At 41.5% G+C, this 72089-nt stretch overlaps 2 protein-coding genes across 6 annotated transcripts; both read right to left on the bottom strand.

The window, feature by feature from the left end:
- Positions 1-15607: 15607 nt before the first annotated feature.
- Positions 15608-56007, bottom strand: uacab (uveal autoantigen with coiled-coil domains and ankyrin repeats b). 3 transcript variants are annotated; one of them, XM_085349675.1, is made up of 19 exons: positions 55801-56007; positions 34408-34538; positions 30545-30633; positions 29728-29792; positions 28449-28506; positions 26716-26786; positions 26382-26488; positions 25654-25835; positions 25093-25130; positions 24646-24702; positions 24422-24529; positions 23931-23963; positions 23021-23113; positions 22801-22831; positions 22645-22691; positions 19764-22451; positions 19345-19494; positions 18333-18398; positions 15608-18162 (listed from the first exon to the last, which is right to left on the bottom strand). In XM_085349675.1, the coding sequence occupies exons 1-19, from the start codon at positions 55846-55848 to the stop codon at positions 18091-18093; spliced, it is 4134 nt and encodes a 1377-aa protein (XP_085205801.1). In that variant the 5' UTR covers positions 55849-56007; the 3' UTR covers positions 15608-18090. The 3 variants fall into 3 exon arrangements, with proteins under 3 accessions (XP_085205801.1, XP_085205818.1, XP_085205810.1); XM_085349692.1 differs by lacking the exon at positions 55801-56007 and adding an exon at positions 35074-35884; XM_085349684.1 differs by lacking the exon at positions 55801-56007 and adding an exon at positions 35078-35884.
- A 2618-nt stretch (positions 56008-58625) lies between these two features.
- On the bottom strand, positions 58626-69790 carry LOC146640010 (mortality factor 4-like protein 1). Of its 3 annotated transcripts, none has more exons than XM_085349665.1 (12): positions 69626-69790; positions 69231-69277; positions 69069-69136; positions 68865-68951; positions 67449-67529; positions 67229-67254; positions 66931-67019; positions 66519-66620; positions 65988-66076; positions 65055-65227; positions 61779-61863; positions 58626-59708 (listed from the first exon to the last, which is right to left on the bottom strand). In XM_085349665.1, the coding sequence occupies exons 1-12, from the start codon at positions 69663-69665 to the stop codon at positions 59624-59626; spliced, it is 972 nt and encodes a 323-aa protein (XP_085205791.1). In that variant the 5' UTR covers positions 69666-69790; the 3' UTR covers positions 58626-59623. The 3 variants fall into 3 exon arrangements, 2 of the variants coding, with proteins under 2 accessions (XP_085205791.1, XP_085205779.1); XR_014905444.1 differs by lacking the exon at positions 58626-59708 and adding an exon at positions 63436-63985 and having other exon boundaries at positions 61800-63302; XM_085349653.1 differs by lacking the exon at positions 58626-59708 and having other exon boundaries at positions 61800-63985.
- Between the last annotated feature and the right edge of the window lie 2299 nt (positions 69791-72089).

The following is a 72089-nucleotide window of genomic DNA, read 5'->3' as shown; positions in this document are numbered from 1 at the left end:
GATTTTTTTTAGGGACAGAAACTCACACACGAGGCCCGATCGTCGGTAAGCAGCCTGAGAGAGAGTCTGCGAGGCACAGCACCGCGGTTTTGGTGTGAGGTGCTGTGCCAAAAAAACAAAAGAAAAACTCAGCTGCACCACGTCTTGTTGTGAGCCTGCCTAACCACTTCCTCATGCTGCAAGCAGAGAGGTCAGGGTTCAGTCTGGTCCTCCAACAGCCAGGCTGCAATAACAAGAGTGCTGAAAACAAGAAGTCTCTTCTCATTTTCGGTGTTCAGCTGTTTTTTCTTGTTTTGTTTTTTTAACTTCTACCCACAACCCCTGCATTGCTCTTCCTCTATCCTCTATCCAGAAATGATTAATATGCATTTTGTTTCTAAGAAGGCCTCATTACTTATGGCTTCCACAGATGTATCATTACGTGCGCAGAACAACCGGTCTTAAATGGATGAGCTCAAAAACAGACAGGCATAAGAAAGAATGCTGAAATGACCCAATCAGTCCCATATTTTGAAAAAGAATTCATGCAAGAAGTAGGTTACGCTGCACAGAAATGATGACGGCGGTGAAAAAAAGGAAAGAGATTAATAACAGGCTTTTATATCAATGGGCAGTAGTTTCCACATACATGAAAACACAACCTTCTGGGAGGGGAGTGGCTCTGATTGCAAAGTGCATTTGTTTTTGTTGCTTTTACAAAGAGATCTCAACCACTGAGACCAGCACTAGAGAGATGGTAATTTGCTGCCCCCTGCTGGTCAGAACTGATGTTGCAGTTGTAATAAAACTGAAAAAGTTTGCAACCTTACAAGCACACAAATACACCAAGAAGGATTAAGAACAAACAACTCTTTGACTGTAACATTCATATCTGATTAAACTCAACTGCTATTCATATGTGTGGACAAATTTCTCCTTGTAAGGACGACAGAGATTAGCTCGAACTTCAACTGTTGGGACTTTTCTTTAAATCTGGGTTTGAACAGTTAGTTTAAATTAATTTTCTGTTTCCCACTTTTTTAAACGAGTCATATGAACAAACTGACATATTAGAATGTAATTTTTTGCTGGACAAGGATTAAAATATTCTGTTTAGCACCTTACAAGCTAGTTTATGTGTGACAAAAATATGGATCTTTGAATGGATGGACATAAATAACACAGTTTGTTATACCTCATGTAGTCTATTGGTCCTTTTAGTTGACCTTGTGTTGGTTAGAAGGTCTTAATTGTGCTCTCTTTGATGAACTAAGTAGTAAATGCACAAGTGTAGGAGAAAGGACTTACCACTGTTTAAATATTGTTGCACTGAATGCTTAAAAGTACCAATAAACAAGTTTAGAGCATCACATCCACAAGAACGTGCCTTGTTCTTCCCTAAAATGCCCAGCAGCTACGCATAAACAAGGCACTGGTCCTATAAAACTACCAGCATAATGACTGTATGATTGCCTTGGCTTAAGATGAATAGCAGCTTGAAAATGCAGCAAAGTGTGGTAATTAATGCTGGTTATATATGATCGAAAATATCAGGAATACAATAATCATTATGATGTTTAATACTTGCAAAACTGGACTGGACATAAAAATGTAGTATTATAATCCTTTTTGAAGAACATTGTATCATTATTTATGTTTTATTTGCATATTTTGTATGTGAAAATTTCATGAGACAAGAAAATAAATTTTGTATTTAACTCAGTCATACTTTCCAAAACACAAAGATCTCGTCTCTTTAGTTCACACTCCAAAAATGGCTTCGTGTATAACAGACAAAATCACTCAAACTGTATTATTAAATCTGTTTGTGTCTGTCTCCTCTTCTCTATCTAATGTATATCAGTTGCGATCATAAAACTCCACAACTCCACGCGTGAAAAAAGACAAAGAGCAAAGATTATATTTGATTCCACTTTGTGCTTCAGTCCCCTTCAAAGTGTTCTATTTGGGCAACGCTGCAGACCTTTGAGGTGCTCCTGCTCTCCCTGATTTGTGCATATGCAGTCTGTGTAGGATCATCTTTAGTGCAAACGACGACCTTTAAACTTCACTTGTATTTGGGGAAGAGGACAAAGTTACAGGGAGAAAAAAACCCTCTCATCACCTCAGAAATACTTCTCATAAGTTTCTGAGCTTCACAGTGAAACTGCAAGCACACAAGTGCAAGCGGTATTTTTTCAGCTGTCATAAGGCAGTGGTTTCTAAGGGGGATGTAAAGCACAGGCATGCTTAAATCCATTTAATAGAAAACAGAACTTACATTAAGCTGAAAGTAAAATGGGTTTAACAGCAACGAGAGAAACAACGGCGAGCAGACGCAGCGTGGTGGAGAAAGGCTGCTGGATGCTGGAAGTCACAGAAGTACCAGATGTTTACATTTGATCTTGAAGGAAGTGGCAGTTCACAATCCCAGAGGGAGTGTGCTGGTATTAATAGGTCAGAATGGTGTGTGTGTGTGTGTGTGTGTGTGTGTGTGTGTGTGTGTGTGTGTGTGAGATATACAAGTGGGTCATAGATGTGGTTCCAGAAACACTCCGGTGGGTCAGGAGGCCGACTTGGAGGTGTATTTGCGCATTTCTGGCGAGGGTGTCTGTTGAATGGCTTTGCCCTCGCAGGTTGGCTTCAATATTTGTTGTGCGGATGATTTATAAATATTTCCCTTTGGTCTCACCAAGGGCGAGGTATCTTGCCAAAGGAAAGCTCTCTCTGAAGTGAGGCCATGAAAGTCAGGGCTGCGAGCTGCCTGCATGCTTAAACAAACATGCGCGCGCGCACACACACACACACACACACACACACACACACACACACACACACACACACACACACACACACGTCTGCAGTGAAATGCTCTCTTCTCTGTCACACATACCTCTCTCTGTAGATCGTCAAAACTAAAGAACCCTGATCAGGCGAATGAGAGCTCTTCCCACTAGACATCGGATGTAATGCAAACACGTCAATGACAGAACGCTCTTAATACACATTTCAAGACACTGAACTCGTCTATGAGAAAAAAGGGGAGAAACTGAATAAGAACACCTCACAGTAATTAAAAAAAAACACCAAAAACCAACCTTGAGCTCTGAATTGTGCGATCAAAGCGCATGTCGAATGGGAAGAACAACAAAAATCTTTCTGTTTCAAGCTGTGTATGACTGAGAGCTGGAATCAGCAAAGTGCATTTAAAATGTCACAATTAATATATTCAAGATAAAGAAAGGCCCTTTAAAAATAATGTGCATATACGTGATGTGCTATCTATTATTATATATTAATAAAGCCATTTGTTGCAGTGAGAAAGTGATTTGGAGCTACTATATATATAACTGTCAGCTTACTGTATGACAGTGCAGCATAGTTTATGAGATTGTTATATGGTTGGTGTGAGATCACAGGTCTCTGCGGTTGGTTATGCACTTTCCAGCGCTGCACAGTAATTGTTAACACATTTGCATATTTGTCACAACCCCAATCAACACTGCTAAAGTTTAAAAACCCAAACATTTGCTTTTCAGAATTTGCCCTGAATAGTTCTTTTTTTTGTTTTATTCTGAGCTGCGTAGACTAAAGACTACCAAATGTGGAGGAAAAGGAAAAAACGAATGCAGATGTCTCTGTTTTACAGCCTGTTTACATCTTGTGAACTCCTGCCCCAGGAAAAGGGTTTCCTTTTAAGTGTCTTATTAGATGGTGTGACAATATAGCCTTGTATAAGTTGTTCAGCTCTTGACCGCCAGCTCCATCCTATAAAGCTGATTTGAAACCCGACTCGGTTAATATCTACGATCCAGCATGACAATAACTCAGCAACTGAAACCGCTGCTCAAGCAGGAAAGAGGTTTTGAGTGCTTGACCTTTTGATCTCCTGGCTACTGAATCCAAGCTCTGTTGAGGAAATGAACCCTCTGAGCCACTATATCATCATCAAGAGCTGGATGCTCTAAATTAGTCTCATTGTGGTCTTTAAAATGAAAACAGAGGCTGCTGGTCGGTCACTTTGAGAACAGGGGGATTTTTATGTGCTGTATATTTGTTCTCCAAGGACAGTTAATCTTGAAGTAATGCCACCTATAAGTAGGGTTGCCAACTCCCTGAAAAATAAATAAGGGACACCTCGTGGCCAGGGCCGGGCAACCCAGTTGTCTTCACCCTTCCCAGTGTGGTAGCTCTTTTTTTGTGTGTGTGAAATTATTTTTTAACCATTTGACTTGAATTTGATTTAAGCAGATGCATATTCTTTGTGATATGACCATATGGGAAACAAATGATCATTTAGCCATTTATTTTTAGCTCAAAATGACAACATTAACACAGTAAAACAGGTCTCTTTCTTAAACAGAAGCCTGTCATGCTTAACTTTTGAGAATATAAGTAAATCTTTCTTTAAAAGAACTCTGTCCTGCTTAACTTAAAATTATATAAATTAATAGAAAGCAATAGAACGAAAAATATTCTTGTAACAGTGCACATATAGTGCATTTAGTACAATTGGCTTCAGTTGAGGTATTATTTCAGCTTTTCTAATGCTAATCAGCTGCTCCTGTTTGTAAACCCGCTTGTTCCCATGATTACGCACCTTAACTCATCATCATTATTCATCTATGTATTACTTTTATGTATTATTCATCTATTTGTTGTAATCATCCATCCTTGCAGTTGTTTATTACACAAAATAAATGATATTATCACACTTCTGGCCACATAGCGCTGATATTCACCGCACATGCCCATATTAACCTTAACCAGAGGGTTTAAACAACAAACCAGTGTTTACATACCATATGGTCAACAAGTACAAGTACCTCGGGCTGTGGGTGGACAATAAACTGGACTGGTCATGCAACACAGAGCACCTGTATAAAAAAGCCCAAAGCCGACTGTACTTCCTCAGGAGGCTGAGGTCTTTTAACATCTGCAGGAAGCTCCTGAGGATGTTTTACCAGTCAGTGGTTGCTGGAGTACTTTTCTATGCTGTGGTGTGCTGGGGGAGCAGCACAGCAAAGAAGGACTCATCCAGGCTGGAGAAACTGATCAGGAGGGCTAGCTCTGTGGTCGGCATGAAGCTGGACACTCTGGTGACAGTGGCAGAGAAAAGGACATTAAAGAAACTGATGGACATTATGGACAATGCTGGGCATCCTCTGCACACGGCCATAAACAACCAGAAGAGTCTGTTCAGTGACAGGTTGCTTCTCCCCAAGACAAGAACTAACAGACTTAAAAACTCCTTTGTCCCACACGCCATCAGACTGTTTAACTCCTCTCTGGAGGGGAGAGGGAGGGGAAACAGGAGGACAAAGGAGGGGGGAACAACTAAGCTGTAGTGCCTCTTCACCTCACTGTACAATACCTTGTGCAATACTTTTTGTAAATAGTCAACAGTGCAATAGACTCAATACTTGAAATGTGCAATTCACTTGTATTTTTATTTTTTATTCCTATTTATTCTATTTATCCCCTTTGTATATTTTATTTATATTTGTCTCTGTATTTATATATGTGTGTGTGTGTGTGTGTGTGTGTGTGTGTGTGTGTGTGTGTGTGTGTGTGTGTGTGTGTGTGTGTGTGTATATATATAACAGTTCTGTAACTGTAACTTTGGTCGTTGCTGTGCTTTTTTTGGAAGTCGAATTTCCCAGAGGAACCCACCCGAGGGATTAATAAAGTTCTATCTTATCTTATCTTATCTTATATCTGCTTCTGCCGTGGCCTGGTGGACAAAAAATTGGTTAAGGGTTCCCCGAGCTTTCACGCCCCTCATGTTCTTCTTGTGCCCACCACTAGAAGCATGCCTATGGAAAAAGTGCGCCGGCACACAGTGCAGTGCGCTTTATAGGTGTTATCGTGCACTTTCCCAGCCAGGTGTTTTCCTTTTCCCAGTCCTCCCTGTACTTTTGCAGCCTTTTTTCTTTTCTTTCTCTGAGGGGAACAAACATTGCTGCTCTAACGCTGGGCTTACACTGTGCGATTTTTGGCCCATTTTGAGCCGATTTTTGAGTCGTGCGACCGATTTGGTGATCGGCCCGATTTTGGCCTTCATCGTGCATCGTGTAGTATACGTGGGGTAACGAGAAGCGATTAACACCTCACGACCAGCTCCCGATCATCAATCGCTCGTGAGGGTGTCACCACAGCCGCTCACACTGCTCGCGCGCAAACACGTAAACATCGGTGAAAAAGACGGCGCAGCACGGCTGTGCAGTGTGTGATCTGGACACAAGTGATGGAGGCACTTGTAGAACTTTGGAAAGCTCATCCGAGCCTTTTCGATGTGGCATCACAAAATTATCACGACCACAACAACCGTGAAAATAGTTGGATTTACACTGCTGCTCAATCACAGCTGCCTGATCATGTTTTTCATTAGCAATTTAGCAAAGTTGATGGTGGTGGTGTGTCTGTGTGAGTGAAAGACAGAGAGAGCGAGCGACAGATTTTCTGTTATAACCTTCATGTTATGTTGGCACAGTGTGAGCACTCAGGTCGCATCAGAGCATCGGGTGGTATAGTGTGAGACCTGCATCGTGACCTGCAAACTTCTAATCCCTGCGAGTCAATCGTGCAGTTTGAGCAGGAGCTGAATAACGTGACTGAAAAAAATCGCAGTGTCTGCCCAGCTTTAGGTGTACTGTCATCCGAGACGTGCACCGCAGTGTCGGCGTTTGTTTCCCTGTTGGCCATGCTTGTTGTTGTGGTCATCTGTTGTCTTCCGGTATTTTCTCCGCAAGCGACCTTTCCTCGACCAATGAGATAATCTGAATTGTCATACTCGAATTGTCATAAGTGTGCTGTCAGCTCATTGGTCACAAAGCAGGAGAGGGGCTGGGAATTATGTTTTCAAACAAAGCGTTAATTCCATTAACATTTATAGACTACTTTTGATTCTCACTGTATTACGGGACAAAGTGCGTCCCTTATTAGCTCAATACGGGACGTGTACTTTTGTTTCTAAATACGGGACGATTCCGTTTTTTAAGGGACGGTTGGCAACCCTACCTATAAGCGTCATGAAACTTTTAGTCAGTTTTCATCAAATAAGCTAAAACGTGTTGTATTAGTTAACAGGTTTGTTTTGGGGAGAGCTGAGCTAGCTGCTTCTAGCCTGTATGCTACGGCGGCCTGACATGCTGCTGCTGTCATAGCTTCATATTTATCCTACATAAGCAGATGTGACATGATTATGTATTTTATCTGTTGCCCAGAGTTTGATTTGATCAGAAAATAAATACACCTTCATTTCTCTGTGTTTAGTGTCTGTTAAAACAGATGAAAAAGGTGATTAGCTTAGCTTAGCGTATGTAGAAGCAGAAACTAGTACCTAGAAAGGTCCCTAATTAATATGTAACTCCTCATTAGTTTAATTTAATAAACAGAAATATGGTTTCACAGCAAATGACGCTTATTTTCATTCAGTTTTGTTGCAAGTGGTTGGTCTTTCATGTTTGTGGATTCTCTCAAGTTGAACGCTAGCCATCCTTTTTTAAGAGGAACAGAAAACACAGACATCATATGCCAGATAGATCTAATACTGTATGCAAAGGATGGACATGGCTTTCAGGTCCGAAACACTGTGTGGAAGTATCATAAGTCTGCTCATCTATGACCTCGGCAAACATCTCCCTGATTCATTTAGGAGCTCAGTGCAGTTTTAAGTTTTGAGTCCCCTGATGTGATCTACCTTATGAGTCCCTTGGTTTCACAGTCTGATCCACCTGTAGTTCCTGTTATTTGGTAACTAAACAATGAAATGGTGACAACCATAATGCTCAGCTTAAGGCTTCACTGACCACTGGACATGTCAGTGGTGTCAAACTTACAATGATGCCAACACACAGCCTACTTTGGTCTTTAGTGGGTCGAACTTGCAAAACTCCCTTTTCTGCCAGACTAAAGCCCTTTAACTACACATTAAATCCCAGTTAATGTAAGAAAAAGAAGTGCAATTTCTCAGTTTTTCTACATTACAACAAAATTTTGCTGTAGTAAATGAAATAAATCTATCGGCACAAGCAAATAACTGTTTTTTGTTAATTCACAGAAAATGTCTTTTTTATTTTATACCCACTGAAAAAACAATTTCTATATTTGATAGTGGAAAAACAGGAACTATTCTGTCATTTAATTGCTATCAGCTTTGGTGTCGTATGAATGGCAATGGAGATTTCTTAATCAATCAGCAAAGCTGTTAAATGTATGAAAATTAAATTAAAAGTCCAAAATCTATGCCACATATTCCAAAGCAGTCTAGTTGGCCGGATTTGAGTCTTTGCTGGGACCATTCTGGCCCCCAGGCTTTATGTTCGACGCTTCTGGGTTATGCCATCTCTGCTTCTGTAGAGTCTATGGGTGGATGTTACAGTGAAAATGAGAACGCTGTTTGCTCATAAATTAGTGGTTTGCCAGTCAAAAGCATCCCCTGTCTTACTGTCTATTTTTGTCTAAACGGTGCCCTAATGAACATCATGTTGTATTAAGTGTGACTTGAAACTAGCAACTGGAAAATGTTTTTTGAGGTAATCAATCAAGTGAGAAGAAGGTTCATTATCTCGTAAAATTATATACAATAAGAGCTGTTTTGCTAAGATTGCAGGGTCATGGCATTTTCGTGGCTTTTCAGAGCTTAAACCTACATCCATCGTCCAAAAACAGGCTCCTCCTGGTGCCAAAAGGCTGTTGATCATCGTCCAAAGAAGTCAAAAGCCTAGACTCAGTTTTCTATCGCTAACTCTTATACCTGAGAAATATATATAATACTTATGACACACAGTAAGCCTTGGTGTCAGTGGTCTGTTTCGGCTGAACTAGCTATCCAACCAGCGTGCCATCCCAAGATACCGCAAGTGAAAAATGGAGCAGCTCCCAAATGCCAACATCAAATCAGTGCCAGTCTTCCAGGCTCGCAGCTTTTCATCCAGTCCTCATCATCGAGTCAAACACGGCCACTCCTAACCACACTAACAAGCTCGCGCTAACACCCTCAGGCTTATAAGCTAATGTTTCTAAGATGACTGAAGCAGCCAGGTGTGGCCTCAGCTGTATTTCCAAGCACCAAGCAACCCGCATACGTTGTCTCATGCGTTGCACCGCGAGCAGACATGCAAAACTGGGGCGATTTTCCGTTTGAGAGGGAGAGATTATTGTAAAAGAAGTGGTGGGAAGGATGACAGTCAGAAGGGGAGAGTGTTGGGGAGGGGGTTGTGGCGATTTGGGCCCCATCTGTTTCTTGCTAACTCAATGAAGGGAGGAAGAAAAGCTGAGCAGATACACCAAGCATTAGTGGTTAACCAACTACTAATGAGGGAAAAAGAAAAACACTGAACTCAGATGAAACCGTTTAGCAGGCAGGGGTGTACAGTGTCCTTACTGGGTTTCAGGGAAAGATGGCCAACACTCACGTAAGCCCTGTGTGTAATAACCAAAGGGATAAATAGAAGAGGAGGCTGGGGCCTGTTTCTAATATATCTGTGCACGATGTTTTTTAACCCATTCACCGAGTGCAGGATTCTGTTTTATCACATGCATCCCACACCTTTGATACAGCAGAGGTCCACGGTGGTTGGCTCTGGCGTAGCCTTGGCATGTAAGACCCGATCCATCTGCCAGGGTTTGGGGTTTGTGGCTTTTCATTCCACTGATCGCCTCTCTTTCCTCATCTACCCTCACAACCTTCTTCCTCAAAGCTCTGGAATAAATCCTGGGAAATGAGAGGGCCTCCTGCCCTCTCGCTGCTACTCATTCCCAGGTGTGCAAGTCCCAGGTCATTTTAGGATCAGACCGATACGCTGCCAAAGTGTTATAAAGAAGAATAACAAATGACTGCCGATAAAGCGCATGGACGGATGTGAGGTGAGGAGCGAGAGTAAGGTGAGAGGCAGGGAAAAGAAACAAGACGAAATCAAAGAACGAGATGGAGAGCAGGCAGAGAGACGGGAGAGCTGGTTTGGGGAATGTGAGCCATGCTGAAACCATTCGGCTCAAATCAGCACCATGTGTCCTCCAGAGCCTTATTATCCCATAAATGAACTTTATTGAGGCAACAAAGTGCTTTGGAGCTCTGCAAAAACATTAAAGGGGCCTCGCCTGTCTCAGCCTGGAGCCAAGAGGAGTCCGGCTCCTCGAGGGACTAATGAAAAAAAAAAAAGCGGGGCCCCTGGCCTCGTGTTCGCTGCCCTCGGTGTAGCCTCGCAAGCTGCCTGAGTAATGGCCTATTAGTGACAGAGAAATAGTTAGCAATTACACCAGGAAGACAAATACGGCACAGACCTCTTGACTGACCTGACCCGTGGAATTAACCAGAAAGGAAGGATGGGAGACAAAAGGTAAAACAGCAGGAAGGAAGGGGGGAGAGGGAGGAAAAATGAGGAGTAAATAGGAAAGGAGAGCTGGATGACTGGGAAAGGGAGCAACTGCCCCGGGGAAACACCAGGAGCCCAACATGTTTTAACATAATTTCATTAGTTGCAAAGCGTGTAGGGTGTTTGCAGCCCTGATATCGCAGCAAAATCTAAATATTGAAACCCTGATGGCAGTGTCCATCTATATATCCATTTTCTTAACCACCAACTGTGGTGGGCCTGTAGCCTGTCCCAGTTGTCACAGGATGAGAGGTGAAATGCGCTCCTTAGACAAGACAGCAGACATTACAACATACTGTGGTTAGGACAGTGCTGGTGGCATGACGTGGACTTTCGTGGACGGTAAAGTGTTTGCACCACGAATGATGAGTAATGGCAGCCCCTGTGGGTCCTCTTGTGGTTTCCTTTTTTATGCTCTCACGGTGCATTTTCACATATAAAGCACCAAGAAAAAAGAAAAATTCAATGAGAAACATCGTGGCTGGTAGTTTTCCAGTGAGAGATTACAAGTTGCCTTTTTTTCCCTCGCAAACTTGAAAAAAACAGCCAATAAAGTGTGCCATCTGTATTGTACTTCAAGGGGAACTCCACTGATTTTACGCCTCAAAGTCTTGGAAAGCACCACTGTATATGAAACTTTTTGTGGCTCCAGAGAGAGCCAAAGAAAATCTAGTGAGCAGCCAACAAGTAATGAAAACTACAAGTAAGAAAATGTACCGGTAAGAAAAAACAAAGCAGGGATCTTTAGTCTTTAAGAAGTGATGTTATCAGGGATCTGAGGCCCGTTACTTGTCTTTCCTTGAGGGTAAATAGCATGCATTTATAAACTTGAGTCCATCCATCTTCTTTTGCTTATCACAGGGCAAAGGAAGTTGGCCCATTGTGTCACAGGGTGAAAGACACACCCTGGTAGAGGTGTGCAGATTGATTGATCGTGATACTGGCCCTGTGTTTACTTTTTATCAGATAGATACTAAAACTTGCCTGGACAGACAATCATTTTCATCTATTTGTCAGTTTAGAAGCACTAGTAAACCTTGCACATTTGCTTTTGGACAGCGGGATGAAGCGCCCACAGAAGCACAGAGGGAGCATGTAGCTTCCCGTAGAGAGAACATGGACACTCCACGCAGGGAGCTTGCATGTTCTCCCTGTGTTCCAAGCCCCCACCCAGTGGTGTTGAACTCAGGACCTTCTTGTTGTGAGGCAACACAGCACCACCAAATTGCCCTTACAGACCAAGTAAATAATTTAATCTGTGTGTAAGACAAGAAGCAATAACCACACGATCAAAGTGAGTGCATTTAGTAGGCACAACAAAAGTTATCACAATTCCACCAAGACGGGGAGGAGAGGCCTCTGAGGTGCTGCGTGGCTGACAGAGCGCAACGGCTTCTCTGGGGAACAAGTGTCGGGAGGAGAAAGGAGCATCCGCTGAGGTGGAAGACTACTGCGTGCGATAACAAACGTTCACCACAACCCAGGGAGACTGCAGGCAAAGATGTGGGCGTGTATTTGATGTGTATAAAACCACCCGCCTGGCTCCTCGGTCGGATCAGCACTCATGAGGCATGCAGTGGACGGCCGGGGCTCAGTCCAACATAAATAATGCCTCTGATCCTCCTGGGGATGACGAATTTTATAAAGATGGGATCCTTTTGCGGTGAGGAAAAGGGGGTTACAATGGTTAACCGAACGCCACAAGTGTATGTATGGGACTGATTAGGACTCTGGAAATGAGATTAAAGAGAGCTCTACCAACAGATTGAACTGTATTTGCCATAATTGCTGAGAACAGCTTATTCAGTGCAGACCGCAAAAAAGAGAGCCATAAAACCGAGGAAGGAGCAGGAGGAGGAGGAGGAGGGAGACTGCCACTTGAAACCAGCAAGCTTTGCTCAAAGAAATCAAACCCAGGACAAGTCTTGTGTCAATTAGACGGTGTGTGCGTGTTTGTGTTAAAAAACGGGTGGGTGGGGGTAGGATAGCATATGGATTAGCCCTCAGTCGTAAACTCAGAGCTCTGCTTTAAGGTAGTATTTTTTTCATTATTAGTAATCTTGATTATTTTTAAAGGCAGGCTCCTCTATTCCACCACATTAAATCCCCCCTGCGCATGAATATATCTAAAACGAGATAACTGATACGGCCCTGACCCTCGGTTCCCAGCATCCCGCTGAAAAGAGCTCTAATGAAAAATAAATCTTGTGAAGAGAAAAAGAGCAACAGACAAATCAATAGAGGCACAGGCTGAAAGATAAAAGCGAGCGCTGTGCGCCAAAGAGCTGTACTCGCTCTCTCATTCCTGGGTTGATTGTGCTTAAAGTGAAACCACATGAAGTGGGCTGCTCCCACAGAGGAAGTAAGAGTGTGTGGAGCTAAAAGTACACAGACTTCAGCACCTAAAAAAAAAAGAGGGGGAGGGGGGGGGGGACGTGGTCCTTCTCTGTTACATTAACTGTTTGTGGCTAAATGAGCGGCATTAAAGTTGAGCCACAAAATGCTTCATCAGATTGAGTGGGTGTGGTTTGATTGGGTTGGATTGACACGCGCACACAGCTGTGATCTTGGCTGGCGCATTGTGAACATTTTGAGTCCAGCATAATAAAATAAACAAAAGCACAAATCGGACATGTAAAATAATCACAGCTCTTCCGACCCGTGAGTTTATGAGGATCTCCATATTAAAAATCAGACTTTAACAGGTTTAATGCTGGAAACATGATAGTGCAGTCTGTGGCAGTGAAGCTCACACAGCAGAAATCTAAAATCAGAAGCTGAAATAAATGGACAGTTCATTGCTTCACTATTATGCAGCATATATTACTCTCGTAGGCCATTTCCCCCTCTTCCTCTCCGGCGTTCATTAGATGTGGGGGAATAAATCCAGATATCGATACCAGTGCTGGTATTGGTATCAGATCGGATTGATACTAGCGCCACAGGAGCGCTCAGTAATAATAATGTTTGCTTTATGTGGGGAAATTCTTCCCTGCACTTAACCCATTCTCTCAGTGCAGCAGTGGCTACCAATCCGGTGTCCGGGGAGCAGTGTGTAGGGACGTTACCTTGCTCAGGGGTACTTTAGGGCAGCCGGTCAGTGGATTCGAACCCCTGACCTTCTACTCATAGGGTCACTCTGAGCTATCCCTGGGATTCGACGGGATCTGAGCATGACTGCTGAGCATGTAACCCAGTGAACTGTTTTAAGACAGACACATTTACATTCCAAGTTTTAAAAAGATTAAAAAATAAAAATATCGGTATCAGTATCGGTGCTGGCAGTACTGCCCCGTATTTACTTGGTATTGGATCGATACCATAATTTGCAGTAAAGTAAAACACTTCCATTCATATCTCATCAGCTCAATTGTGCACCGTTTCTGAAATAGTCCACTTTTTCTGCTGATAAAGCTCTAGTGACTCTGAGTGGAAATTCTGCCCCATCTCACATCTCCTTCAGTGGCTTGGTATAGTTACTGCTCGCTTACTTATGTTGAAGGTTAGGAGTTCAGTCACAGCACTGGACACTTTTCGTGATTTCATTATACTGTGTATTAAACATCCACACACTTTTCAGATATCTGTGTACAAAATGAGAGACAGCTTTATTACACTAACGTAAATGTCCCCCAACACTCTGATTGCAGAAACTCTAAGCAATTCCATAAGGTACAGAGCAGCTGTTGTACCTTATGGAACACCTGCGGCCTGTTGCCCATCTTTAGTGTAACACCGAGGGCTGAGGGAGCACTGCAATTTCAAGTTCCCGTATATGATCTGTATATATGGTTTTTGACAATAAAGCTGACTTTGAAGCAGCCTCTATAAAACCTATACAGTAGCAACAATCCCACTGCAATTTCTCCAGAAACTGCAGAGTCAAGTTACTCCATACTACCTGATTCGGTCTGAAAGGCCCTCTGTAAAGTTCAGAGAGTGGAGGGTGGTTCCCTCTCACATGGCCAGAATCATAGTATCGTCCTTTCCAACAGAATGTACAGAAAAGATGACCGTCGTAGCGCCACCTATTGATTAGTACAAAATTTTCATCTCTGGTATTTTCATGTGATGAGTGTGGGATGGATGTGACTGAGAAACTCTGAACATGGCAAAGGTTGTTTTTGCCAGACTATACAACTGGAAATCTTTTTGTAACCACAGACGTCGCCCCCTGCTGGCCTTTCAAAAGAAAAGCGTTTAAAGACCATTCCTTTCCATACTAGAAATATCACCAGATTTTTCAGCTATCATGTTAGTGGAGTGTTTAATTTGTTCACCATTTAGCACTTTGTCACGCTAACGTGTTAATTACTACAAAAACAAGCACAGTTAAATGGGAGAAAGAGTCTGGGGCTTCGATTGCAAAGGACGACTGGCAGAATAAGTGTCTGATGCAGCACATTCACCAGCTCAGGTGCCTGGAGAGAAATTCTGCTGGAAAAACCTATTAAGATATTTTAGAACCCCTAAATTAAAATATGTGCAGACGGGTGAAACGACGAGTGGTTTGTGTTGGCAGAAGTGCAGCGAACAGCTGGCCTCGCTACCCCATACTGTGTATGTATATATGTATTTTGGAGTCGATCATTTCATCTCACTGGGAGGTAACAAGGGCAACACAGACTTGGAAATGACTTTTCTTTATGCATGACTCGTATGTGTAACATCCTGAGCAGTTTACTTGTCAAAGATAAACACTTATTAATCATTTCTTAAATAAATAAGATAAAGAAGTCTTTACTTATTGTGCGTACATTCAAAAACAGGCTCAAGAACTTTTGACTCACACAGTCCAACAATTAACAGGTGTTTTTGTTTTGCTGCTTTCACTTCCTTAAGGCAACCTACACAGTTTTTGTCTTCCGTCTTCAGCACATTGAGTAATATAGTGCTTTCCCTGTTTTGGACATACACCGATCCTCTTAAGCACATGTATGACCAACTCTTTCTTTTTTTTAAGTTCGTTCCATGTGAGAAAAACCCAGCTTTTCTTTCCAAAGTACAGCTGTTCATAAACCATACACACACAGGTGATGAGATTAACACGTGGCATGAGTTCAAAATCTGACTTGCTGATGGTGCCAGACAAAGTCAGGAAATCATCAAAAAGATCCGGTGAAGAACACAAATGTCTTCACCACATCCTCATCCTGTAGCCACTGAGGCATTTCAGCTGTGCTACAGTACCAGCAGTGCTAATGTTGTGATGACAAAAGACACACACACAACACAATATAGTTTTCTATGTTAGGCACTTTTATTGATTTTGTATGACTGATTCACAAATACAACTATTCTTGCCAAGAGCCTCCGCCAAGTTAAACAGACTGGTTAAACAGTAACATTTAAAGATTCAAACGGATTCATACTTTAGCCTTTAAACAGTAGAGGGAAAAGAAAAAGAAACATCCAAAAAGTTTGTGTTAACCATTAAAAAAAAAAAAAAAAAAATCTGCAGAACAAAACAGAGAAAAGGTTTGATGGGTGTAAACAGCTTTTTGTGTGTGTGTGCTAAATATAAAAACAAAGCGTATTAGCTGGAAGGGTAAAGAGGAGTGTTTCAGATGAGTAATCGTTCAGGGGTTGTTCTTATCAAATTAGTATCCTACAGTAAAACCTCAACGTGTTTTGTGCCGTTCTACTTCCAGACCTGCTGAATAATGTCACACTGTAGTAAAGTAATTAAAGTACAAAGCTATGAAAAATATATCAGTGTAAAGGCACAAGAGACTCGCTCAACAATCACAACACCACCACACTACACCATCAGGAGCCACAAAGAGCCGGCTCAGGGGTACGCGTCTGCTGCTCTGGGATAGCTGCATGAATCAGCTGCTCTATAAAGTTGAGTTTTAGCGGTTTTTAAAGAGGTTTGGTTTAAAAAGCAGTAACACACAGCAGCAGATATTAGCAGATGAAGCTTTATCACTTTAGTTTCTTATGCACATTTTTAGCATTTCTCAGATTTCTAATAAATGCCACTAGTGTTCAGTAAACGCATGCAGCTGTAACAGCTTCCAAAAGCAGCAACTGCCTACCCCTGGTCTGCAGTGATTATTACATTTTCTACCAACTTGGCCTGCCAAGTTTCACCACTAGAGGACACTCTGGTTTAAAGAAAAAGACGACGTGCCACTGCAAACTGTAGGACACAGCAAGAAATCGCCTCTTCACACCCCTGTGATTCGAATCCTGCGTGACCAGTGCACAGATTCGTGTAACCGGACTGTGAGATAACTGAGCACTCACCCAAATATACCTCATACAACTGTCTACAAGCGCGGCAAGAAGGCTTTAGATTTGGATCCACTTCAGGTCTTTGGCATCCGATTAGTTTGGACCTCCAGAAGAGAAGAAAAGAAGAAGAAAGGTGTGCCACAAAATGAGTTTGACTTAAAAGAAAGCGAGTGAAAGTTAAAGGACAGGTTCACGTAGTTTCATCTGATTTTCAGCCCGTCTGTACACTGACTGATTTACTGGGAGCTGTAATCATTTTTTGAGTCAAAAACAAATGGAAATATTAAGGCTTCATTCCCCACAGTTAAATTTACTGTGATTTCACCATGTCACCGTGCACTCCCAGCAGCTCTGCAAGGAAACAGGCAGGCAAAAGGAGCCTTTGCCCCAAAGTAAATACTAATCATTCAGCTGGATCTCATATTGCATTTGTTCAACTTAACACCAAGTACTAAAAGTATTATCACTTCTTAAACTAGTTAGATCTTAGCAAGAACAAGAAAAAAAACCTGATGGCTCATCTCAACATCTGCGTTGTCGCCTGCAAGCTGAAGAAAATCATAAAAGAGTTTTCAGACTCCCTCTATGTAAAACAAAAAGGTTTACCTACAGGAGCTAGCACACTACAAGAAATAGTCATTTAGCTTTAGGCTGATAACACACATGCACGATTTGCCACTCTGTACACTGGCCAGGTACAGATAGGCGACATGAAAGTACACCTAAAGTACCTTTCTGATATTGCTACTGTTGCTATTCTGTTTTTGCTTCATTTGAGTGTGTGTGTGTGTGTGTGTGTGTGTGTGTGTGTGTGTGTGTGTGTGTGTGTGTGTGTGTGTGTGTATAAATCAGCAGCTGAAAATGTATCAAAGAAGACAATGATTACAGCAGCCAGTAACTCTGAGCTTCTGAGCTGGAAACTGTGAACCCCTCCCATTAAAACTCCAGCAAACGTCGGTGTTAAACATGGAAGCATTCTGCACGAGCGCTGACAGTCAGGCGGGAATGTGAAAAGTGGTCTGCTTGTCCAGTTTACAGTTAGCTGAGTGTTTCAGGAGTAATCCAAGAAAGGGATGCACATTTTCAAATAACCTTCACATCACTGAATATAATGTGTAAAAGTTGCATAAAATCCACAGATCTTCACCATCATTAGAAAAGATGTGAAAAATAATGTATGAAACAGTTTGTTGTTTTTACATACTGTGTACCAGCAACTGCAAAGTGTTTCTGCATACAGGTAGTTGATTACATTTGGCTTTAACTGCTGAGTTTATGTTGTCTGTGTATCTAAAAGAAAACGCTGCTGGTGTTCGTCTGCATCTACAGTTTGGAGACTTCTTAGACTTTAAATGCAGCAAAATGTGTTTTCTAACAGCCTGTCAGCAGACACACACTGGGCGCCCACAGGGGCCACAGCAGGAACACTTTACAGCAGGGGATATGAAAACAGTGAATCTGAGTCAGCAGGTAGCAGCAGGGTTTTGAAGCTTTAACACACAAACTCCTGTCTCATGCGGATGATCTGCAGCAAGGCGGCCTGGACGTCCTCGTCCATGTGGCCCTGTGGGAGAAACAGAAGAAGGGCTTCGGTACATATATAACATCAGATATTAACATTAGACTATCATCATCTGATATTCTGTAGTAACCCTGCTGCAAACTTTCTTTCGTAGACAAACCAGACAAATCTCACTGTGCAGTAATCTCCACAGATTAATGAGTAAGACTTACCTGGGCTGCGCTGAGCAGATGTGTTCGATAAATTGAAACCACCTCTCTGTGTTGCCTCTCAGCATCCTTGTGAAGCAGAAAGGAGGAAGACGTGAGTGACACTGTGCTTTGTTTCACGTCTTTAACAGCTAGACAGTGTAATTAATATTGACTGTATTCCAGCTTCCAGCTGCTGTATGTTATGATGTTAGAAGAGCAGCATCCAACTTGCTCTAAAGTTGTTCACGTCTTCTTGTTTTCAGCTTTTCATTACGTTATCAATTCAGTTATCCAAAATAAATATGTAATAATAATAATAACTAAATACAGTATATTGCCAAAAGTATTCACTCATCTGCCCTCAAACATGTATGAACTAGAGTGATGCCCCATTCTTAGTCCATAGGGTTTAATATGATGTTGGCCCGCCCTTTGCTGCTATTACAGCTTCAACTCCTCTGGGGAAGGTTCAGGAGTGTTTATGGAAGCACATTTGTGAGGTCAGACACGGCTCACAGTCTGCGCTCCATTTCACCCCAAAGGTGTTCTGTCGGGTTGAAGTCAGCCAGTCAAGTTCTTTCACACCAAACCTATCCATGTCTTTATGGATGCTGCTTTGTGCACTGGTGTGCAATCATGTTGGAACAGGAAGGGACCATCCCAAACTGTTCCCACAAAGTTGGGAGCATGAAATTGTGCAAGATAGTGGTACTATAACAAAGCATACAAAGCTAACAGTGACTGTGGAATATTTAGTAGCAAGGAAATTTCATGAGTGGACTTATTGCACGGTGGTATCCTATCACGGTACCATGCTGGAACTCACTGAGCTCCTGAGAGCGACCCATTCTTTCACAAAGGTGTGTAGAAGCAGTCTGCATGCACGGGTGCTTGATTTTATACACATGTGACTGTGGAAGTGATTGAAACACCTGAATTCAATTATTTGAATGGGTGAGCGAATACTTTTGGCGGTCTATATTTATATAGTTTGTCTAGAACACGTTTTAGCATGTGATGTGTGTCCACTTACAGCCAGCTGCTGCTGTAGGCTCTTGATCTGAGCTTGGAGTGTGTCGATGGGCTGCGTCTGCCTCTTGGGTGTGTTGCTTGTGTATGTCAGCTGGGACAGACTATTCAGCGCCTGCTTTAATCGCTCAACGTCTGTAAGCAACTCTGTGATCTGTCACACAGACAAAGAGCAGGACAAATATCGACGTTAAAGATCATTTAACGTCGATCAAGGATTTCCACAGTAGAAATGGAAAAATGTCAGAAAAATCTTTTTCCTCTATTCATCAAAATAAATGACAAACGCGTCTCAGTGGTCATTATCATGCTTTTCATTGTTACAGTGGCATTTAGAGTTTATGTGAAACACGCGTAAAATTGATCAAAATCTCTCAAATGAAACTGGGAACAATTAAGACTATACTGTGAATTGTTTTGTACCTTCTTGTCTTTGGCTTCGGTCTGCTCAGCTGATGTTTGAATCCTCTTCTGCAGGTCACAGATGGTGGTGAGGGACTCATCGTATCTCTCTTTCAGCTCTCTGATCTCCCTTTCGATGGCGCGCCCCTTCTCCTGGACTGCCTCCATCTCCGTCCTCGCCCTGCTCTCGCCCTCTCTTGCTTTTGTTGCCTCCTGATGGACCTTTTCACGCTCTTCTACCAAGCTCAGCAGCTTGTTATTCAGGCTGGCGGCCTCCTCCTCCAGCTGCTGTTTCTCCTTCTTCAGCTCGTTCATTTGGTCTTCCTTACAGCGGATCTCTTCGAGAGCCTGAGTAGCCTGAAGGAGCTCTGACTGCAGAGCAGATACATCTTCCGCCCTCTGGGCGTTGTTTTCCTCCTCTTCGCGGAGAGCCAGGTGTAGCTTAGCCACTTCAGCCTCCAGGGCTTCCTTGGCCTCGGCATGCTGCAGCAGAGACTCCTGCTCCCGGTGGAGTTCCTGCACTTCTTTCTGAAAGGCGCACACCTTCTGGGCCTCCGCCTGCTGCGCCTCTCTTGCTTTCTTGCAATCAGCCTGCGCTTGCTGTAAGGCATCATTGAGGGCTTTGAGCTCGGTATCGTATGTCGATATGCGTGTCAGCTCTGACTTCAGACGCTCCTGTAGGTTTTGAATTTGAGCATTGCACAGGGCATTTTGCTCTTGAAGTTCAGCTTTCTGAAGTGTTACCTCGTCGAGCTGCTGCTCTAAGTTGACCAACTTCTGGGTCAGTTCTTCACATTTAGCCTTGAACTCCTCCTCATTTTCTTTGTGCTTTTCACTGGAAACCAGAGCGACGTCTAGTCTCCTCTGAACAGATTCCACCTCAACTTTCAGTTTCTTTTCCTCCTGTCTGTTGCCCTCTCTGGCAGTCTTTTCTTTGTCATACTTCTCTTCCATTTCCAACAGTTTTGCTGTCAACTCTTTAACCTGGGTGCTGTAAGAGGTTTCCTTCTCCTCAGCTGTTGTCAGAGGCACAAACTTAGACTGAATAGCCTCTTGTATGGTATCAAGCTCTTTCTTCTGAGCCTCCAGTTCGTGAGTAAGCTTAACAGTTTCATCCTGAGCCAACGCATGCATTGCAGACGCCTCATTTGCTCTATTCTCTGCCTCGACCACGGCAGCATTCAGCTTGTCTGTGATAGCTCTGTGGTCTTTTACACTGATGTAGTCGTTTTTCATCTCCAGCAGAACTTTTTCTAACTTTTCTTTTAACTTTTCATTTCCTTCTTTCACATTCTTCAACTCTTCCCCACTTTCTTTTTGACTTGTGTCCAACTTTAACATCTCAGCTTTAACGCTCTCTAAGGTGGAACTTAACTCCATTTTCACTTGCTCGTGCTGCTGTCTGGGAACATACTGTCCCTCCAAGCTCTCTTTGAGAGTCTGACTCTGTGTGGTCAGCTGCACACACTCTTTATCTCTGTCTTCACATCTCTTCTGCAAAAGCTCAACTTTCTTTATCAGGTCGGCATTCTGACACCTCATAGTGTCCATCTCACTTTGTTGTTTCTCACTCGTGCTGCTGAGGCTGCTGATATTCTTCTGCAACGCGCCCCTCTCGGTCTGAAGCTGTTGGACTTGTGCCTCTGCTCTTCCGCAACGTTCGCCGGCTTCCACCAGTTTGTCCTCGAGATCCTCCAGAGCCGTTACCATGTTCCTCCGAACTTCCTCGTGGTTCTGTATCGGTATAAAGTCCACCTCAATCCTGCTGTTAAGCTCATCCAGCTGCTCTTGTAGCATGTCTTTTTCATCCTCACTCTTCTCAACCTCATGAATCAGAGCCTGGCTTTTTGCAGTCACCTCCACCAATGTCTTTTTCAGGGTAGCGTTCTCATCTTCCAGTGCTGCCCAGACCTGCTGCTCCTCAGCAGACAACGGCCTCGGGCCTCCCTGTGAGGAGGGGCTGTCTAGCTTTCGATGGAGCTCCGCCACCTCCTCCAGCACCCGATCGTAGTCTTCCCTCAGCTCGGCGAGCTGCCGTTCCTTCTCGTCAACTGCATTGGTGAGCAGGTTTTTCATGTTGTCGAACTTCTCGGCCGGTACGGTGTTGCCATGTTTAGTCTGGGCCTCTTTCAGCTGGGTTTCCATTTCTAAAAGTGTTTCTCTCAGTACGTCTCGCTCTGCAGTCAGATTTTGGACATCATGGTTCAGCCTCTCCGTCTCAGCTGCTAGTTGGCTCTCACTGCTCTTGTACTCCTCCAAGGCCTTCTCACTCTGTTTGAGGCGGTTGCGAACGCGGCCCACTTCGGCCGAAGCACCTTCATACTTGGCCTTGACGTCCTGGAGCTGAGTGCGCAGTTCTTCTGCCGCTTGGCCTCCTAAATGTTCTTTGACAGCGACTACGTGGGCTTGCAGCTGTTTGACCTTGCACTCAGAGTCCAGCATCCGTTTCTGGACGTCTCCCAAGGCGTCCTCGAGCTCTTGAACCTGCTGGTCAGCCTGTTTCTGGATGGTGTCTCGGCTCTGAAGTAGCTCCTGGCACTCTCTGGTTTTACGGCTCAGTGCAGACTGAAGCCGTGTCGTCTCCTCCTCAGCTGCCTGCTGTCTTTTCTTGACTGCCTCAAGTTCATTTCGGAGCGCATCCAGCTCACCAGGAAGACCCTTCTCCAGCGGTCGGGATAATGAACGTGAGAGGGGAGGATTTCTGAGCATCTTTAGAGAGAGATAGGAAAAAGATGCTGAATTAGTATAGTATATGTTTATATTGCACAATAAAGTCATTCTCAGCTTTGCCCCACCCACCACTGTACATTCAAACCTTTTAGATGTAAACTATGAAAGAAAGACGTGCATAGACACCAGACACATGCAGCACATATAAAACTGTTCACAGGGGGGGAAATACCTGATCAGAATCCAGGCTGTGACCTTTGACAAAAACATTTTCTTTACCTGCAACACAACAGCACACAAACGTAAAACTAAAGCAAACACAAACTCTGCTGCTAAAGTTTGAAATTACAGTCTTTTCTTTATGGCCCAAAATAAGCAGGAAGCTGACCTTTGATAACCGACTGACCAGAGTATTCCCCCTGTGAAAACACAGATGGACAAATCGATTACAAACTGACCGATTAGACAGAATACATAAAAATACAAATAAAATAACACTGCTGTAATCAGAAGGCTGCACATGCCTGTTAAACTTGAATCCGAAAACATTTTACTTTCATAAGGATTACCTCGAAGCAGAGACCACACACATGCATAAATTCACTAACCAAAGTACTCCGGAGCTGGACCTTGACAGTCTCCTGCCCTCGAGCGCCTTCATCTTTTTCTTTGGTGCTGAGTAACATCTTCAACTGTTCCTTCTAATAGAAGAAGAAGAAGAATGTTAAAAGCAGTGAGGGTAAGAACTCACACTTCAACACTTTAAATGAAATGCTCAGAAAAGGCCAAACCAATCAAACAATTTACTCTGAAACAGTTCGTAACATGAAAAACACAGATATCAGATAATGTACCTACTAACCATATGTCTAAATGCATCTACTCCCTATGTGTGCTACAGTTTGTGTTATCACCACTGATGTTTCTAATTCAAAAAGTTTTAACAGCATCAGATATTAAAGGGGCTTAGCGAAGACGTTTGGATGTGCTGCAGGCAGAGTGAAAAACGAATGCTTCTACAGGCAGCAGAAGTCAAAGGGAGGGAGGTGAGGCCTGAAGTCCCGAAGAGAAGAAATCTGGTCTGCAGGTTGGCACATCTTTACGAGACAAAACTGCTCCTGCGCCCAAGATACTAAGCTGCAGGCAAACACTGATCCGCGCACGGTAAAATAAATCCACAAAACACCTCGACATCCATGGCTTTAAAGGGCGAGCAGCTTCACGCTTATTTATAGACTAGTTTAACAATTTCCTTTTACTTTGAAGTGACTGTTATTTATTCCTTATTTATTAAATGCTGATAACCTAAAAAAAAGGGAAGAGCTCTTGGAAGAAAAGAGTTCACTGTGCACAGGACACAATTTCACAAAGAGCAAGCTACAATCATTAACCAGCACTGTCATACAAAGTGTTTCCTTGTTGTTCAAGTTACGTATGCATGCAGTTTATAATGAAGGATAAAAGCGAACATTGTGAATGAACCACAGGCAGGAGTAAGTGGTTATTTTTCTATCATACCTCTTTTTGAGAGTCTTCTGCGGCCATTTTTTCCTGCAGATGAAAAAGGATCACAAGTCAACTCACATGAGAGATTAATAAATGACAGCTGATTTCATTTAATTGAATTTCCTTGCCCTTCTGCGTATTGGAAATTGTTCTGGCAGCTAATAGCAGGCAGCTATCATGCTCACTTAAGAAAGTCTCCCTTTTTTTAATATAATTATAAGCCAGCTCTTCCTCCTCAACACCTAGGGTTAGAAAATTATCACACATTTCCTAAATTACACTCCTTATGTTAGAGGAAAAGGAGACATTATGCCAAAGCAGCGTGACTCAGCTTAGCTGTTGTTATTACATTTTACTTTAATTCATCATTTCAGTCCTAAGAAGGACGTGCAAAACCATCCGGCAGGTGCAGTGAACAAAGTGAGCCAGACGCCTGGAAGGCTTTACTGTACCGTTGTGCACAGGGGCTCTGTCACTGTGGGAATACATTAGCCTGGATTTACCTGGGTGAGCTGTTGCTGGAGCATGTTGACTTTATCTAAGAGCGCTTTCTGCTCCTGGTAGTACTTCCTGAGGCCTTCCTGCAGAGTCTCATTCTGCCTTTCCAGATCCTGAATAACAAACAGCAAAAAAAGACAAAACTTTAAACAAATAATTAAAATGATGAATCAAAAATAGAAAAGACTGTTTGTGTGTAATGAGTATGGTGACGTTACACAGCACTTACATGTATGATCTGGTCCTTTCTGTTAATCTCAGCTGCCTCTGTTCTCTCCACTGAATGCTGAGGATAAGACAGGATCTTAATTTAACATTACCACAGTCATGAAATCACAGAACAATTCTCACTTATAGGCACTAGATGGCAGCGTTGCACAACTGAGCAGATCTATGTAGCCTGAAATGTATAAACGGTGTGCTGAACAACACCAAAAAAGATGTTGAGAGATGTGGAGGGAGCAGCAGGAGAGGGCGAGGTTACAGTGCTGGAAATATAAGCAACTCTGACCACCGTTATCTTTAACAAATATAGAGCTTCAGCACCATTTCCATTAGGCTACATGTCACCATGACATACTCCACAATGAGTGAAATGTGGAGAATAACAAATGCTCTTTATTATTATATTAAAGAGACTTAAAGATGATGTGATTTTTGCATGTTTCAGCGTTACCTGTCGCTTCCACTGTTCTATCTTTGCGGCTTCTTTATCTGCAACACAACCAGAAAAGCGAAAGGTGACATTTCATTCCTCCGCTGTTTGTTATCAGGATAAGACAAAAACACGTTCAGAGAGAACGCAACCAAGGAAGGCAAAAGGAAGCAGCTGTGAAAGTGTTGTAAGACATGAAGAACAAAAAAACAAAAACACAGGATTTGAAATGTATAACTTTGTATACTTATGATTCGAAGCCAGCAGATACTTAAAGTTAAATAGCATCTTGTCATTATTGATAGCATATGTAATAATAGTACTGTCATGTAGCCTAAAGGCTACACTTTTGTTAGTCTTTACAAAAATCACCTTTCACTTTGTACGTAAATAATCTGGTGAGCCGTCACGCTGATGTGTTTTATGCCACTAAGTATCCAAGTAACAAAATAAATAAATAAATAGTGTGACACTAAGGTTTAGACCTTTCCTTTATCTTTAGGTTAGTCTGGAAAGTTTTATTTATTTATTTTCTTCCAAAAGCAAATTTAGAAATAGCTGTTTCTTGTCCTGCTCTCTGACCTCTGTTGGCTTTGTCGATGTAACTTTTGACCATCGTGATGAGCTCCTGGTCCTTGTTGAAGCGAGCGTAGTGATGTGCATCGTGACCCAAGCCGTCCACAGTCTTCACATCGGCGCCGCTCTTCAGCAGCACCTCCACTGCATCCTTACAGCCGAACTCACAGCCGAGGATCAGCGCGGTCCTGAAGGCGTCAGAGACGGTTTATAATGAAGGCAAAGCTGAATCATCAGAGTGCTTCAAACTGATGGGGATGTACCAGTAACCTGACTGCAGCCAAGGTGTGCAGAAGAGCATTTCTGAACACACAACAGCTCAAACCCTGATGCAGATGGGCTACAGCAGCAGAAGACCACATTGTGTGCGACTCCTGTCAAATCAAATTATCTTAAATTCTGTAACATTCAGAGGGCAGGTTCAGAATTTGGTGTAAACAACATGAACGCATGGATCCATCCTGCCTTATAACAGGGGTTCAGGCTGGTGGTGCCTTCATGAGCTCTTACTACTGCTGTATTTTTCAGTGTTGGATTCTGTTTGCTTCCCTTTTAAAAACAAAACTTTTATTGCCTGTTCAATCTAAACTGGTTTCATGTTAATGTCACAAAAACGCCAGAAGAAATGAGACTTGTTTTAACTTTTCAAACTATATAATCTGTCCAAATCTTGCTTTCCACTTCAATTAAAACTGCTCTAACAGGCCCGCTCGGCAAATTGGAGTGTATCTTACTTGTTTTGTTTGTCCCGGACAGTAATGTCAGCTCCTCGCTCCAGCAACAGCTGACAAATACGGGGATGACACATCTGGGTTGCCAGAATCAGAGGTGTCCTCCCATCCTGAAGAAAGAAAAAAAAAAAAAAAACATTCACATTCCTCTACAGATGTGAGTACACTCCTTCATGATCTGATCCACAAAGAGCATTTATGTAAACTAGGTTAACATGACTTTAAATGTAGTTTAAGACCTCCACACAAGGCAAACTCAAGGACTAAACACAAGCACAAAATGGCTTGGGCTTTTTCAGAAAAATACTGCAAAACAAAGAGCAAAAGCAATTCTCACAAAATCGGTGGCATTCACAGCCGCCCCGCTGTCACAGAGAAGTTTGACGCTGGAGGCACAGCCCGCCATGACTGTGGAGAAAAAGAACAGAGCGCTGCAATCATTTCATCTCATTTACCACGGAAAAACAAGCACAGACACTGTTGATGTTGAAAATAGTACCATCAAAGCTATACGCAAACCGCCTTTAAACAAACTGCTGAATTTTATTTTCTATAATGTCTCAAACATCAACATCCATATGCACGCATGCGTAGGCTTTGATTATGGAAAACAGTCAAAGAGAGAAAAGAGTAGAGTTTACTCCAGTACACACATACAGAGTAGAGTGAGTACTTGAATAGAACTCAATTGGGTTGATGCTACAGCAGTTACTATTGTGCTACTGCACAGGGTACCAGCTCTATTTTACCGTAGTACACCTATAATTTAGTAGCAGCAGGATAGTTGTTTACTATAATCTTCTACTGCTGCTGTCAGTACTAGTAGATTATAATAGAATCAGGACTACAGTGGACTAGAATAGAGTTTTAAAATACACTGAGCACTTTATTGCAGTGGAATCAGAGCTGGAACAGAGTGATGTCACCTCAACATTAGATGAGAGAGAGCATACTACTTAAAGCTTTGAACTGAGTCTTTTTTTTCTTAGACCAAAATGCAAAATACACTATATGGACAAAAGTACTGGGCCACCAACACAGGACACCTACAGGAGCTGTTCAGGTATGGGAGCCAATGCCAGAAACTCAGCAGAATGTCAGTGTGCATCAGCACTCAGTGGTCGGACACAGACATGGCTGAGATGCTGTGTTTCCCAAACACTTGCACTTTGCAATAATGCTACTGATTTATGATAGTGGTATATCTAGGAGGGAAGACATTTCATGAGATACAATAGTGGCATCCTATTACAGCACCAGGCTCGAATTCAGTGAGCTCTTTAGAATTACTCATACTATCACTAATGTATGCAAAGGCCAAATTTTACCTGAATTCAAACATTGAAAGGTGTGGGCCAATACATCTGTCCATATAGTGTACAGTGCTTAACCGCCCATGGATGGTTTATACCACAGCTGCCATAAATTAACAGTACTTGTAAATGCCAAAATAACTTTTTTAATGTTCCTAGAAGTGTTAATACATCACTATGTGCAAATTCTTAAAATATAATCATCGTTGTTATATAACTTAAAAATTTGTGGTTTTAGAAAAAATAAGAAAAAAATAGTAAAGTGCATTATTTTTTTTAAATTAAGCAATCATTCCTGAACAGAAAACTTGGTTTTAGTGGTTGCTGGCTCAAATTTGGATATAAAAATTCAGTTAACTGAATTCTTTAATTTTTAGAGATTTCTAAATTATTTGTGCTTCCTTCTTTTCATGACAGGCGGTCAGCACTGTATGTTGCTCTACAAGTCTGCAGGGATTGGACAGCGGGTGGTGTCCAGAGTTCAAACTCAAAATGCCAAACTGGCTTTTAATGTTTGTAGTACCCCATGCTGAAATCGACTCCCCTTGGATCTCAGATATATCGGCTGTAACCTCTTTCACGCCACTTTTTATTATTCTTTGTATTCTTCTTTTGGTTTTATGGTGCATTACTTTTCAGTCTGTTATTTTATCATTTTCTTGAAATTTACAATATTTGTAAAGTCCTTGGAACTACAAATGTTAATGAATTGCTGTGTGAAATAACTTTTCCCTGCCTTGCCGTAGAATAGTCTTACCAGCATCATGTAGAGCCGTTCTTCCTTGCAGGTCCACATTTCCAACTGGAGAGTTGTGCTGTTAAAAACAAAGATAAACTCAGATAAAGAAAATGTAGAAACTGTTACACAGCGTGTATCAAAACAAATAAAGAATATGACTTATTGTCAATATAAAAAGGTAAACTCACACTTTACGTTACAGGTTCGTTAGCACAGACCTGTTTCAGTGTATTATAGTATAATGACACAGAGCCAGGCAGAAGCTGTAATCTGATTCAAATAACAAAGAAATGACCCCTTAACAATTCTGTTTGGTCATTACTAACATGCACTGTAACTATGTAGGGACACAAAGTGTTTTCAGTGGAGTACAGACACTCAGGTTCTCTTATGCCAGTCTACTTGTCCAGCAGTGGTTTAATTAGGTTTCCTTGTTGCAGGTGTGTAAAACAGGAGCACCCTAAATATCATGTATTTCCAGCAGCTGGCAGTGAAAACTAAAAGGCAGAAGAAGGAAGGTCATATTAGGATAAGTGGTGCTGTGCTCAAATGCTTGTGAAATCTACACACAGCCCACTCCACTGACTGGGCTCCAGTGATTGTAGTGCTGTGGTGATGAGGGCTGCAGGACTCTATGCTAACAGGAGCCTGATGTTGCTGGGTAAGCTTGACAGTACGATCTGTCCCCCACTATAAAAACTCCACTCTCTCTAGCAACAAGGGCCAAAAATTAGCAGCATGCTCAAATGACATAGTGAAGAGGGGGCGTAGAACAGCAATGGGAGCTGAAGGTAGCGCATTGGAGGTGGGATATCCTATACCGTGATGGTTTGGGCTGACGGAGGGAGACAGTAGCTGTGGTGGGCATCCAGCTGCTATGTCTGGTGTGATGACGGCACTAAGAATGGATGGCAGGTTTGCAGGAGGGTAGGCTTGTCAACAGCTCTGACAACCCCCTGCCAACAGCCACAACCTCCATTAGATCATTGCCATGCCAGATATGAGGGGGGCATGAGGGGGAAGGGACGCAAGACAATGAGAGCACAATGTTGCAGAGAGACAGCCGCCTTATTGTAAACACATAAATCCTCCAGAGGGCCACGGTGACTCAACAAGCACTACTGTTGACCGATATGGAGTGGCCTCAGCAGCCACAGCTGTTTGGCAAAAAGAATTTAATGGGGCTGAGAGGGAATCTCCTCTGACTGACCAGTGACTGTGAAACTGTACCAAATAAAAAGGTAGTATGTCATTTCATTTTGGCATACGTTTTCTAACAATGACAGCTGCGCTTTACCTGCAGGAGTTTCTGCACACACAGAGAGTGTCCATTTCTCGAAGCTAGATGGAGAGCACTTTTACCTGAAAGAGACAAAAGCAATTTCAAAACAACAACAAAAAAAAGTTAATTTACAACCCACGATTTGCATGTATGCATATTTAGAGAAACACGCCACAACATGCAATTACCCCATCTGATGCACATACTACAAGTGTTTACAGTACATGTGTCGTTTAATCTGTTTAGAGGACTTCAAATGATGTTAGATTAATTCATTATATTAAATAGAAATGCAATATTTCTGTAAATACAGCATACAGATTTGTTTCAGTCAAACTAGATTATGAAGTAATTTCATTGTTGCTATAATAGCAGTTGTAATTTTAGTATTAAAACCTTTGTTACGCCCTTTATAGGGATGGGATTGCCGTTTTCTTCAGTCTGTGGAAAGTAACAGCATGATGTCATTTGTTCTTCAAAGTATTTAGCATTACCACTCTTTTGAAGGTTGCATACTCTTTGCCTTAGTCGCTCGGCAGTGAGAACTGCTGTCACCAGTGGATAAAATTTATGACGGTCTGCTCAGGTCCAAGCAACATATACTCACAGCTGCAGAAATATATTGCGCCTTTAAGGGTCTGTGAGTGTGCATGCTAAATGGTTCTGAGCTATGAAGGTGATCATGCTCTTTTTCCAGTTTCCATAGCGCTTTTTACATTTCATAGAGCGTTTGCAGACAAGTCAGTGTCTTCTATCCAAACTCTGAGTGACTGCTACGATCTGCTAGCAATCAAAGCAATCACGCACAAGGCTTTTGGTGCAACAAACTTACCAGCGGCGTCACTCGCAGTCACATCAACATTGTGTCCCAGGATGAGATTGAGGACTTCTAAGTGTCCTCGTGTTGCAGCCAAATGAAACCTGGAAAACAAGAGAGAGATGGAGATTAATTAAAAATTAATAAATAAGAAATAAAAAAGCCAGAAAAGACTGACAGGGCATGGGTGAGAGGTATGTAGCAGAGAGCAGAGAGCACAGAGTTGAGAAGGGCAAGTGAAAACGTGATAGGGTGTAAAGAGACAGGGGAGAGGGTAAAACTGAGAGACAAGAGAGGGGCTGCAAACTGATGCCTGGCTCCAAGCTATCAGCAGGATCAGCATTCTCAAAACATAACGAGAGCCCTCAGGGTTTGTGAGGTCTAAGTGACAACTAGGAGCGACACAAACTTGCTTATTTTGCAGAAAAAAAAAACGTGTCTACCGACAAAAAATGTTGAATGCATGGTAATAGCTAATAGTTAATAGACATGAATAGTAAGCTTATTGATATCTACAGCATCAATCAAGTGTTGTGACTGGGATACCCAAGCCAAATTATCAAATCTATCAACCAATGAGAACCATGTGACTCGACTGAACATACTCAGTGCAAGTTGGAGCGAAAGTGTTTAATGCACGATTGCTACACAGTGCACATATTCCCTCGTTAATTGCCTACTTAGTTAAGCCGTTTCCCACTGCACGTGTTTGCCAACATATATTTAATCATCACCTTCAACTGGAAACGTTCCAGCTGCGCTTGTCCAATGTAACCCACAGCAGCACTGCTGCTAGTCTCCATGCAAGACTGCGGAGCACTTGTGTGTAAGCTAATCTCTGTCTGACACCCACCCGGACACATGAGCCCGTTCATACACTAACCCCAAGTTATCTGCCAAGGAGACAGCTCGGCTGTCACCTCAACGCTGGCGTGGGTATTAAAAGCAGTGTTGATGACCAGGAGATGCTGATCTTCTGTGGAGCAGTGGCGTCTTGGGCTCTCCAGGCCAAACAGCAGACGGGAAGCAGAGTAAAGCTATCCAAGTGGGGTGATACCCCTCACTAAGTTCATAACCTACATCACTTTCCATAAGGGAACTCAAAGAATGCTTTGAAATAAAGTTAAAGGTACATAAGTGCAATTAATTGAGTGCATTTCCCCATGACTTTGAAGAATAGAGAGCGATGACTGTCTTGACAGCAAATATAACTCAAAGCCAAAATGGCCAAGCCTGAAAATCTGGCATTTCCTGTCTCTACAATAATAAAATAAAGGCAAAAATGCCAAAAATCCATCTTAAATAAAGTATGATATTCAACAAACGCAAAGGACTGATGCTATAAATACATGGAGACCTCAGTGAAATGGTTAGACAAGATTTTTTTTTGGAGACTAATGGCTCTGGCTTTAACAGAGCACATTACATTTTCACATCTGCTCCTTGGGGAGCTTTCAGGTTGTCAGTCTACTGGATATGGCTGCTATTTTTAAAAGAGTCCACTTGTTTCTGTTTTCTATCAAACCCTAGTATGACGCTAGCTGAACCATGTGTGACAAAGTGCGTCTCTGAGGATACAACAGTCCATGTTCATATCTTACATTTAGCTCCCTCTTATCTGAAAGTGAATATTGGTATGTGTGCACAAAAACATGCTGCTCTACTCGTTTCTGTAAAGCTCTGTCAATCACTGCTGCGCTTAGTTTTAAGAAAGTCCTCTAATGCCAGTGGTAAGTCACAACATCCATCGTATCAAAATGAGAAGGTCAACGTCGTTGCCTGGTAGCCAGACAAGGAGAACATTGCAATACATTTGATATATAACAAAGAATGGCAGCGACTGCTTAGTGTTACTTCCTGTAAATCTATCATCAAGTTGGCCTCAAGATCACACACACACGAAATTCAGATCTTACAATAGTTAGATTAAAAAAACAAAAAAAGCACCCCCCAAAAGCACTTGAGCACAAAATTAGCTATTCACTCAGTGCCAGGATTGTGCTGGAGGTTTAGCTGACTGACTGTCTTTAGTGGTATGCTCATGCTGTCATGAGAACTACTTTTGCTACTAGGCCCTTGTCTGCACAGAATGAGCGTTAGTGATGGGTGGGCTTACCACGCTGAGATCCAGCTAAAGCCACAGCAGAGATGCAAACTGTTTACTCAGCTGGAAGGTGCGATAGAAACACTTAGGGCTGAATTCATTAGCTCTACACAACGAGGCTAATCCAGGGCACACCAAATGATATATTGGGGGTAACAGCTTGTAATTAGTTTCCCCTCAGAGGTCCATGATTATAAGGAATCACCATTCAACATTCCTTTGTGGGCTTTTGCAAAGGCCAGAATACCATATGCACATGTGTGCGTGTCTGTGTGTGTGTGGCCCAGTGAACTATAAGTGGCCTGGCTGAGTTGCGGTTCACTTTTGTTTTGGTTAGACGTGGCAAAATCGTGACCTCTTCTGGCCCCCCCTCGAATATTCATTCATTTTACAGTTAACTGGTTCTGATCCACAGGGGAACAGCGAATGATAAGCATGACTGTGTTTGGAAACAACAACCTCTGCAGGCTGTGGTTCTGGATTTAGTTCTGACAAATTCTAGCACCTTATTATGAGACCAGGCATTTATCAGGATGTGTGTATAATTGTGTTTATTCGCATGCATGTGCACATCGGTCTATGCGGTGGTGCCACAAGAGAATTTCACACACTGCTGAAAATACTCTGCACCTTTGCAGTCTGGGATCTGGAGCTCCAGAGTTTTATGGTTTAAAAAAGGCTTTGTCAAAATAAACGCGCAGCACGGGCCAGAGACGAGTGACTCATTCATATATCTAGGATTAAACCGAGGGCGCCTGCCCGCCCGAAAAACTGGTGTCAGAATCTGTTTAAATTTAGGAAGAAAACAGAGCACCTCATTTAAAAAAAAAAAACAAAACAAAAAAACAAAACAGGTCAATGTATTGTTTTTCAAGGCTGAACCATTTTTAATAATAGCACTACATTAAAGGTCTGTCTGGGAGATGTGTTCATATCTGTGGTTTTGGATGGCTGAGATGCAACATCAGAGAATTCCTCATACACATTTCAGACTGACCTATTTTCCTTCTATTTCTTACTGCCCTGTTAACACTGCAGGGTGCATATCGAGTTAGTAGGGAAAAAAAACAACAACCTCTGAATATATCAGGTTCTCACTTAAAACATGCTCCTCCTCCAAGATGTCAAGAAATCGTGGTAATGGCCTGCAGCAGGGCCTAAATGTATTACTTGGTGTTGCAAGCATCACAGTGGATCTAATCTTAATTTGCAGAGAGTCATTTCCTGTAGGGACTACATAAACCACCTCCGGACAATGTGGTCAAGCCTCGTGTCCACGGACATTCTTTACACCAGCTCCCACACTGACCTCCGGTCAAAGGGAAACTAAAAGGGAAATTTCTGGATATAAAAAAATGGAGACAGAATCATGTACTGCACTCGTTTCATTTTGTTGTGTTTATATTTGTGGAGGTTCATGCAGGGGTAACGTGGTGCTTATTTAAGACGTTCTGGAGCGAGAGTGACCTAATTGTGAAGGAATCTTAGAGAAGCTTTATCTGGAAAAAAAGGTCAGGAATGTCACGCGGTGGGGAGGTCACCACAATGTTTGGAATTGCTGTTGCTGGTTTTAGATTTACAAATCTTTGCCAATCCATGCTGGACTCAAACAAACACAAACGTTTCAGTGATTTCTGATCTGTACACTGTCATCTCACTGTACTACACTTCGTGTGGTACGCGTGTGTGCTGCTGAAGCTCAAAGCTCTGACTATACATGTCAACATACTGCACATGGATGCATGTGTGTCTGCATGCGCCTGTGTTTACTTACGCAGAGCGTCCTTCCACGTCAAGCTTAGTGGGGATGATGCCCTTCTTGTTGAGAACAGCAGACACCTTGTCCACCTCGCCACGCTCCACTGCCTTCATCAGCCGATCATCATACTTGTTCCAGTCTGTGTTCTGTCAATGATGATAGCAAACTATCAGACATTTCTAACCAAACAGTTATGTATTTCACCAAGGCTGTACTTAGTTTAACAGCTGAGAGTAATAGCTATAATTTGGTCCCCAGGAGTTTTAGCTGACTACCAAACGCAAGCCGGGCACGAACACACATAGAACAAAGTCCATTTCTGAGTCATTTTTCCTTTTCTGCTATAATAACAGACAAGAATAGACCTTAATGTGCCAGGAATTTAAAACGCTTCATGAGTTGTTGCTACAAAGCAAGGAAACAGTACTCTTAAACCTCCTGATAAGAATGTGGCTCTTTACACTGAAAGTCAAAATAAAGACAAAGCAAAAACAAGCAAGTGCAAATTTTAATCATAACCAAGATTCAAAACAGGCGATGTGTACACAGAGAGCTGATCTAAGAGTTCTGCCACTGCACTGCTGCTTCTGTAAAGCACAGCTTTCGGCTACATTCACACTGTTCATGAAATCAGAGCTCCAATAACGGTGGTGACAAGGTAAAATTATTGGCAATGAATACCTACAAAGTGCACGGAGGTGCATTTCAGCCAGCGGCTCATCTTGGGTGAGTGGAGCTGGTCCTTGCACCGTGCTACTGAAAAAGTTGCCACTTTTCTGGTTTACAAAAGCAAAACTAGAGAAAAACAGTACAAAAATCCCCCCAGTCTCTCAGTGCACTCAACCAGTGAGTGCAACAACAAAAAAGAAAGGATGAGAAGACAGAAGGGTGAGAGTCTGTAATGCAGAGGAGGTCCTCTTATGGGAGGTTTAACCTCAGGAATCTTTCTCACTTGCGGCAAAAAAGTTCATTTCGCAAGATTTTTCTAAGCATTCCTCTGTTGCTCATCACTGCACAGCAGTTTAGTTGATCGTTAAAGGGAGGAGAAGGAGGAGTGATTGAGGAGAAAAGAACAGAGGTGGAGAAGCAGTAGGGCCAGCCCTGCCAGCCCTGGGACCTGCCCTGGCCGGCAACTGCAACTCCTCCTCTGGTGGGGGAAGTCAGCTCAGCCTGGCTACCGTTCACCTCCCTCAAGTGCCGTCGCCTCCTTTCCTCAACTCAGTCTCCCTTTCTTCTGGTACTCTTCCTGCTGTTTTCTGTCTGAAAAAACAAACTCAACGCTCTTTCTTGTCGAGTAGTAATGAAGGGTTTCTCTCGCTGCCTCTTCTCTTCTCTATCAGTGGTCTCCAGCTTCTTCACCCCACCAAATGGCAAGGTCAGTCAGGCTCAGTGGGGTAAATATGTGAACTCTCACAGGTTTAAAATATCACCCCCTCCCTGGTAAACAGCAGCGGTGCAGACAGCCCTGCAGACTGGTTACCTCTTTATTTTTTGACCCTCAAACCTTTCTGTAGTGACTGATAGGAAGACAGTGGCTAAGAATACATTCTGGACATGCCTCCAGCATGAGTAATGGCTTTAATGTCCATCAGCACTGCCAGCATGCGACAAGGCCAGCCAAAAAGACCGTGCTTACATCGACACCCCCCCCCACACACACACACACCATGCTCTCTGCTTGCCTCCCATCTGAAAATATTAATGTCAGAGGGGGATTATGGTTTGCACATTTTGAAGTGGTCTTGGCACTGACCCTCAAAGGATACTACAGGGTAAAAGCTGCTGTTAACCCATCCATCTAAACGGGGTGGTGTGGCTCCAAAGCCCCGTGATCCTTGCAGTACGGCAGCAGGGTTAGACGACAGCCTTTTTACAACCGTCTGTGACTGCAACCCCTCCAAAACCTGCATCTATATTGCCTCCTCGCTTTCACTGATACACTTTAAAAGCACAACTTTAACTTACTGAGTAAAACATCACAGAAAAAAAGAAGTTTTTTAAAAAAAAAAGGGGGACACACAGACATCAATCTATGGTGAGGAAGACAGGATACAAGGAGACCCGTTTAATTTACACACTACATCAGCTCCTCATGTTACTGCCCGCTGCCAGACTGGCGTTAACAGAGCAACACTGATATCCACAAACATGCAGAAAGACCTCCTCCGCATGACATGTCGTATCATAAGGAGTAGGTGTCAACTTACGAAAGCTGCTCGCCCTCGCATGGAGACAAAGCCGCCAAAATGGCACCTAGCCATCACATACGTCGGTCACGTAAATATCTCACACTGCTTTGCTGCTGTGTGTATTTGTTTGGGAATCTGTTTATGTACTAGTTAATATTAGGGCTGTTAGCAAGCAAGAGGTGCCACCGCAGTAGTCCCCGTCTTTCAAGGGGAGCTGATCGACATATAATAACTTGATGTTGTGAGGAGAAATAGATCATCTGTGCTTGTTGTTGTAACGTATGTGACTTAAACTATCTGCAAACTGAACAGAACAGCAAACGGGAAACTAAGAAAAGTTTTCCAGATATGATTCCCACTTTCTTGAGCAGTCAAAGGTTTTAAACGTGAATGAGTTTCCTTTACGAGCTAAAGGATGATGATTGCAACAGATGACAATATCTAGTTACATTTAATGACGCCAACATGATATCAATGTATCTTCCTGTTTTACTTTCATATCTCAAATTGTACATTGCTGACACATATTTACCAGGATCAGGGGAAATACTCCCTATACTTTAACAGAACAAAAAAAGTAATGTTTTGGCTAATTTAGAGATATCGCACTTTTGTTTATAGCAGTCTGAGCACTGTTTGAAGTAAATGCAGCAGAGTCATCCAACTAAATTACCGATAGTCAGAAAATCACCAGTTATTTTCTTGAGGATAAAAGCTTCACGTGGGAGTTTCCCTCCAGGACTAATCCATTGCTTTTGCCAGTGAGATAAAACAATCTACCCACAAAGAACTGCGTGTTCTGGAAACACCTCTGCTTTTCCATGACACTGGACCTGCCCTGAATGCTAGGTCATCTTTGAAATGACCTGGCATTTACTTGACATTTATTGAAATTAACGGGTTGCAAACAAGCTGTTTGGATGACCGCATGACTAATCTGACATCCGAGGAGCAGCTTGAATGGCATCTGTGATTCATTTTAAATTGCTTAATCGCAGTTGTGTGGAAAAGAGTTAGGACCTTTTTCTTCAGTACTAAATAATAAACGGTTGTATCCTTTAAATACTCTCCTCCCTAAAGTTTGACGTTTTGAAGGGGAAACTCCTACAAATAAATATGCAGTAAGACCAGCTGCAGAAATAACTGAGTCCATGGCTTTACATCAGCGGTCCCCAACCTTTTTTGCGCCACGGACCGATTTATGTCCAACAATATTTAAGGTGTCGCGGATAAATACAACAAAATAAAACCAGTACCGATACCAAAAAAAAGAAGATTTATTAATAACACACTGGAAAAGACCCAGGGAAACAGAGTTAACGATAAAAAAAAAAAATAACATAAACCCTGAAAACCATAAATTTCACAGCCTCAACTCTCGCAGCCCAGGGGTTGGGGACCGCTGCTTTACATGATTACATTTTCCCCGCACCTCTTTTGTAAATCCTGACAGTAGTGGTTCTTTGAATCTACTACATAAAGCAGCAGATTGAGGTTTATCTATAGATTCTTTGAGCTTGAGATCCCATCCCAGGGGCCTTAACACAGGGTGAGACCTTGTCTTATTGTTTCACCTGAAACCTCTGATAATGACCCACAACCTTTTTCACACCTTGGCTCATGCGAGGGGGGTACACGTTTGCAAACTACTGCTGTCGAATTTATACATGCAGACATGCCAACACATTGCCATCAGTCTATGTCAGTGAGCACAACTCGAAGAGACTCAACTGGCTGCCAGCTGGTTCTGTTAAATGTGAATTTCTGTGCAGACAGCAGCAGATATGCTCATTTATCACTCCTGTATTATAGGAAACAGACTGGATGCAACTGCCATAGGCTGACTGTAAAAAAAAAAAGTCCAGCTTTGGATCATTTTGGATCAGACCAACATCCCAACATCCCATTTATCCAAATATTGAATAAATGTATTCCTAATTGGTACCCAAAGCCATGTCATTTAGTAAAAAAAGTGGTCATGTTTATCTGCTGGGCTGAATATCTACACCATTAAAAAGCCCATCCACACACATGACTTGAACACTTGTGATACTGTAATCTCCACAAAGGCAGGGCTCATTAGCATTGCTGTAACTGGAGCCACAGTGAGACTTCAAGAGATGTACACAGAAGTTAAAAAAATTATCTCTGTAATTTTTTTAATTAGTCCTGAACAGAAAACCTTAATAGGCATGGAGCAGCCAGCTTTACAGTGTCTGTATTAAACCTGCATACAAGACGTTACTGACTCAATATTCTGCTAAAGCTTCTATTTTAACACAGTGACCTCGAGGACAAGACGTCACCTGACATTGGATCAGACAGGTTAGACCGTTCTACCTGTCTGCACAAATTATTCTGGCTGCCTGGTAATATGCCACTTAGAGACTCTCGCCATCTTCAGCTCAGATGTTCAGTCACTTCTCCAACACCTCGGTTTCCTGCCTCTCTCAGCTGCTGGCGAGACTAATAGGTCTCCAATATCCTCACAGATGAAATCACCAGCAAGAAATATCTAAGCGGTCATCTGATAAGAGACTGAAGTCAGGATCACAACATAAAGCTTTACACCAATATGGTAAGTGATAGTTGTGTCCAACGTCAAACTGCAGTTACAGATCTAGTTTTATGATATCCACTACGGGGATCCTCTTGATTATAAAAGTCATCTGCGAAGACACAGACATTAAGCCATGAAATATAACCCTTTGACAATTTATAGGAAATGTGTCTCTGTAAATACAGGCAGAATCTTTTTCCCATTTAGAGCTTTATCTCAAGCTTCAGATTTTCAGAAGTCTTCAGAAGTCAGACGTGTAATGCAGCACATGGGTGAACTCAATGGATGCATTGATCTTCCTCACAGGGGTTCATGTGAGCTCAAATGGAGAAATGTTCCAAAATTCATCTGAAGCTAAACTGAGGCTTCAGAATAAGATATAATAATGCAGTCGAAATGTAGCTTAAAGAGGACATGAGTAAGAGTTTAGAGACATATACACTCACTGGCTGCTTTGTTACATAAACCTGTTCAACTCTGCATTAATGCAAATATCTAAATCAGCCAATCAAACTCGGTGCATTTAGGCATACAGAGATGGTCAAGATGACTAACTTAAGGTCATAAAGAGCATCAGAATAGAGCAGATGTTTGAAGTGACTCTGAAAATGGCATGGTTGTTTTTGCCAGAGGATTTTTCAGAAATTGCTGATCTACTGGGATTTTCCCACACAGCCATCTCTAGGGTTTACAGAGAATGGTCTGAAGAAGAGAAAATATTCAGCGAACCACAGTTTTCTGCAGGAAAATGCCTTGCTGATGCCAGAGGTCAGAGGAGAAAGGCCAGACTCCTTCAAGTTAATAGAAAGGCAACAGTAACTCAAATAACCACGGAGGCATGCAGAAGAGACTGTGCTGTATCATACCCTCTGTGACAATACTGTATGCATTTTTATGTGATATAAAAATGTCAAGTTGTGATATCATTCATTTACGTTCCCTGCTGTGTGTAACAGTGAGACTAACCCAGGCATGTCAGAGCATAAGAGCTGCGTGTCAACCTCCAATGATGATCTAGTACCTATATATGAAGTTTCTTATAAAACCTCCAACAAAGTGCAACTTTTGCAAAATATACAAGAAAACAGCTCCAGCTGTTTGCTTGTATATTTTGTGGAAAAGACACACCGCTGAGTGCAAACAGTCTGTGAATTAAGAGGTGCTAGCAGCCGTAGATGTGCAGCCCAAATGACTCCACTGAGGAAGATACAACATCCCAGGTAGTTTTTTAGCTTTACTATATGACATTCTTGAGCATATCCTGATGAGGTACAAGGTTGTGATACTTTAGGTCTTGTTAAAGTGAAGTATTGGGAATTATTTTCACATACAATTTCCAAGGAAAACACTACATAGGCTACTTTTGTGCTTATATTTGACTTAATCTTGCTCTGCTGCTGTACTGCTGGAACCTTGTTTCAATAGAGTCACATTTCAATCTAGGAAGTATATCATCAGTGACAGTAGCTCAGTTGAAAAATCCTGTTCATTAACGTACACTTCCGAATGCTGCTGCCTGCAAACATCAACAAAATGTTCTGGGGGGGTTTTCCCTTTATCATCAGAAATATTGTGTTCACAAATATTCTTGATATATTGTGATATAATTATAAGATTATACTGCTCACCCCTAACACACACCAAACATTGAAGCAGGGAGTCTACAGCAGCAGAAGACCACACTGGGTTACTTGTCAGCTAAGAACAAGAACTGAGGCTACAATTTGCACAAACTCACTAATAATTGGGCAAAAGCAGACTGGAAAACTGTTGCATGGTCTGATGAGCCTCGAGGTCTGCCACAGCATTTGGATGGTACAGTCAGAATTTGGAGTAAACGACACAAAAGCACAAATCCATCCAGCTTTGTATAAACAGTTGGTGATGGTGGAGTGGGGAATATTTTCTTGACACACTTTAAGTTTTTAACCAGCCACCATCAGTTCAACAACATCCACCGGCAACTGGCAGCATATTTGCAGCTCTGTGTGTGAGCTGTGCATTTTTGTTTGAAACCTTAAGAGGACCTTACAAGCCCCTGCAACCTCATAGAGAATAAACAAGTAAGAATAACATAGGCTAAATGGTGCGTACTGGTCCAATCAATCGGACAACAACCACTAGAGCATGCTTTGAATTTTGCTTTACATAGCAAAACTGAGAAAATGATGCACTGCTGCATTTCTTTGATATTTAAGATAAACACACGTTACAGTAACTAAATGACATGTGTTCAAACAAAGTAGAGCTTCCTGAAGATGATGACCAATATATTGCATGACTAACATAAAATCTGTACTTTTGGTTTAGCAACATGTCCAAACAGGACACCAATCTTCTGCTACTATTTTTATCATTTATCCCTAGAGATACCTGTTTGTGGCATTAAAATAGCTGCATGCTTTGTGAATATCTCAATGACAATTTGATTTATTGGTGCGATATGCTGTGGCAGTTAAAAAGCCAAAACTCTAGCTGGGTCAGTGTAAACGAGACCCTCAAGAGCTTAAATATCAGAAACTGTGCCACAGAAATCTCTCGAAGTGGCACGTAAACAAACAATGCAGGAACACGGAGCAGTTTTCATGAACAGTCAGGTGAACATGAAGGAAAGATGGGAAATCCTGTTAGTAACTCAGTGGGACACTTTATAATAATCTTCTCTGTTACTGATGAATAGATGCAGCTCTCCGGCATACCTTTTCAGGCATTGCAGTTTGAGGCGGGAGTGTTTTTACACCAGCGCCCATACCATCGCACACATCCCTTTAATCTGTGACCACAGACCTGTGCGTAACGCGGTGAGCTGTGCAACTGTCTGAGCATGTAGGGTGTAACTGAAACCCCTGAGGGCCAGAAACAGAAAGGGTGCAGGAGAGAAAGATTGGGAGTGTGTGAGCCAAACACACAAGGACAGGAGAGGTGTGGAGGTGTGAAAGTGACAAGATGCAGCATGCTTGCAGTCAATCTGTCATTTTGGAACAGGTAAGCTGATGCTTCACAGTAAAAGCCCCTCGCGCATTTGGGCCGACACTGATGGTTCAAGCCAGGTGTCTGGAGAAAACGAGGCACTGGTTGTCGGAATGTATATGAAGCATGTCTGGATAGCTGCTAAGCACAGAGTCATTCGTCCAGGTCTGGATGCATAAGAACAGGCAGAAACGCCCTCTGGTGGTCAGCAGAAAAATAACAAGTCAATGTATATCTGCATGCTCTGACCAAGAGGATGGGTGATAAGCATCAAAAGCATTAATAACACAATGGTAACCTAAAGAGAATCCAAAGCAATTGTATCTTACAAGTAATTCTCCAAATAACAGAAAATGTATTACAGATACAAGTATGTATGAGAAAATTCTAGCAATCATTAGTACAAACTACCATTACGCAGCCAGTGCCAGGTGCTTATATAAGATCACTGTCATGGGTTATTGTTCTCAGCAGCTGTGAATCTATTGAGCATTCAGTGCTCAAGAAACAACAGAAAGTAAAAGGAAATACTGACTTAGATTAAGCACAAATTTACCAACTGCATGAGAATGCAGCCTTTGCACTATGACACACACAAAATGAAACATGATGCCAACTCTGCAGTGACTGTTGAAACAGATCAGGATACAAAAATGTGTGAAGCTCTGAATATCTGTTAGCGTGCAGTAAAGTGAGCTGTTAATCTGCATAAAGTGTGAAGGTTTAAGACACTTACGTAAAGTTAACCATGTGGGAACTAAAATAAAGCCCATACGGTAAAGTGGCTTTCTGGGAGTTTCCTGGTGATCCTCCAAAGATATTCTTACTTGTGCTGCCCAAAATGGAGACTAGTCAACCCAATTATTAGGTCAAACCATTTTAGATGACACTTGACCCAGAGGACAAAACGTTTCCCAGCTATTTTCCCTCAACTTCCGTGACCTGCTGCCAGGCCCGGGATCACCTTCCTCATTCCCTAAACCCAGTGGCCCTTGCCCCTGCCAACTCACCTGGAAAGGCAGTCTAATGACAAACCAGTAAGCCACGTTCTATAAGAAAGTCACTGCCACTTGCCACTGACAATATCCCACCACAACTCTGCAGCTCCAGCTCCATGCAAGAAAAAGAAAGGGTGCAGCCCACCTCACTGCAGTACCAGTGAGGTGGGCTGCTAGTGAGGGAATACTTGGGTCACTAATGCAGAAACACTACAGCAAATTAAAAAAGTATTGACTTCCTTAAAGAGGTAGTATATTTTAAAAATGTTCCTAAAATTTACATTTTCAGCCCCTGAAGGAAAAACACACAGAAGGATCTGTGGGACAGCAGCAGGTTAGTGTTATTTTGCTGAAGGAAGCATTATGAACAAGCAGCACCCGAAGAGCACAAACCTCCACGAGGAAGCTCATTCTCTGGGTAGTATTTAATTTTAAGAGATTTTGTACATACTCATTTTTTTTTGTTATTTGGTATTTTTAAACGTACTTTAAAACATTTGCAGTTCAGTAAAAACAAGTACAAAGAGCAGGCTTTTGTTATTTGCCTTGTATAAACCCATTCTGATATACTTGAAATGATTTAAGTACAATTATTTTTTTATTCTTTTATATTTATATGACTTTAGTACATGGGTCAATAAAAGTGTTATGATATTCAAATTTTTATGTATTTAAATTGTAATAATTTGGTACTCTAATGTACATAACAAAGTCATAATAAAATAATATCTCAAATATCTGATATTTAAAATCCCCGTATACAATTCCCTGAATGGCAAAAGCGCAACAATGGCAGTAAGAAACATTGCTTTAAATCGCTCTATACATCATTATTAACACGTTATTATCACCTTCAGATCAATCAAATGACCTGAGAGGTCAGAGGTCAAATGTGTCATATTTGAAATCTTTACACTGTACTACCTTTATGCTAATAATATAAATCCCACTTAAACTCATTAAGTTGACTTTGGTGGATTTAATCCAAAATTTTAATGGACTGTTAACGCGATCCCACGCCACTCCATCCTTTGTGTAACTGTATGTGTAGAATAGCATAGTAAAAACCACAGGATTCTTTGGTCTCTAATGGCGGTATGTGGTTAAGCAAGAAACGCTTTGGGCATGCTGGTACTTGGGCAGAAATACTATGTTGACACTTGTTTGGTCGGTTCTCTCTCTCTGTCTCTCTCTCACTCCCTCAGTCACTCACTCTCACATGAACACACACACACACACACAAACTTTGGTGTAAAACTTGAAATACTACAACTGAAATGCACTTACATGTGGTATATTTACTGTAAATACGAGCTCACTAATTTTCCATATATATTATCCGGTTGTTCAGTCTGTCGTCACTAGCCGTGTCTGGGCCTAAACTCCGCTGCAGGTCCATATATCAAACGATCACTATGGCATTACTGAGAGTTGAAAAACTGTCTAAAGTCTTTAATAAAATGATCAGCGTTCTGCTCTACCAGGTGTAACAATTGAGTTTAACATCCAGGCATCCATAAAAACGGAATTTATGACATTTAACGGAGTTAGAAGTTAGCAGGAAGTTAGCTCGCTAGCTTCTATCTAAATACAATATAGCATGTCCTGACTGCGGGGTTTTGGAAACAAATTAAAACGTACAGTTCTGTTATCACTTCCAGCATAAATGAAGACAGAAAACTAAACAGCAGTGACGTTTGTAGGGTTACTGAAGTTGGGCTAGCTGGTATATAATGATGTGCTACGTGACCGCTAGCGACACAGCTATGTTAGCATAATATAAACAAGCTAACTTTTTTCCCCACTCGATAAAAGTTAACGTGAGTGTTCTCGGTGGTCAGGAACAAATGTAATCGCATGGCAGGATGCTGTAAAAGGACCAAACTTCAGCCAGGAGAACAACTGAGATAATCCATCCACAATACGAGGTTAGTCATTCATATACTGCTGCATGGGCTGGGCTGTAGTTACATCCTAAGGTTTTAAAAACTGAGCTTAAATAAATTATTAGCGGCAATAAAAGCCGAGGGAGGTCAACAGTGATCACTGACTGTTTTAGGAGCTTTTTGAGATTAAATAGAAGAAAATACATAACATTAAACATGTTAACAACACAAAAGCCATATTAAACGCAGACTACTTTAGGCCCGGAAGTCGGATTCGTCATGTCATCACTTAACAATCGGATTATCATGCAACACACCAAAACATCAGTAAACATACTTCATAAAATCTCCCTAGTCTTGCACCTAAAGACCTCTGACAAACAAAAACAGTAACATAAATGTATGTAACAAAATAATATCCAATAAACAATAATTTAACAATTACTACAATGACTAAAACTATCAGAAAAAATTTAATTCTGGAGAACACCTGACTCATGCCTGTTACAAAGCAGGCACTGGCTTGCCCCTCTGACATTGTCCAATGCACACATATTCTTTCCTATGATCACCTTCTTCCAAAAAAAGTCTATTTCCACATCTCAAAACACAGCAGATGCACATTCACGCCACAAATAGAGCATCAGTTAACTCTGCTGCACCAGGTTTCCATCAACACGCACAAAAACACGCCACCATAAAGAGATATACAGCAAAAGACAGCATGCTCTGTGTGGCAGGTATTAGGACTGGGCGATATGACCCAAAATTCATATCTCGATATTTTTTAGCTGGATGGCGATATACGATATATATCTCGATATTTACCATAAGGTAAGAACAAAAAGAGAGTTCTTAGTCAAAGCTGTGTCCCAGATGTCACACAGGCACTTTTATTAACATACAGCGTAGATGTACATGAAGAAATTACTCAAAAATAAATTGAGTAAGCCCACCCAAAGTCACCCCCTGTGGGCTGCATGTCGTTAGCGCGGTTAGCTCGTTAACACGTTGACGCCGTCCAGCCCCACGCACGGGGCGATCCGCAGTAACTCGTTAGAGGAGATTTGCCGTGTCCATCTTGTCGTTGCCTGCAGGTGAAACTATGGGGGAGGGGGAATTGTGTTCAGTGAAGGAGAGGCGAGGCCCAGTAACGCTGCATAGAGACAAAAGTGGACAAACGAGAGGCAAACTTACAGCTCCACAAGTATAATTATAACGTAACATATACTATATCGATATAAACGATATTGTCACATCTTATATCTCGTATAAAAATATATTGATATTATTAAAAAACTCGATATATCGTCCAGTCCTAGCAGGTATTCCATCTAGTCTATAACCTTTTAGTGGCTGTTGCACAAATAATACATACTGCTTGGTGAATGAACTTCACACATCTTAACAAGGCATTTGTATAATTTTAAAAATAATAAAATGACTGTATAATGTCATAAAAAGCAGACTTGTCTAGATCTCCAGTGACCACCTGTAGCTGAACACAGCAGTGGTGTTGAAGCGAAAGGCACTAATTGGCTGCACCGCTTCGTTTCTCTCACTATCTTGTTTGTTCGTGACGACAAAGGGAACAGTGATTTTTTGAAAAAGTAACAAAACCGTCCAACTATGTTAGTGACTCCACATTTTTCATACGGCAGAGGCACGTATCTAATCTGCAGACAGACAGAAACATACAAACAGAGAGAGCACAGCTTGATAGGGCTTAGTCCGTGCTGCTGAACAGCAGTTTGTCCTTCATCAGCAGAATCTTTGTCCCTCTGTTGCTCAGCATGACTGATTGACTGACTGTGTGTGTGTGTGTGTGTGTGTGTGTGTGTGTGTGTGTGTGTGTGTGTGTGTGTGTGTACGTACATTCTGACGTCAGCTGAAGCCCACCCAAAGTCAGTCAATAAACTAAGCCCCTTCTCACATGCCAACCTCCCCATCACTGCCCTGACACACACTCACAGTTCATGTTACACATAAACAAACCGACTGAATGCAAAGCTCACACATGACAAACATTGTACAACAACAACAACAATAAAAAGACACATGCACTTAACCACCAGAAACAAATTTATGTTCCCTGGTTGATGCAATACAGGATGAGCTCTCTGCTCCATGTAAGCAGTGGGAGGGAGCACAGCATGGGAACGCCGATGGGTAACACTGCTGGGATGACCTCACAGCCGCTCTTATGGAGCCAGACGTTAATCCTGAAACAACAGATCACTGTGTTGCCACTGACTATACAGCCGATACAACATCCAGCCTAAAGCAAACATGCGATGAGTCTGTTTCACAGTTTGTCTCCTTTGGTCAACGCAGTCAATTACTATTACTGTTAATGGGGGAATAAGACGGGGCTTTGATGTCTTGTGCACTGGTACATAAATATTCCTCATAAAATAATACTAAGAGGCAGCATGTCTGAATAAATTACCCAGCACAGCACTATTCCAACCGCGCACAGCTATAGCAAAATGGAAAATTAAAAACAACAAAACACTAGGTCCTGATTACTGGTATGAGAGCTTCATAATGAAGCAAAGCCTGCTATCTAACAGGCAAGCATACACAGCATTTAGTCAGACAGGCACTCCTCATGAGATTTAAACAGCCTTACAGTCTGACCAAGGATTAGCTCAAATGAAACACTCAGTCCATCCAAACTGAACCCCAAAAAGTAAACACCACACACACTGTGAAAATTAAGCAGGGTGGAAAAGAGGATTTTAATCAAATCTCGCCCCCTCCAGCAGAGGTTAAGAACGCCTGCTGGGTGTCTCCAAGTTGCAGCCTAAACTTGATAAAGGAGCTTCATAAGTAGGTAGTTTAAGAACGCTCAGTGGGTAGAAAGAAATTCCTGGGGGGTTTAGGAGGCTGTAAAACATACAAGCTCCCCACAAAGGCAACAGTTTATCAGTACAAATAAACAGACATCTCATCTTCCTCTAACACAGCCGTTTAGAAAAGCAGGGTTCTGTTTCAGCAAGCATTTTGTCTCTACGTGAACAAAGTCTAATATGTACTAAAAAGCTGGACCTGGCTTAGTGACAGGCATGTTATAAATTCTCTGTTTATTTGTCCTGCCTTGCAGACCGAGGCACAGCCAGACAAAACACGCACTTGCAGACAGAATATACTTCACTTCCCTCAATGCCCCGCAATGCACTCTGCAGAGGGTAAAAACACAGCAGCAGATCTTTACAGAGATCGCCAAGGAGTGACAGTAACCGCAGGCTTGACAAACCTCAGCATGTGACACCAGGCAGGTGGGAAAAAAGAGCAAATTTGGTTTCACACAGGCTCAATTCTAATGAGTAATTAGCCGGTACCATTTCTGAAAAGGTCAGTACCAAGATACTAAGATAAGTGCCTAGACTTAAAAGCAGCTGCGGGTAACAAATAATCCTTCCACAGCATCTTTGAAACCACGAGGGTTTTATTAAGACAGCTCTTTGATAGATCATGTTGACTCAAGGCTTTCCTTTAGTCACCCTGGCTTGAGCTACACGAAAAGTGCGTGGCTGTTTAAAAAAAAAAAAAAAAGCATACTCTCAATTTATTTTATTGTTATTTTTATTTTTGTTAGCCAAATTTGTAGTTTTCTTAATGTATTTGAGGCCTTTGTCACTCAGTGAGATAGACAGTGTTGCAGTCCAGCAAAGCAAGCACGTAACACTGATTTCTTTAACTACACAATAAAATATACAAAACCTTTGTTATCACCTAACTGACCTTCCAAAAAAAGAAAAAGAAAAAAAGAAAGAAATTTCAAACAAAGCCTCGAAACAAAGAAGCAGGAAAGTCAAATCTGCACCGAGCTCATTGTGAGACTTTATCACAATCACCATTTTTATCCCTGAAACATCTAAAGAAGCTGATAGCGATCACTGCCTAAAGGTTTGGAACCATCACGTTCCCTTCTCCCATCCACACCCTCCTTTTGTTAAAAACAACTTTGAAACCAGAGTCGTTTCAACTTCCCAACAAAACATTCCTGCTGCATGTGCCTCCACTGTCCCACAGTACTTTTGCCATCAACAACACCTCCCAATCCCGCTCTCTATTTTGTAAAATAACACTACTTAAAGGGTAAGGGAGGATCCTACATTTCACCATTATTGAACATGCAAGCCCTGGGAAGAGAGAAAAAAAAATCTGCGTGTGATCAGGACGCCAGGAAATATGGAGTACTATGTTACTACTAATTTCTCTTAACAATTAAATTCATTCCCAAGCTCAAAAACCTGAACTCTGAGAATATAAAAGTTGATAGGTTTTTTTTTTAAGGAGGGATTTATGAATATAACAATAAAAAGTTGGGACACAAATTCATATCATTGTGAATGAAAAAAAAACCTTTAAACATCAAGATTAATGTTAAAGTCAGATACAGATTTAATAAATAAGCTTTACGCGTTCAGTCACACTTGCTGCTGAAATCCTTAACATAATCAAAGCCCAAGAACAACGCTGGTTATACTAGAAAAGCAGCAAATACCCTTTCATTACAGTGTGCTGCTACAAATTTGCCTAAAGGAAGCTTCTCATTAGTGTTCAACCTGTCAGGAGGCTAATGGGGTCTTCATGATCAGTCATTAAACTGACAGGTCTGAGCTTCCCTCTTCATGTTTTAAATATGGCTCGTACACAATGCAAAAACCATCCAAAAACAAAACTGCCAGAAAAAAATAGAAAAGAAAAAAAACTACAGTGACCATGAACACTGACCTACAGCGAGCTGCAGAGTGACTGCCATTCACCACCATAAAATTTATTGGTGATAAAAATACCTTTAGTGCTAACTAACCAGAGGCATTTTTACAGTTGCAGTCATGTCATAAGAATTCAACGCGAGTCCTGTAACTCACAAAACATACAGCCTCCAGCTACGTGCCGAAAACCACAAGTGAAGCAATGAGACAATAATCTAAACACATACTTATCGGGCCATCACCAGGTCATAAACTGGATCTATGTTTTTCATAGGGCTGGGCGATATGGCCTAAAATCCATATGGAGGTATAACTTGAAGCATGTGCGGTAACGATATATATCGCGATATATTCTATTCTTCTGTATAACATATTTTCCACACTACAAGGCGCAAAATCCTTTAATTTTCTCAAAAATCGACAGTGTGCCTTATGTATGAATTCTGGTTGTGTTTACTGATCTCGAACCGATTTTATGTGGTACATGGCGTGCAGAAATCTGTCAAAAATGTTTTAGTACAACTTTGGTAAGCTACAAAGCCGCACGGCTTGATGGATTGTTGGAGCATTACGGCTACCGTAGTCAGGAGCCTTGCGAAGTGATCTGGGTCCAAAACCCAAGTAATCACCCAGACCTATAGGTGATATTATAATGATGAAAAACAAGTGCAAAAGCAAAAACATAACCATATAATGTATTATATGCTAGAACTTAAAGTCTGCCTAGCTGAACTTTGTAACTTTTAGACAATAACTTGAGTTTTACTGTTCCTCTGATTTCACCGACAAATAAGTCACAATTCAAGCGAACGTCATGTAGAAAATACTAAGCAGTCATAGAAGACAGATGGACGATAGAGCAGAACAAAACACAGATATAAAATTTCATGTGTTGAAAAATTGTACTGTCAGGGAACAGACTGAATTTGAACAACATACAGATACAGACATCCGAAACTTGTCTAAGTTTTCTTAACATCAAGCAAAATACTTTGCTTCCTACGAGTGAAATGAAAGCTAGAGAAAAAGACGCAGTCCTTCACCTGGACGTCAGCCCACTCACACTTCTTATAATCTATTACAACGTCTACATGTTGTGTTACTATGTTACATGTAGACCTTGGACTATTTCATTTCCTGACCTTTCCTTCTCCTATCCTTACACTAAACGTTACGATGGGCTCAGCAGACTTTTAATGATATTGGATCATGGACACATGATGTAGGTGCAGGTGTATAATGACGGCTTAGGACAACGTAGATGAGCATCTTTAAGCACTGATGTCTTCGCTCAGTGGTAGCATAACCGACAATCATCCAACAGTAGCAGACATGTTTTATTTGATTTGATTTGTTTGACATTGCAAAACATTGCCATACCTACCCAATACAGTAGGGCAGCCACATTTCACCACATATCACAAGGAAAACTAAGTGAAGCTGCATTTTTTATTATTACACACTGCATTTTCTCCCGGAAACTCTATTTTGCAGTGATTTTTAGCCACTCATATACCACAGCCTTGTATCCTGTATATCTGCTGTTTACAGGTAGGTGCCCCAACATGCCACCATCCACAGGAGATCTGACAGAGGTACAGATCTGGCTTTAGGCCTCAGTAAAGCAGGAAGTGTGTAAGAGATTAACAATAACTAATGATTACATGCAGAGTAATGTATAAACAGAGAGAGTGGAAAAAGGTGAGTAAGGAATACTCAGTGTATCATTGCAGCGTAACTATGGGAGGATTCAGGGTCACCTGATCCAGCTGTAAATTTATGCTTTAAGAAAGAAAAGTTTTAAGCCTGATCTGAAAAGTAGAGGGGGTGTCTGTCTCCTTAATCCAAGCTGGGAGCTGGTTCCACAGAAGAGGGGCCTGAAAGCTGAAGGCTCTGCCTTCAATCCTACCTTTAAATACCCTAGGAGCTTCAAGTAAGCCTGCACTCTGAGAGCGACGTGCTCTATTCGGGTGATATGGTACTACGAAATCTTTTAGATAAGATGGGGCCTAATTATTCAAAACCTTGTGAGGAGAAGGTCCCTAAATTTGATTGTGGATTTAACAGAGGCCAATGAAAAGAAGCCTTTCTCAAGAACTGACCAGGAGGGGTGTCTGCCACAACAATACAATGAATTATAGGGCTGCAAGATTAATCGTTAGAAAATCGCAATCTCAATTCATACTTATGTGCGATCTAATTTCCAAATGACAATGATTTTAAAAAAAAAAGAAAAAAAAAGAAAAAAAGACGACGACGATTGTACCGCATTTTGATCCGGGACGTAATCTGCATGAAAACAAGCGCTCACTCTTCCTGCTCAACAAATAACAAGGGCGGAGCCTTATACCACGTGATACAGAAGCTGGCTGCTAAAAAAAAACAACGGAGAGCACATCAGGGATGACGAGAAAGTGACAGGAGAAAATCCGTCCCGGTCAACCACCCAAACATCAATAACGGGAACCTTATACAGCGCTTCCCTATACCCGTCGAACTCCCGCAGGCACAAAGAAATTACGGAGGCTATTACTTATCACCTGACCAAAGATATGGCTCCCATCAATACTGTGCAAAACGAGGGATTTAGGAAAATGATCAACACCCTAGACAAACGCTACACAGTGCCGTCCCGCAACTATTTTTCTATTGTTGCACTACCTGCTCTATACACGCAGCGTCGAGCAACGGTGGAGACGGAATTTCAAGCAGTACAACATTTTGCGGCAATGACCAAATGTGAGACATTTGTTATTTTTATGTTTATTTATTGTTTTTATGTTCAGTCTCAACTGTTACGAAGTTGATGTGCAGTTAATAAGTGCAATAAATATTTATACTGGAAAAGAAAATCGTGAGAGAATCGTGATCTCAATTCTAAGCAAAAAAATCGTGATTCTCATTTTATGCAAAATCGTGCAGCCCTAATGAATTAAACAACTATAGGCAAGTAACACAGAACATTTTAGCTGGTTCTAACAGCCATATCTCGAGAAAAAAAACCCCAAACCTCAGTTTTGCTTTGCTCATCCTGGTCTTACAAGGCTCTCATGGATGAATCTGCATTAGAAAGACTTTCTATCATCAAGGCACTCAAACTGATGTCTGACAGGTTTAGTGTCTCCTTCTCTGATAACCAAATCATTTGTGCATCTCAGTGATTTCAGTTTCACGGGCTGTACTGAACGCACAAAATCCAGCTGACACGATGGATGTTTACTGTGACAACAAGCAGATACTGCGACAGTGCAGCCAAATCTCAAATCTAACCAGGAAATCATTTTTCTCTGGTTACCCTGCTGGAGTTATAACTTTCTGCTCGTACCTCTGTAGCCTCGGCTCTGAAAGCACACCGATATCTCCTGAAACAAACAGATATCACTTTTTTTTTTTTTTTGCAATCCGAGTATGTGGTTATCTAAAATGTTTGAGGAATGCTGATCGGAATCTTGCTGAGGACATTCCTAGGCACATTTTCTTTTTGCTTTATATTTATTTTTATTTTGATAGGGATCTGCTTTTCATAACCCAATATTATTTTCCACAAAGGAATGTCTTTTAGGAACAGACAATGATTACATGTGAACTTCAACATTCAGAAAATATCAGCAGCTAAACTGAGTGGAACAGGTACAGCCCCATACTGTCAGACAGAAAAAACAATCTTGTGTCGCTTCTTTCCATCACATGATCATGGCATTTAAACATGACAATGCTTGTCGTACGAAGCCTTGTAGTTAATCACGCTTCTCCACAGAAGAATAGGCCTCTACACAAAAGAATAACTGAAACTGGAGGCTTGCCTTTTGCAACCGTGAGCCAAACCAACAGACTTCATCCTGTCTTTAATCTACAGCTGGTATTAAGGGAATGCCATGGCATTTTGAAACCTGGATACTAAGTTTTCAGCTTTGTTTGGTAACATAGTCAGCATTCCTCAGCTGAAATAAGTTCTTGGTAATGCGTGACAGGAAAACCTGATTAGCCAATAAGCAGGCAACTGTGGAAGACAACGGTAATGACACTAAATATGATGCTTATGGCTTCTTTGTTAAAAAACAAAACCTTTTTTCTCTGAATTTCAACAACAGGGAGCACAACTGATACAGTTACAAAAGGAGTGGGGAAAGATGGAGTTTCCTCCATGGATTTGTTTTCTTTGGCCAGGATTGAGTTACAGTTTCAATACCCCCCACCCCCATGATTGCCTCTCCTACTTGAAAAATGTGCATGTATTTCTTAATGATTAGTCATGCTACCCAGAAAGAGCAAGCAAGTTCACCTCATTGTGAGCCAGTGAGCGAGGCACACATCTAAAACGTTTAGCACTTAATGCCGTTCACCTTAATGCCTCAGTGAGTGATTGACTGGTTGATTTGCGTTTCACAAATTTCAAAGTGCAACAGGTGGTGATGACATACTTCTTCTATGTGTTTGTTTACCAGTGCAAGCACAAAGATCTTACCTGAAGCAGAACAGGTTTGTTAAACATTTTAAATTATTACCCATGTTTTGTTTTGTTGAGTTTTTTTTAAACACACCTTTTATCTGTAGGTGTGCTAATATTTCCTCTTCTGCCTTCATAGAGGAATGCAACGGGAATTTTAGCCCAGTGTAAATGTCACATCTGTTTCCTCAACACAGCCCACATCAAGCTTTTCCTCAGGGTGCTTTGAAACAAGTGGAACATAAAGTCTGCAAGCTTTTTTGGTTTTCATGGTTCTTTTTTTTTTTTTTTTTTTTTTTTTTTTTAAAGGGTGTCTCTACTTCTGTCAGAGGGGGTGAGACAGCCGTCAATACACATACAATACCATTTCAATCTCGAAAGGCTTCTCTTCTCTTCGCTCCCTCTCTCCTTTTATTTCAATGGGGGCCGGATAGTTTACCACACACAGCTCCTCTGGCTTTGTGCCTTTCTCATGGTAATTGCTGGGAGCCGAAAACAGAGTGCAGTGCCAGACACCCACTGCATGCTGAACTGTGCAGAATTGTGATGGCTGTCTATTCAGCAAAGTTCATACGTCATCGCTGGATTGTGAAGAATCAATTCCACCCAATCAATTCCAACTTTGTCATGTATGTCATGCCGTACTTCACGGTAAACAACTCAGGCCCACCTGTCCTCAAGTTTGAAGGTCTGCTGCTCTGTAATAATTAATCGTGTATTAATAAAAATAATAATGCGCTGCTTTTGTTAAACAAAATAAACATAAAACAGGCACCATTGTTTTTCCTGCTTTTACATTATGTAAGCATTGAATGGGGAACACCAAGCTCCAGTCTCCAAATATGTCTACCATTCATGTTGATCCAAATACGATGGACAAAATATTAGAAACACAAGCAGTTCACCACCACACTAAATCCTTGTTCAAGCGGGATCCTGAAGACGATTACAGACTTTTTCTTAAACAGATCTACAGAAAAGTTTCACGGACATGGTTTCAGTAGCTGTAGGCTGGTAAAGAGAACACACTGGTGCATTTAAACAACCAAAAAACAAACATAATTTAAAAGCTCTCAGTGTGTTCACAAGACAGAAATGAAAGGTGGGTCAAAGTGCACGACAGCGTTTTTTTTTTTGTTTTTTTTAATGACCACAAATGTCCCCTGTGATAAAACAAAAAAAACAGCAGAACAGGCACTTTGTGGTATTGAATTGTGGTGCTTTCTTCCAGAGCGCGCTTTGTCAACAACAACAACAACAACAACAACAACAGCACAGCTCCAGCAGATTTAGGCCAGGTTATAACAATCTGAACCTGGCCTAAATCTGCAGTATAATAATCTGTGTCGAGCAGGCCACGACCTCCGCTTGCGCGCGCGCGTGTGTGTGCAGGTGCTTGAACGTGCTGGCGGGGTGTCTATTTTCCAGGGGAGCGCGCGGGCAGCCACCGTGGGAACATGACCGCGGTTAGCGTGGTCGCTAAGACAGAGAGGCGAGGGTTACAGACAGCAACCCGCGGAGGTACAACACAGCGTCGGGTCCCAGCGCCGTCCATGAACTCACAGCTGACCGCTCCAGTGGTGGGAAACGGGGAAAATGAGCAAAACCGAGAAAACAAACGATCAACTTACTGTTATGGTAACTTCGTGCTTTTTCAATCGATACTTGAGGCTCTTCATCTTTTAAAGTTGTTGGTCTCCGGTGTTAAACTTTTCCCGCACTGGACAAGTTCATTAAAAAGTGCAAAAGCAATGCTGAAGGTAGTCGCAAAGTACGTTTAATCTGCGCCGTTTTCCTCACAGAGCAGGTTTCACCTGACGCCTAACCTCAAACTCCCGAAACTCCCGTCGCACTGCGACTGACAACCTGTGAGCCAATCAAACCAAACCAACCGCGTTCTGTTCACCTTTAATCCAATGGGCAGTTGCGGAGGGCGGGACTTCCTTGGAGAGTGGCCGCTGGGAATAGTTGGAGTCGTCCTGGGACAGAACCCGGCGTGACGTCAGGATTACCTGAAGAATGAAACACCTACAAACAGTTACCTGTAAACATCGATGTAAACTGAATTTAAAAAACAAAAACAACTATCTGCTGTTTAAACATCACAATATCCTCTAATCCCCCCTCCTCCCCAGAGTGCCCCGAAACATATTTTAATAATAACTGTGCGTTTACCTGTCATTGCCCTCATGTCAAAGTCCAACGTATTGTATCGAAATGTGCACTTAAACACCTCACAGATCTCACCAGTTTACCCGCGTATGAGCCTATTTGAAGGGTTGGTAACTTTATACCTTGCAAAGAAAAAAGGAAAACAGCAACAACAAAAGCATAAAGCATTTGTAAGAGTTTTTTTTTTTTCTTTTTTTTGCAAGTGCAACACCAGTGATGAAATCGATTTTCCTCTACAAGCTGTTATTTTGCCATTATTTGGAATAGGAATGTTTGGAATTGGAATGCTCTGAAGAGTCTTTAAACGACTCTTTTATGTTAAAGGTTTTTTTAGATACACGACTGAGTTAATATAATATCAAATGTGTGTCACAAGAAAATTACTTTCTTAGGCCAAAGTTTACAGTGGTTGACTGATTAAATATTAAATTATTAAACAGTGAGGGTATGTATCCAAATATAGTCAGTATAAGGTGTTCAATTAGCAGACTGCTCCCTGCTGTCTTCAGTTTACAGTCTGTTTTATGCTTCTTTTCTCTCTCCCTTTATTTCGCCTCATAAAAATATATCAAGTGCATTCAACTGTAAAATCTACAAAGAGGGAAAAACAATAGCAAATTGGGGGAAGGGAAAAGGCTGCCCTCTTGTGGTCACCCAGAGCAGGGTGATTAAGTGAATCAGCCAGTAAATAAACAGGCAAACTAACATAACAGCTGGTATATAGGCTTACTGTTACAATGCTACTCAATAACAGTTAACATCTATTAACAGGTCTCATGAATTATTCCCAAGAGGAGGATTTCCTGGTGTTCCTCTCATATTGTATTTTTCACTGTCCTTAAAGCTACCAAGACTTTATAAGACCGAGACTTTGATGCTGCGTGTCTCTTCCTTTGTCTACGTCCCCATGGCAACACCCTTACCACAGCCACGTTTCCTTGGAGAGCATTTCTCATCCACACATTTGGGTGTGTGCGCACCCGCGTGCAGTGACCTGGCATTAAACGTTTGACTGCAAATCACAGACTGGGGCAGGTGTCATGGTGTCAGCATTTGCTCGCTGTCAGGAATTTTTTACCTGCCACACCCACAGTGTGCCCGCATTCACAGCTCATGCGCAGATAAAAAATGGTAGTGTTTAATCCATATTTATATGCAGTATTTGTCATCAGTATCATAGGTGGATTAACCTGCAAGAGTCCTTGGAATGGAAGCAGTGTGTCCCTAACACGCTGCTCCTGTGGTTCCATCCTGACTCCAGATGTGCTGTGTACAACTATAATTAAACACAAAAATTTATACACATGCAACTTTTAAATGTAGTACAGACAAAAACGGTGCTTCAGGACCGAAGTGTACAATTCTGAGGATTTCTTACCCACTTTGACATACCTCAGCCTTTTCTCCCCGTTTCCCTTACTTAAGAATAACTTATTGACAGCCACCCTTCCACTGAGACCAGCAAATATTTTAAAGACACACTGCACAGCATGCACAGACTGCCAAGTGTTGGGCTGATAGCTCTTTGGGAATCACCTTGTTGGTGCAAAAATCCAATTTTGTGTCTGTCAAACTGTGAATTTTTTGGACTATTTCATAAAATCAACAAAATAAATGGGACAAAATGATGTGTTTTTAGGACAGACTGCTAGTAAATGTGGGACTCATTGAATGTTGGGACACAGAAGAATGTATTTTCATAGATACTGGGCATCATTTTATTTTATTGGGTTACTTATTGTTAACGTTTATTTACATCTTCATTATTCTGGACATATGTTTGAGTAGGTGAAGTATGATTCCCATGAGTGAAGCTCGCACAGGGAAGGGTTGGGGCAGCTTGGGCGTCCTTAGAGTTGGTCATAGAGGCCCTGATTCGTTTAGTGCACTGACAGCCTGCAGAGCGCAGCTCCGCTGACCTGAAGTGCCTGTGTTTCTGTGCAGACAAGTAAAAGCAACTTACAGACTCATATCTTGAAGTTTTTTTTGTCCACCCAAGTGTGCATCATAAAGTATCCAACAATACTTTAAAATAGGTTCTTTGTCTGTAGACAGCACTGGTTCACCCCTGACACTGAGTGACTCTATGCTTAAAGAAACAAACCTATCTCTTAGAATGGCCAGGTACAAGGACTGAACTGAAAAAGCAAAAAAGCAGCCACTGCATAAAAAAAGACCTCCAAGAACCCTGAAGAACTATTGTTCAAAGGCACTCCAAAAAATGTAAAAAAGCAAAATATAAAGAAATGAGGGGTGGCTCAAGACATCTGCACAGCACTGTTTATGATATGTATATTTCTCTAACTCTCATACAACATTTTTCAGGGCACATTTTTTAGTCCACAGAACTCCATTTACTGACCAGTAAAAGTCATTTCAAATTACAAACACACACCAACATATATAGGAATCAGACTCCATGACTGGATCATGTTTAATAATTCCTTGGTAATTTTCCCATGCTGATGTGGGGATATGTATGTTGTAGTCTGTCATGTGGTGTCAAAATCTGGTTGTAGGCATTTTGGATGTTTTACATTTGCAGGATTAACACTGAAAACTGATTTGCACTTTAACAGTCAACACATGTAATTGAAAGATACTTTGACCCTGTGTCTCGTCAGGTGAATACTAAACCAAAACTTAGCAGGAGGATGGCTCTCTGTTTTCAATTTCATTTCCTGCTGCTGCTTTTAATTATAAGCGACATTTACAGCAAGATATGTCTTGAAAGGAGAGAGATAAAACCAAATAATTTACTTGATGTGAAAAAGAACGCACAGTAAACGAGCTGGATACTGTGTATAAACATATATTTTTTTTTTTCTTTTTACAAACTGATACAAATACACAAGATACAGATACAAAAACATTAACTGCTGAACACTGACTGAGGACCAGCATTAAACTGCACCTCATTTGGCCGAAGAAACACCAATAAATACCCACATGCAACAAATATCTATCAGCTGGAATGCAAAAACACAGAAGAGCTGCTCTGTGGTAACGGACGATGAAGAACTACACTTTTATATGAAAAAAAAAAAGGTACATGAAAAGGAAAAGGGGAAAAAAGAAAAGTGACTCAGTTAAAAAGGTTTCACAATTTTTTTTTCTTCTTAACCATGACGAGCTCCTGAGACCCTGGCGGGGGAAGCAAATCAGTTCAAGTGAAAAATATCGCCAAAGACTGCGATCCAAAGGGTAGTCACGGATATTTCAGTTGTGGTCTGGGAGAGTGGGATGAGGTGTCTCAATAGGAAAGAGGTTTGCTGAGAGCTCTCACACAGCTTTGCGGTGGTACTCTGGGGGTGCGACCTCATAGTCGCTGGCACTGAAAAGGGTCGATGAATTCTTTACCAGGTACCTGAAGGAAACAAACAACTGACTGTCAGTGAGGAGGGAAGCAGGAACGCCTGGTGCAGAGTGTGTTGTTCAGCAGTCGTCAGGCTCATGCATTTACAAAATGACTGTTACAGTAAGATTAGATTGTGGCAGATGCTTTGCTGCCAAATTACAACTCTGAATAAAAGTCGAGTTTAGTTTGATTCTATATGTATGTAAACAAACTGGCAGAAAAAAAAACTTTATGGGAAAGTCATATTGAGAACTCAATGAGAATGTTTATGTTTTCTTATTCTTATAAAGAAAAAAAAACCTTTCCAAGCATCAAGGAAATGACTACGCTTTGGATCGGTGATGAAGGCTCAAAGCTAAATCACCAGTGTTTTACTTCAATAAGTCTACAAGTTATATAGGAAATGACAGCAGTGTCTGCATTTTTGTCTACCCTTCGTCTTCTCTATGCAAAACAGTCAGGATAAGAAACTGCAGTAAGATGGTGCATTTAAGAAATTAAAACCTCCATATGTACTTGTGTAGGGGGGAGATTTGTGGCTCAGCAGCAGGGGAGGGGTGGAGCAGTGTGTGGTGTCAGGGTGGGGTTTCGGCTGGTTCACCACTGCTCCCACTGCCCCCTGTGGTTCCCTCCATTGCACTGGGCAAGGGAAATGACCCCTCAGTCACTTTAATTTTAAAACTGTGTAATTTTAAAATATACAGTATATTCTGTGTATTTACTATCTCACTCTTATTGCCTGTTTATGCCCTGTCCTTATCTTCAACGTCATGCTGCTCTGTTGTATCTTAATTGCTCCTTGGGGATAAATAAAGTCTTTCTGATTCTGATTAATGGAGATCTTTCAGGCCAAAACAAAGGCATTTCGCTGGCCCGAGGAAGAGTGGGCACTTGTAATAACCTGTTGAGGTAGTGTGTGGGGATGCATTCACGACCTGTAGGAGCATGTAGTATCTGTGGGTTGTCCGATGCTGCCGTCTGGCAGGGCCCTCACAAGAAGGCCTTGTAATTCACTCTATGAGAGATTTCCCATCAGAGCAGTGTGTTGATGACACCCTAAGCTATCCATTGACCAAGTGATAAGAACTGATGGTCACATGGTGCGCCCTGACACAGTGCTGACCTACACACACTTTGTATTGACTAAGTATAAGCATTATCGAGTGAGTCGCACAGAGGAGGAACACAACCAGGTGCTGGTGCCAAAAAGCTGCCGAGAAACGATTTTCCAAGCGCCTCATTATAACCCCATGGCAGGGCATTTGGGATATGACAAAACTCTGGAGTGAATAATGGCCAGATTTTATTGGCTGGGTGGATTTGCACCCAATTTTCAGATAAGCTTTGGCTGGAGTTGCCAAATTTCATCATTCTTGCTTCCCTCCATTGTGATAACCATGACACACAGGCCCAGAGAGTGAATGTTGCTGCACTACAACAGCGGTTTGCAAATGTGTTCTTCCCCTGCCTGGCTGTACTTCACTCATAGAGCACCATTCTGAAACACGCCTTGGTATGAAGTCATGGCCCTACAGGTTAGGTGTGCATGGGTGCTTTATCCTGTCACACTCCTGTCCTTCAGCTGAAAAGACTTCTATATATAAAAAAGGAGTGTCTCCGCCCTGCAGGTCTTTTTTTGTTCAAGAGGGGAGAGGTCAGAATTACTTTCTCTCTCAATCATGTCTCTCACACAGCCCGAGGCCAACCATATAGACCGTACCATATCTGCAAGTCATGTTATGTCACCACTGTATCAGTTAGTGTAGATGTATCCGCAGTGCTGTTCACACATCAAAACAACTAAACATCACGCACAAGTGATCTAAGAGACCAATTTCAATTTGGATTCAGTCCCAAAGAACGGCACGGTACCTCAGTCTGTCATAACGCGCTGCAACGTGTACGGTTAGTCTCAAGAAAAATACTTTCCAGAGCAGAAAATCGATTTCATGGCTTATGTTTTGAGGAACTGCAACAAGCCTGGCTGCACTAATGTGAATGTGAATACAACATGACATTTGAGAATCGGCCAAACATGACATGGAGTGACTGGTGTTGTGCTGGGAGTTAAAAGCTTACTTGAGGAAATCTTGGAGGTAACTGAGCAACAGAGCCAGACTCTTCTCATCCAGGGGAGTGTAGGCCAGCATGGCTCCAATACGAACTGTTGGTGGAGGACAACATACAGCGTATGAGCAGCATTGCATACGGTAAATTTGGAGATTGAGGTAAGATTTCTATAACATCACCACAATCGAAAAATGTGACATAAAGAGGGGAGAAGCCTACTTTTCAAATAAACTGACTGGTGCTACAAACATCTAAATAAATAATACTTTAAATAAACTGCTTAAAAGAAAATCAGGGAATAAGGACTAAGTTGTAATGAGAGTATAGCATAAAGTCAGTTAAATGTGGGATTTTAATCTGGTTAGTTCAGTAGCAGAGGGGGTTGTCTGGTGCTTTGGTGTGAATGAAATTATCAACATGTGAGCTAGAGGGGCAACAATGAGACACCCCCCAAAACAGGAATGGTTTTACAGGTGGAGGCCTCTGACATTTTTCCAGACTGTTAGGAAAAAATAATAATAAAATGAAATTTCAGCTAATTTCAGTCACGTCTAACAATCCAGATGAGTCATCATAGTTGAAGTAGCCATAAAGCTATTTTGTGTACAATAACTAATACTTCAATCCTTTTACATTGGGACTTCTCTTCGAGCCTATTTAGCACTTTCATCCACGAATTTACAAAACTGCTTAAAAGGTGAACCAGAAATATTGAATTAACTGAACTGAAAGGAGCAGATATAAATTCTGCTGCGACATGTAAAAAGAAGCATGATGATTAGGAACACATACTTTTAATGAGCCTTCTGCCCGTGAAAAGCAAAAAAATGTTTCCAGCTTCAAATTTTGCCACTTTGTACTGCATTCCTACTATTTTTCTGTCTTTGGAAGTTCTGATCTGACTGGCAACTGCAATTTAAACTTGCACTGAGAGCAAAATCAACTTCTTTGAAGCAACGTTCATGCGGAGGAGCATCACTGCTAATGAGATCTGGGTCTTCAGGTAGGACACTGAGACCAAACAGAGGTCTTCAGTAGAGTGAGACCACTTTTTTCTCTCCCTTTAGCTCAGCATTTATGGAGTTGTGCACCGTGTCCCCAGGTTTTTGTCCTCCCAGGTTAAAAGCCAACGAGGAGTTTAACCGTATCATCCTGTGGTTTTCAGTGTAAATGAAATTAACAGTGGGACGTGCCTTGTTACAGCAACACAATCTTGCTCTCACTTACTCTACCTAGCACATTCATTAGGCTCTCTGTGACTTTGTCTCCTTTTTCTAAAATGAAAATGAAGAGTTGTAAGGAAGGACTCCCTTACTGCATTTATTTATATTATATGTATAGCACTTTGGAGCACACCTTTCACTTTATTAAAAGCACCTTATCAAGCACTTTATGAGCATTGCACTTTAAGCATGGATTTGCACACAAGCAGTTTAAATATTTATTGACTATTTATTGGGAATTTTAAAATCAGTTGGTAGCCTTATTTCAGATCCTGCGCAGCTGCTCCTCGTCAAGGAATGTGGTGGTTGTCTGTCAGGAGAGAAGAATGGTGATTGAGATTGTGATTAAGGTTTACCAGTAAGGAAAACTAATGCAAATGTGTGTGTGAAATCTAGGGATAAAAGTGGTGCAAATAGGTGTTTGTAAGATAATGATTACTCACCTTTCTTGCCTGTGTCTTCTTCAAGGTGTTTGGGCAAATGTTTCCCCGGGGGTCCAGACACCATTTAAAGGTTCCGGGAGAGACCATGGGTAAAGAGTGTGGTGAATCTTTTTGTGCTTGGGTTTCTGGGTTTTTATAATATTGGGTTTGGTGTAACATTAAAGTGTGAAATATTTATTAATATGTAAATGTGAAAATGTATTTATGTATTTATTTATTCTTATTGATATATTGTATACTGTGGGGGAAGGTTGGGATTTAAGAATTTACCTGAGAGTGGAATAATGGTTAAGTCTGTGACAGCTGAACATATTTAAGGCTGCCAGTTGTCATTAGAGCGTGGATTTTTTTGTGCTGTGAAGAAGCTTGACAAGTTAATTGTTGTAAGGAGAGCTGTATAGGAAATAAATGCATTCTTGTTCCACTACTCTTGCCTTGGTCCATCTCACTGTGTTTCCAGCCGCTAAGGTCCGCCCTGTTACAAGAGTTATCATTTCATCATGGAGCAGGACTTTCGAACACAAACAGTCTGAGATGCCCAAACAAGCATCTGTGAAGCAAACAGCGACCAAATTTATTTAAGATTTTTTTCTGTTTTTTTCTTGTTACCAAGTGCGAACTTGATTACGCTTCATATAGTTTACAGTGCATCCAGAAAGTATTCACAGTCCTTCACTTGTTCCACACATTGTCATTTTACAACCTTGTTCCAAAATGGATTACATTTTTTTTTCAATACTGAATAATGACAAAGTTAAAAAAAAAAACAGTCTGCAAACTTGCATGACATTCAAAACTGAGCTCAGCCGCATCCTGTTTCCACTGATCATCTGTTCAAATGTTTCTACAGCTTGAATGTCCACCTGTGGTAAACTCAGTTCACTGGACATGATTTGGAAAGAAACATAGCTGTCGATATAAGGTCTCATAGTTGCAGGTCATGTCAGAGCACAAACTAAGCCATGAAGTCCAAGTAAGTGTCTGTAGACCTTGGAGACAGGATTGTACTGAGGCACAGGTCTGGGGAAGGGTACAGAAAAACTGAAGCAGCACTGAAGCTTCCACTGAGCACATTGGCCTTCCTCATCTCTAGAACTGGCCTCATGACGAACCTGAGCAATTGGGAAAGAAGCGCCTTAGTCATGGAGGTGACTGAGAACATTCATCTCCCAACAGGACAATGACTATAACCACACAGCCAAGATATCAAAAGAGTGGCTTTATTCTTGGATTTCCTTGAGTGGCCCAGCCAGAGCCCAGACTTTCACACCGCTGAACACCCCTAGAGATCTAAAAATGGCTGTGGAGTGATCCTCTCCATCCAACCAGATGGAGAGGTTCAGCAAAGAAAAGTGGGAGAAGCTCCTGCCAAAGGTGCTTCAAAAAAGTATTGAACAAATACGTAAAAACGTGTGCAAATGTTATATTTTCAATAAATTTGCAAGAATTTTAAAGCAAACTGTTTTCACTTTGTCAATATGGGATACTGTGTGTAGAATTGTGAGGTGAAAATGAATTTAATCCATTTAGGAAAAAGGCTGTAACATCACAAAATGTGGAACAATTGATGTGCTGTGAACACTTTCCGGATACACTGTCTATGTTTCACGTGTTCCTACCAAACAGACGCAGCAGGTGCGGTGCTCCATACACCTGAGACATTGGCACATCCGCGTGTTCGGCCAGGATCTCGGCGTACTGCGGCCTCTCAAACTTGTAAAGCAGCTGAGTGCCCAGCATGACGTTGAAGTACTCCCGGATCCCTGCCACCACTTCACTCACAGCATATTCCCTAAGCGAACGGAGAAGAGAAAAGTCACGTATTTGGAGAGATAACTGGAGACAGCAGAGGTCAGCTCTCTATAGAACAGTCAATAGTACAGTTTTGAACAGTTGCATGAGAGAAATCACTGGGCTTACTTCTTCTCAAAGTTGTTTTTGTTGCGCTGTGATGCAGCAAATGTGAGAAAGCACACAAGTACTATTATAAGAAGACTGGTAACAGCAACTGCCACCCCAATAACTGGCTACAGACTATTAAAAAAAAGAAAAAAAGACTACAAAAACTTACTTATTCTGGTGTATTTTTATTTTGATGCAAAAAGGCAGCATGCTGTGATATTTAAAGAAGTACTCAGATAAAGGATGCCTAAAAAAAAGCTTTAAAAAAGAGCCTAAAAAATGAGTTAGCGCCCAGTTTCCACAATTCTGAGAGAGGGAAAAAATTGAGTCGTGTATCCAAAATAATTAAAAGAATCCCTGTGGTTTAAAAGCACTGTTTGACTTACTGTGAAGGCTATAATGCACAAAATGCACAACTTACAGTTTTAGTGAGATCAGTGGTGTTGTGCCCTTAAAAATATAGTTCAGCTAATGGTATATGTGTTAGTAAGTGTTTACAAGTATCTCTATTAAAAGCAAATTTGTAAAGTGGAAGGAATTTAAGTCTTATGTGGTTGACAGATGCTGTGCCGCTGAACATTTTCATCACAGGATATCAGTGCTTCCTCACGCCTCCATTATTCTGAGAACGTCAGGATGTTTACTCTTACTTATTGTCCGAGTTTCCTTTTGATTTCTTGTAGTTTGCATAGTCCTCCAAGATGGTCTCTACATTCTTCTTAGCTGGCAGATGAAATAACTAAGCAACAGAAATGTTACACAAGCATTTCCATCAATAAAAACATCCAGACATCAACTCATTTCAAACTCAACTGTAACATTTACTCTCAGTCCTACATTGCAGAGCATCCTGTGCATGTTCTGACTTTGAAATGAGAAGAACAAATGAGCATGCTCCAGATAGTGATTCTGGCTGAAGCGCTCTCTTCAGACCTGTCCATTAGAAACTGCAGTTTAGGATGTGAGCGGTAGCCAGAGGTCCAGCTGTCATTAGCAGTGTTGCTTCACTATATCACGTATTGGGTGGGTCAGTTTGACCCAAGATTTTGGGATCCATTGTGCAATCAGAGACAAACGAGCACAAGTGGTCCAGAACCTGACATTTCTAGCCATCGCATTTCCATAAATATATGGATAAATATGAAGGAAACAAGTGAAACCTGCTGTGATTTTATTTTCACCTGTTTCTGTCGGGTAATGAGGTCCCAGTCATCCACCAGCCAGGGTTTCAACTCCTCTGGGATCTTCACCTTCACTTCCACACGGTTGGTGAACATCTCCTCCTGGATACACACACACACTATATGACCTTGCTGCTTTTAAAAGTTTTTGTGTATTTGTGATAGCAAGTGTGGGTTTTACACCCACGGGGTAGACTGGTTCACTCATGCAGGAATAACTGACTCTTTGAACAATTTCACAAGCTTATTGAAGAAATGATACAGGACCAGGATGTTTTGTACTGCCTTGAGTGTGGACCTTCCCCCCCCCCCCCAACATCTCAGTATTTTCCTCATTCTGCTCACACCTCAAGAAAGAAGCTCAGTTGTTATTCTTATAAAAAGTCCAGTTCCAATACATGATGATACATACACTCTCCACTGTGGGATCAACCCGAGCCCTCTTCTTTCGTGGCCCCTGGGGCATCTCGCCGCTGCTGGTACCTTCACCTGGCCCTGGGGCTAAAAGAAAAGGACAGCTTAAATAATACACAGAAATAAAAGGTGAATATGTTTATTAATAAGTCTCAGATCGCATCAGACTCCATAAATACAACAGTACTTGAACCTCATGAAGCCACAACACCAAAGATCTTTACTATAAGAACAAAAAATATTCTGGAAGAAAGCTACAAAATTCAATAAACATTTTGTACAAATATTTGACTTACTCTTCTGTTTTGCCTTTTTCACTTTCCTACAATGCAAAAAAAGACATCATGATTGTTCTTATGATTTGACACATATACCTCAAGTTGTCTTAATGTAATTCATTGCTTTGACTACATGCGAGCATATAGCACTCTAATAAATAATATCATCAAGGTTGCATCACAAGAACTGAGTTATTAAATGAATTATTACAGGAGGGAAAAGAAGCTGGACACTCACAGATCAACATTTTTCTGCTGCACAGCAGCAATCTTCTTGCTTGGTGCTAAGCCCCTCATCTTTCCCTCAACATAATGATCCCTGCAGAAAAAAATCAAGAGAGAGCACAATTATAGAAATGTATCTAAATTACTTTTACTGACCACCGTTGAGTTGTAGTGATGTATCACACCGTGGTGATGCAGACACGGCCTTGCTGTTTGATTGGGGGTGGGGGGGTATTTTAGAAATACACTGTCTGCAGCACTGACTTAACTGTTTCCAAAGTGGCCTCACAGTGTAGCGGTTTACAAATAAGTTAAAGATCCCTGGGTCGATTCTGGGAGGAGACACAAATCACCAAGGGCATCTGGCATTGAAAAAACTGCTAACATGCATAGCTACCTGCTGTGTAGCCTGTTTACAAAACACTCTGTTCCATTTGCAGACAGTGGTGTGTGATGTGGAGTCAGACAGTGTTCTCGTGGCACGTTGCTCAATAAGTTGTACAATCTCTTCTGGAAAAGTAAAAACCACCCCGCCGTTTTCCCCTATCAACATAACTTTATGTGTTAAATATGTCTAATATTACGTATCATGTATATCATATGGCAGAACTGACAGTAAAGTTCATGTTAATCACAAAAACACATATCTAATGATATCTGAGATTTCTGAAAATATCTGAAAAACAGAATAAAGAACGTTCAGCCTTTACTTAAAGGACTTTTCTGCTGCTCTTGTGTACAGAGAACAATACTGGTGCTACCTACACATTCAGTCTCACACTGACGTTTCCTCATTTGCACCATAACATACACAGACTAGAATAATCCATATAAGCTTCATAAGAATCCATGTACACACTATATTTATATACACTGACAGTAACAACTATACAACTGTATGTAAGCTTTAATATAGCTTGTGTAATTCATATTTATACTTTGATATTTCATACTTATTTTAACATATGCATCTCATATTCTTATAGCTCTCCATTTTATCTTATTTTTGATTCATTCTTGTTCACGGGAAAACAAAAATGACCTGTAAATACTACGGAACTCGCAATAAAGCTGATTTTAACATTAAGATATCACAAAAACAGTATAGTGAAAATCTGATTATATACGTATGTATCCACACAAAAATACTGATCAATATATTGATATAGCATTTACTTATTTACTTTACCTCCCAAGAATCTGTAATTGGATGCGATTGGGCAGACCATATTGTGTAATGTCAACTCTAAAAGCTGCAAATTCTAAATTTATCCAGTCATGCCCAAAACAGAGCACAAACGGCCCCCTACTTTTCTTCTCGCTGCTTTTCTTTGACAGAAACTCTAAAAAGCTGACTGGACATTAGGAAGAACCGAAAACTCACAAAAACACTTCTTGGTCATGTCTGTGTGGGAAGAGGTTAACTCACTGATTGGCCTTTTGAAGCTCTTTTTGTTTGGCAAGGTTGCTGTCCACATATTTGAGAACTCTGCTTTCAGGAACCCATTCATCCCAGCTGCAAAGGAAGAAAAAACCCATCACAGATTCTCAAACGTCATCACAGTGTTATAATTCCTATCCAAATAGACGCACAGAGAGAAATGTCAGCCTATATTCAACTCAAGCTGCTCACTTTTTGTTCCATCCGCTGTAATGAATGAAGTATTTAATCTGCTTATCCTTTACGTTGATCTTGACACACTGTAAAAGCGAGAAAACACACAGGCCTTGGATCAGTTTATTTTTAACTGGGAATAAATGAGTAATAAGACCCTCATAAAGTATCGGGACAAACCTTTGCTTCATAGAGCAATGGCCCGTGAAAGCACAGGACTCTTTCACCTACGAGGAGGGGAAAACTAATGTCAAAAGCACGTTATGATGTTCATTACACCCACAACTAATGTAATCAAACGAGCCGCTAACGCAGAGCATGAACAGCAAAGCTAGCTAACAGTTAGCCTTCCGTTAGCGTCTGTAAAGCTTGAGCTAGCTTTATTGTATGCGCTTCATTGCGATGTTACGTCAACGTAAGCTATGTTTTCATTGATATCTGAGCTTTATAAAGCCTCTTTCGCCTTCCCTAGGGATCACTATCGTCGAGCTGCAGCTGCAAGAACAACAACAACAAACCCGCCCCCTTCCAGCCGCTAACTGGGCATCATCGGTGCTTTTTTCCCCCCTACCGACCTTCTTGAAATTTCGGTTTAGGGTCCTGTTTTGGCGCCATTCACGGAGTCAACTGTTCGGACCTCTGAATGATTAAATTCTTGCATTGCCAGAGTCCATTTCTTCCAGGCACAAACACCTCCGACATTGGAGCCAAAGCCAGGGGAAGCCGAGAATGGCCTGCCTGCTGCGGGTCACCTGACCACCGTCAAGCCCCTGGGGGCGTGCTGCGTTCAAATGCTCCTCGTCAAACTCGTACAGACAATGATTTTCTCTGACTTTCAGGCAGACTAAAGATTGTATATTCATAAATATGCAAATATCTACTGCGCGCGCGCGCACACACACACACACACACCACTAACATCCAAGAGGTGATTTGTCTGCAGGAAAAACCCAGCCCCTTCAGTATTAGTAGCGTTTAAATTTCTCAAGGTGTCATTAGGGGAGACTGCTCATTTCTTTCTATGGTGCTGCAGTTGAATAATTTCTAATGCTTACCAGTGTGGTATCCAGACTGTATGCCATGTAAGGAGTGGTAAAAACAGAGGAAAAGATTACTGGCTGCCAGTTGCTATCCCTGGAGGGCATTGCCACCTACCTCAAATGAGCACAAAACATCATCAGGGGCAGTGCTCACCCAGTCACATGCTGGCTTCAACCAGCTGTAGGTTTTCAAGTTTAAATTTTTTTGGTCTTATATAGCCACAAACCAACAGATTCTAAACATCGTAAATGTAGTTATATTTCTGTCAAGCAACAGACAGAAGAAGGATGAAATTTTTGTGCCCTCAGCGTGCCAGGAGTTTTTAGCCTTTTCTGGCTGGCAAACAATTTTTGGGCCACATATTTCTCATGAACTCTGAGTTGTCACACTGCAATCACAACATCATATGAGATATATGTATTTTTAATTGCAAGGATAAAATGTGCCAAATTCTAAGTGTTTTCATTTGCAGGTCAGGGAAGTTCATGCAATACAATACTGCGCCAAAGTCCTGAGTCACTCTCATTTCAGTGTACTAGTAAATTATCAAATAGGTGCTATTATTTGTTGAAACATGGACAAAGATACATGTAAATATAGTAAAGTCAATATTTGATAAGACCACCTGTATTCTTTATCAAATCCTGAACTTTCTTAATCAAGCTACATTAAAGTTTCTTTAAATAGTTTCTTCTATCAATGCTGGCTGCCTTTTGTTCTGTTCTCTGATGATTTAAGATCAGCCCACACTGCTTCAATAATGTTGAGGTCCGAGCTCTGGGGAGGCCAATACATGACTGAACTGGATTTGCATACCTATCCAGGTATGCTTTGACTGCACTGGCAGTGTTTTGGGGATCATTATAATGGTGAACAAGCTGTTGCCAATCACACCATCTCCAAGTAGTAGATGGAAATCTCATGGTACTTTTCTGTGTTCATTATGCCATCATTTTGGCAAGCTTCCTAAACACTGCTGGTTGAAATGCAGGCCTAAACCACTACACAGCCTCCGCCGTCCTTTGCAGATGGCTGTAGACACTCACTGTTGTACTTCTCTCCAGAACTCATCCGTACATATTGATGATGAGAAAAGTTTCAAATCTGGATTCATCACTCCATAATACCTGTTGCTACTGACTTTCCAGTTGCAAGTAGCTTAACAAACAAAACATTCCTCTGAAAATAGTCCAGATCAAGGACTGGACTGAAAATGAGTGAAAAACAGCCAATGTCCAAAGAAAAACTTTGAAAGACCTTCAGAAATCTTGGCAGACTGTTGCCCAAGAACACTTTAAAAATGACAAACCGTTCTGGCTCCTGGAAGCAAAATTACTTCCTGAGAACCAGCCTATCCTTTTTAATGGTCTATATATATTTTTGACTTATTTGAGCTACCCTAATAAGTCCTGTTGTGCTCAGTAGAGGACATTCTGGCCTTTCCAATGATATCTTGTGTGTTTGTGCTTGTGTGCTTCCTGAATACTATTGTTGTTTATATTTACTGCAGGAAGAAACAGTAAAAACGGTGTTTTGTAAGGAAAACCTAAAAAGCGCTCTCCACCTGTGAGCAAAAACAAAGCCAAAAAACCCCTCCCTTTCCTATTGGTCGAAAAATGTACCATGTCACCAATCCAAAAAAATGATATGGCAACAAGGCATTTAGTTGTTTAGGGAGGGGGGAAGTTTTAGGAGCAGTGTTGGTCAAGTTACTTGAAAAAAGTAATCAGTAACTAATTACCGATTACTCCCCCCAAAAAGTAATCCCGTTACTTTACTGATTACTTATTTTCAAAAGTAATTAATTACTTAGTTACTTAGTTACTTTTTTTAAAACACGATTTACAACCTGAAGAGGTGATAAAGCGATAGATCTTTCAGCCCAATTCTACTTTTTCTACATAATCCATCATACAAAATGTAATCAAATGGAAAAGTCTCTTTTTAAAACTTGTTTTATTAGTTTTAACCTTTTAACTTTATGCATCAAGCAAAAAT

Source organism: Diplotaxodon limnothrissa, linkage group LG1 (genome assembly GCF_057381915.1).
Source record: "Diplotaxodon limnothrissa isolate DT_005_m linkage group LG1, D_limnothrissa_male_GT1.1, whole genome shotgun sequence".
NCBI classification, from domain to species: domain Eukaryota; kingdom Metazoa; phylum Chordata; class Actinopteri; order Cichliformes; family Cichlidae; genus Diplotaxodon; species Diplotaxodon limnothrissa.
Note: the sequence above shows the minus strand (reverse complement) of the source record. Positions and strands in the feature narration are given on the sequence as shown.

Excerpts from the sequence above, each read along its gene's own strand:
- uacab (XM_085349675.1), bottom strand. The coding sequence starts at position 55,848 with ATGAAGAGCCTCAAGTATCGATTGAAAAAGCACGAAGTTACCATAACA. Across the intron at positions 28,507-29,727 it reads GTGTGCAGAAACTCCTGCAG|CACAACTCTCCAGTTGGAAA; the intron begins GTAAAGCGCAGC and ends TGTTTTTAACAG. Across the intron at positions 18,399-19,344 it reads GCCTACAGCAGCAGCTGGCT|GATGCTGAGAGGCAACACAG; the intron begins GTAAGTGGACAC and ends CTGCTTCACAAG.
- LOC146640010 (XM_085349653.1), bottom strand. The coding sequence starts at position 69,665 with ATGGCGCCAAAACAGGACCCTAAACCGAAATTTCAAGAAG. Across the intron at positions 69,137-69,230 it reads CATTGCTCTATGAAGCAAAG|TGTGTCAAGATCAACGTAAA; the intron begins GTTTGTCCCGAT and ends TCGCTTTTACAG. Across the intron at positions 68,952-69,068 it reads TACAGCGGATGGAACAAAAA|CTGGGATGAATGGGTTCCTG; the intron begins GTGAGCAGCTTG and ends CTTCCTTTGCAG.